Source organism: Physcomitrium patens, chromosome 7 (genome assembly GCF_059467195.1).
Source record: "Physcomitrium patens ecotype Gransden chromosome 7, ASM5946719v1, whole genome shotgun sequence".
NCBI classification, from domain to species: Eukaryota; Viridiplantae; Streptophyta; class Bryopsida; order Funariales; family Funariaceae; genus Physcomitrium; species Physcomitrium patens.
The window spans coordinates 3,067,423-3,139,511 of NC_143416.1; the positions used below are offsets into that span (position 1 = coordinate 3,067,423).

Sequence of the window (72,089 nt, forward strand, 5' to 3'; positions counted from 1 at the left end):
AATGTGAGAAAAATTGATTTCATACAAATTAATAGAAATTATGTCAAAAGTCTTCTTTTTATACCTTTTGAAGTTCTTTCTTTTTTTAGTATGTACATATATGCTTAGAAGCTCTTCACTTTCATCTAGAATATTCCAAAGATCTAAAGATTCTAACAAAAGATCCATTTTGACCTTTTAATAATAGAAATTATTTCTTCTAAACTTTTCAATCACTTTCAAAACTTCACCTTCACTAAAAGCTATGTCTAAGTAGAGCTCTATTAAAAAATATCAAAAAAATGAGTCTTTATGTACTCAAAATTATCAAATCAATTTAATATTAATAAAATCTTAGAATGTCTTATGAATAATAGAGTGCTTTTTCACTCAAAAAACTTTCAAATCAAGTTTTGAAGCTTCTAACAAGTATGTGCATTCTAAGGAACCTTACTATCAAGATCTTCCTTTCTTTTAAAATAACTATTTTACAACACATACAAGATAAATAGAATTACTTCAACAATACAAAAAAGACAGTATCAAGGTCTTTCTATGAGGTCTTAAACTCATGATCCTAGGAGTTAAGAATCCTTAAAACAATGTTAGAGATCTATAAGGTCAAAATCAGCACCTTTTTATGCCAAAATACAAGTTTAGATCTTACAAATCTTAATATTAGCAAATATCATAAGATCTATTCCACACAAATACAACCACTAAAGAATGACATCAATTTACTAGAATGATACATCAAAGTATGTCTAGGCCCATAAACTATTGAAAAAGTTATAATAAGTAAGATACAAGTAAGTAGAAATTAGAATTGTTGTATACAAGAAAAGTATGGAATTAGTTACATCTCTCTTCTAATACTCTTTACTTATAGGAGGAATTTATATCCATTGTAATTAAATTTCATCTATGATCATCTTCATCCATCCAACTTAATCGAAGTTTTTTTTTAAGCAAGTTCTTATATTAAATCTTAGCTGCCACATTAATAAGTTACATTCATTTTTTTATTATCTATTAATTATTAATAATTTACTTAAGATAATTTTCAAGGACATAAACTTCAAAAAATTAAAATGTCAATATACTTTTAAATCACTCAAAAAGACAAAAAAATCACTTAAAGATGATATAGTATTAAATCAAAATGGCTATTGTTAAAGACAAGAAGACTTGAAAAGACTTAGGACAAGACTAAAGACTAGAAAGGCATTGACAAGAGTAAAAAAGGCTTCATTCTTACATCCATATATCCTCTTAACCAGGAGCTATGTAGCAATGTCCTATAGGACCTCCTAAACATGTTGACTTTGTAAAATATATATTTTAATTTACAAGGTAAGTTTTCTATATATAAACCACATAATTAGCTTTTTTTGTAAGCTATCAAAATGTGATTGACTTATTGATCAAGTTTCTAACCTACTAATCAACTACAAATACATGTAAAGACAAAAGAGCATCTATGAAGCTTCTACGAAGCATTTCTAAAAAATATTATAAAATAAATCTATTTTTATCTACTACTACTTAATTATATAGATAAATATTAAAATAAATATGTATATCCATAACATTACCTCTTTTCTAAAAACAAGTTCCATGAAGAGTGGCGATCATATGTTGAGAAAATCCAAGTTGAAACAAATTATATTTGCTACATATTTTGATCTTTCTTTTCTTTGAAGATAGTTGATAGGTCTTTTTAGCCATTGATAGTGTCTCATACTAGGGCAAAAAGACCACCATGTTATATGATCATTGTTGAAGCCTTCGTATCTTTTTTCAAATAAAATATTTGGAATACCATTAAGACTAATTCCTACCTTTAATAAAATTACCAAATATTAAGATTTTCTTCAAAGATTATAATACAAAATATATTGTAACTTGTAATCTATTTAAAGAAAGACATATTGTTCTTGAAGATCTTCATTTTGATTATGTTGTCTTAACATTTATAATAATCGTAATATCTCATCCAATAATTCAATAAGTCATAGCTCTTGAGTTGAATCTATTAGTTATTGGTTTTCCATCTCTTTAGTGCCACAAATATACAAAAGTTAGAAACAAGATTAGAAGGTAGAATTCTATATTTTTTTAGATCTGATTTCTTTTGTAGCAAAGATTTATTATTCTTCATCTTGATTTTGATAAATGCCATCAGTAAAAAGTCTCAACCTTCTTTATTGTATATATAAGATTTTTTGCTAATTCTCATATGTATTTATTAATATAATATCCATGCCAATGAACAAGATATTCTAATTGGTTTTAGAGCTGCCTTGAATTTAAGACTTCTTCCACCTTAAATTCTTCATTATTATCCACTTCCATAGAAAGAAGTGGTATTTATCTTCTTCCTGAGATATTCATTGTTTTATATGGCTTAAAAAGAGACACATGGGATATGAGATGGATCTTCATAGACTCTAATAGATATAATCAATAAGCAATAGAATTGACTTATTCACTAATAGGAAAAGGTCGAAGCCTATAATAATTCAACTTATCATAAGAACAAGTAGTCTTAATATTGCAACAAAGTAGTCATACCTTATCATTGATGTTGAATTGTGGTTGTTCTTTGTATTAGGCAACTACATTGATCTCTTGTTATTCTTGAGCTTTCTTTAACTATACCTTCATTGTTGCATATAGCTCTGACAAATGATTTGTTAAATCTTCTAATACAAGATTATTAACTTTTGAAAAGTTAAAAGTATCAAGTCATGAATGATAACCATAATTACCAAAGAAAGGTCTTCGTGAACTAAAATAAACCTTTACTATTCAAAAAAATTATTCTAGTTTATAATAAGTGAATTAACTATTTAATTTCTTAGAATTTTATCTATTTTTTAAATCCTACTCAAATCACTCTTATCTTCTTTAAAATAACCTCTACTCATTGGAGTCATTCCTAATTCATGACAATAGAATTAACTATGTGATTATTGCAAATTATAGCTCTTATTTAATCCAATTTAAGTCACCCAAAAAACTTCTTAATTCATCCAAGTTATTAAGCAATTCCTACTACCAACTCACACATATCAAAATAAGTCAATCCAAAATATTATACAAATCTAAAAATCATCATTACTACTATTTCAATCTATTTATTTATTTTATTTAATTAATTAATTATTTATTTCTTTTTATTACTATTATTAATTTTTATAGTTTTAATTTTAAATTAATATTCATCCATCAATAAAAATTCATTCTTAAATGACTATTCATCCATAGTAAATAACTCATTTGTGATCAAATATTCATTCAAAACTTTATTTTACTTATTTATTATTATTATTAAATAAAAAATTTAAAAATAAAATATAAAATAAAATAAAAACCTAAATTCTTCTTTCTGAGCCTAATTTCCTATGTCTAACCTTCATTACCTCGCAAGTATGATGACTTTGAGGGGGTATAACAACCGATTCAATTCTGCATAGAAGTTAAGAGCTGAACTGTAGGGTGACGGGCTCCTCCACATTGGATTATTTCTCGCCAAGCATTGACTTCCTCCGCCTAATTTCACGTGCAAGGATCTCTCTACAAGGCTTGGTGAAGGGTCGTTGTTGAACAATTCAGCAGCGTCCCACATTTATGCACCTATTTGAGCTTCCACGTCTAGTGAGGCTGACGACATGATTTCAAACCCAACGATCCGCCATGTTGGAGCTGACCTCGGATATTGGCATTAGAAGTTGCTCTCAGATGAACATCTATTGGACAACTTGAATTTCAGTAGCAATCTTCCGCCTTTCCTTCGATAACAGATGGTATTGACGAAGTTCTTCAAAGGGATGTCAAGCATCCAAGGGCAAATCCCACCCCAGTGCCGCCTGCGAGCTCTTTTACGGAGATGATGTCCCAGGAGTGCCCTTCTCAACTTGGTTCTTGTCACAAGAGTCCAAAAATTCTATTTCCTTCCTGAATCTTACCTGCCAGTAATGTCTTTAGTCTATTGATAGAGATGCCAAAGGATCACATGCCGATGCCGCGAGCAGTTTGGTGTACAAAACGAATACCTGTATCCACGATCCAGCTTACGGCAGCACAAAAATTCACCGATGAATGGCACTTCCACCACCAATGTATGCCACAACAGGATAATCACTAGCACACTACACTTCCATCATTGGTCAAAACTTGAACCAAGGTGGCAACCGCCGAATACGGAACCTCCGCAAAAATATTCAATTCTTGAGCTGATTACACCGCAGATCAGAGATAGACCATAACGGGATCAAGGACAAAATAACAACTATGCAAAATAGCGTAAGCTGGCTACGGAACAACCCTATCGCATAATACAAGAACAACAACTAGTACGGCAACTTGTTGCAATACCTACAAGGCAATCCTTTCAACAACATGGAATTACAAGATCTAAGAGTGACGCTACAGAAGATAACCCTCCGTCGCCTCTAATCGCCTACTCCAGTTTGAACAGCTAACTGCATCAAGGCCTCCTGGAATCCAACGCTCTGTAACCAGCAACAACCTCACCAAATTAAACTCCGCAATACCTCAGCCACACCAAATTCCACACAACACATGCACGTCAAAAAATTCAAAGCAAACTCTGTATCGATTGGAGCTGGGACCCGTATTGATCAGAGCTGAAATTTATACAGGAAAAAACAGGAACAAGAGGGTGAAGCAGTGTTGCACCGCAACACTCCAATTGAGCAAAAAAAACTGAAACAAGAAGAGGGAGAATACTGCACCACAATACCTCCACTAAGTGTAAGAACAGAAAAAAAGTTCCAAAGCTCCCGGTGCTCTTGAAGACGTGAAGAAAAAACCAAAAAAAAAAAAAAAAAAAAAAAGAAGAAAAGAGTGAGGGATCTAACAGCCGGATCCCTATCGCCAAGGAGGCTGCCGCCATTCACGGGCAGCCTCTTGCCACCTTGATCTCCTATTAATTTTTTTTTGTTTTAAATTTTAAATTTTTTTTCCATCCTTTTTTTTTCTTTCTTCTTTTTTCCTTCTTTTTTCTATTTTTTTATTCTTTTCATCTTTTTATTTTAATTTTTGTCTATATATATATATATATATATATATATATTTAAGTTTCAAGAACTATTAATAAAATAGAATTTTCTATTTTTCCTTTTGAGGGCTACTTCTATAAGCCATCATTTAATGTTAACCACAAAAAACTTATTCATCATGGAAATTTGTCTTAATAAATTCTACTCTAGGTTGCATATCCACTATGACCAATCTATTTTCTATTTTTTCCTAAAAATTCTACTACTAATTCATAAAATCTTTGATTTTAAGTACCATGATTGCATTTTTTATATTAAATATCTAAGTGACTTAATTTAGTGACTCATAGTATTTGTTAAGTAGAAGAATGTGTCAAATTATTATAACCAAACTTTGCCAATAGCAAAAGAGTTGTCCAATTATCTTAATGATATTTAATGGTACACCTCAAATATTGCTCCACGACTTGATTCATCCATATTGTTTGCTCATTAATTTGAAGATGAAAAGCCAAAGAGAGCTTTATATCCACCTTTAAAATCTTGAAAAAAATTCTTTAAAATCTTAATATAAATTGAGTCCCTCTATCCAATATAATATCTTTAGGTAATCTTTCATAGCAATAGATGTTATCAAGAAAAAATTTAGCCATTTTTTTTTATCTATGATAGATTTTGTATATCATACAAATATACCATTTTTTTAAAACAATCTACTATCACAAATATAGAATCATAAAAATTTGAGATTAGAAGATCCATGATAAAATCTATAGAAACAAAAGACCATGGTTGTTCTAAAAAAATATAATGGCTAAAGAAGTCTATAAGATTGATGACAAAGAATTTTGGATCTTGAACAAATATCATATGATTATACAAAGTCTTTGACTGTATTCTACATTTGAGGCCACAAAAAATCTTTAGATACCAGCTCCAAATTCTTATTGCATCTAAAATATCTAGCTTTTCAAAAGTCATAATAAGCTTAAATAACATGTAATCATGCTTTATTTTTTGGAATATATAATTGTCTTTCAAAGTAGAGTAGATTATTCTTGAACTTAAATTTGAACTTTGAAGTATCATAAGACTTAGAAGAATTATTCTTAATATCATGAATAATATAATCAAAAGACATACTTCATTGAATTTGCTTGACAAAGGTTGAATCAACAATGAATATTGATTTTATTGCTCAAAGTTGAAAATACTTTGGCTTCAAAAAAATTATTCTTTATGAATTAAAATTTACATCTTTTTCTTTTGGTGCAATATACAAACGTCTAGAATAAGCATTTGATAAAAATTATTATTTTTCAAGTCTTTAAGTGATCTTGAAATCAAATCTTGATAAAGATACATTCCAATGTCCTTAACAATGATTCAAAATATATGCTGACATGAAGTATTTGAGGTTCTTGTGATCCATATATATAATAATTGAATTAGAAGTGCCTTCTAAATAATTATGCCATTCTTGAAATAAATCCACAATTGCAAAAAACTCTTTATCATGGATCTTTTAGTTAATCTTAATTGATAAAAATTTCTTAGAATGACAAGCTACCAAATTGAGTTTATTATTTGCTCCTATTTGTGATAAAATAGCACCTATAGAAAAATCTAATGCATTTTTTTTCCATAAAGAATGCCTTAAAAAAATCAGTGTAAAAATAATTCTGGTCTTCAAGGCTTCAAAAGATGTTTTTGTTTCTTTTCTTAACTTAAGTTTGTCTTTACAAATCAAATGTGTAAGAAGAGCCATAACTTAAGAAATTTTTTTGATGAAGATTCAATAATAATTAGCAAATCTCAAAAAAAACATTACACATCTTTGAGTGATTTTGGGACCTTCCAATCCATGATAGTCTAGACTTTCTTAGGATCTATGATTAATCTTTTGTTGAAAATGATGTATCCTAAGAAATCAACTTAAGTAATATAGAATACACACTTTTCTATCTTTGCATATAAACTTGTATCTCTAAGTTTTTGTAATATACAATGTATATAAAGTTCATGTCTTTTTATATTCACAGAGTAAATTAGAGTATTATTTAAATAATAGAAAATAAAATTATTAAAAATACTCATAAAAGACATTATATATGAAATATTGAAAAAGAGTTGGCACATTTGTGAGTCCAAAAGACATGACATTATATTCAAAATACCCATAACTAATTCAAAAAGTAGTCTTTTATTCATCTCCTTTTTTGATATAGACCATGTTATATGTTTCTTGTAGATCTATTTTTGTATAGATCTTTGCTTGGTTGAATTGGTTTAGAAGTTTTAAAATCAAAGGTAGGAGATATCTATTCTTGATGGTGATCTTACTAAGTCCTTAATAATCTATATACATCCATAGAGATCCATATTTTTTTCTTACAAATAAGATAGAAGCTCATTTTAGAGATTTTGAATGGTATATGAAGTTTTTATCCAAATTCTAGTCAACTTACTTCTTTAAAGCACCCAACTCATTTTGTGATAAGTTGTAGATTGGTTCAAATGGTGATTGAGCTTCTTCTTACAGATCAATTATATAATAATAGAATTGATACTTTTAAAAAATATCTATATTCTTTAAAATCTTTAAAATCTTGATACTAATTAGGAATACCACTTGACATCTTTTGACCATCAAAAATGAGTATGGTATATATAGCAAAAGATAAAAAGAATTCACTGCATGTATAAAAGCTCTTATACCTATTAATAAAAATTTGAATATACTATGCTTATCTATTTTTACTTTACTATCAAGATTTTAGATTAAATTGTAAGAAAATTTAAGGTTATAAGAATTCTAATCTATTTAAGGATTATATTTTTATAACCACAATAATCCTAAAATAATTAAATTAAAAAGAGATCTTATTACATTAAATATTTCTATACTATTATCATCTTTAATTATTACATTTAAAAGAAAAATCTCATGAGTAATGTCTTTAGAAGATAAAAAATGACAATCTATGACTTCTATATGTATAAGTTTAGTTTTCTTGAGTAAAGATATTTCTTGTTTCTTAATAAAGTCTTCATCTATAAAATAGGCTAAGATTCTTAAATCTAATAATATAAAGACTTTATAATTTTTAGATCCTAAACACATATCTATTATAAAATAAGGTGAAGGATCTGAGGAGAGAATATGACCTTTATTAAGTGTTGTACATGATTCTAGCCACATGATTCTTATTATAGCTAGAAAAACTTATTTTTTGACACATTATCTTTTTTAGACAATATTAAAGAGTGTGCTTAGCTTTTCTTCGATATAAGCACAAATCCTCTTAATGATGTTGAATCATTTCTTGCCTAATGAAGAATTTAAAATATATTATTTTAATTTACATTGATTCTAGCCTTAATAAATAAGTTTTTGAAAACTTAAGAGCTACCATCATTACTTAGCTTGTTCCTCTCTAGTTAAGTCTTCATTCTTGATGCCTTTCAAATAATTATTTATTACATGCAATGGTCTAAGAAATAAATTATTTCAAAGATTTTGTTTTTGATATTATCAATAATAAATCTTTGATATTATCTTTCAATCCATATCAAAATTCTTTGATAAGGGCTTTAGCATTCCAGTCCACATTGCAAGCAAGGTTTTGGAATTCAACAATATATACGATAGTTGACCATAATCTTTGTTATAAAGTTAATAGTTTGGTCTTTTCTACTCTATCTTCATTATTATCTCTAAATATAGCCATAAATACTTCTAAAAATAAATTCAAATCATTAAGAGATCGTGAATCTTTTTCTATTAACAGTTCAAACTAAGAGAGTGAACTTTTAGATAAAAATGCACTTATTAATCCAACTTGAGTAAATCCATTAGGATATTGGAAGGAATGCAACTTTAGATAGAGCTTTTTTTATTGTAAAAATTCTCAAAATTTTTATCTCATTCCATCAAATTTATTGTGGATATTAATCCGTATCTCTATTATACTTATAAAGCAAAGCTTTTTGGATTTGGTTGTAAGATTAATCTACTTGCTTCTTTCAACTACACAACTTTTTAATGTAGATTTTGAACTTCTTTCATAGGTGTAGAATTAGTGTTTTTGTAGTTGACACTAGTAATGTATGAAATTTTTACTCTAAAAGTATTGATAAGTTTGTGAAGATTTGCAATAGTTACAAATCTATTCTTACTTTTATCAAGTGTAACATCTATGATTTTTTCTTCTATTTCAAAAAACTTAAAAAATCCTTAAGTCAAGTTAAAGGTGGATAATCCATAATTTCTAATATCAAATGAAAATTTCTACAAAGATGGATAATCCTTTTTTTTTAAATAAAAAAATTGGTTTCAGAAAAATAATTAATTTTTTAAAAGGTGGATAATCTATAACCTTCAAAATTCAACAATAAAAGTGAAAAAAATTATTCATTTCTAAAATAAGTCAAGCATAATAAATTAATACTCTTATGAAATTGTCAAGGACATGAATCTTAAAGAATTAAAATTTCAATACACTCTTGTATTATTCAAAAAGTTTTAAAAAATCACTCAAAGATAATATAGTATTAATTTAAAATGGCTATTGCCAAAGAAAAGAAGATTTAGAAAGACTTGAGACAAGACTAAGGACTACAAAGGCATTGACAAGAGTGGAGAAGGCTTCACTCTTGTCTCCATATATACTCTTAATTAAGAGCTATGTAGCAATGTCCTATAGGACCTCCTAAACATATTAACATTGCAAGACGCATATCTTAACTTGCAAAGCAAGTTTTCTATATGTGTGCCGTATAGTTAGCTTGTTATGCAAGCTATCAACATGTGATTAACTCATTAATCAAGTTTCTAACTTACCAATCAACTAAAAATATATATAAAGTCAAAATACTATCTATAAGGCTTTTAGAAAGTATCTTTAAAAAATATTATAAAATAAATCTACTTTTATCTACTACTACTTAATCATATACGTAAATATTAGAATATATATATATATATATATATATATATATATATATATATATATATATATCCATGAGAATAATTATATCTTATTTTTATTATAATGTATCTAAGGTAATTATATCTTATTCTTATTTTAATACTTATTATATCCAAAATATTCAAGAAGTATAAAATTATGATGAACTTAAAGAATATGTAATTATGTTTTACCTTTTGGAATATACGAGTGACCTTTACAATAGAATATATTATTTTTGAATTCAAACTTAAAAATATCATGAGATTTAAAGAGATTATTCTTAATGTCATGAATAAAAAGATTTGACGACATACGCAATTGAACTTGCTTAAAAAAAATTACATCAATAGTCATTGTTGATTTTATTACTTAAAGTTGAAATATTTTTATTTAAAAAGAATTAATTATTATTAATCAAAAACTACATTTCTTTCATTTGGTGTGAAATAAAAATATATAAAAGGGCATCTAATAAATATATTTATTTTTTTAGTCTAAAAATAATCTTGAATTTAAATCTTTATAAAGTCATGCTCCAATGGACTTAGAAAAAAAATTAAAAAAATTTTGATATGAAATACTTGAAGTTTTTGTAAATCATATACATGCTGACTAGATTTGAAGTATCTTTTAAATAATAGTGCTATTCTTGAAATAAATCCATGATTATAAGAAGCTTTTTTTTTTTATAGATCTTGTAATTAATCTTAGCTGCTAAAACTTTTCTTGAATAAAAAATTATTAAATAAAGTTTACAACTTTCTACCATTTATAACAATATTCCACCTAAAACAAAGTCTAATGTATTTTTTTCTATAAAGAATGTCTAAGAAAAGTCAATGCTATAGAAAATTGGTAAAAAAGTAAAAATAAACTTCAAAGCTTCAAAAGATGCTTCTATTTCTTTACTCTATTCAAATTTTTTTTTATAGATTAAACATGTAAATAGAGCTAAAATATAAAAAACATTCTTAATGAAGACCTCATAATACTTGGAAAATTTTAGCTAATATTAATTGTCCTTTAATATTCTTAGAACCTTTTAACCTATGATAGTTTTAATTTTTTAGGATCTATTATAATATCATAATTTAAAAAATATATATTAAAAAAATCAAATTAAGTAATGTGAAATATATACTTCTTTATTTTAGCTTAGAATCTTATAACTCTATAAATTTATTTTTATATAAAACTTTGCTTGATTCAATTGATTAAGAAGTTTAGATATCAAAAGTAAAGAGTATCTATTATTGAAGATAATCTTCTTTATACTTTGATAATCTATAGTAATTTAATTTTTATTTTTATTTTTACAAAAAATATAAAAGATCTTATTAGAAATTTCAAATAACATATAGAGTTCTTGGCCAAGTTCTTTTTATTATATTTTTTAAGTTTATCTAATTTATTTTATAATAAACTATAGATTGGTCCAAATGGTGGTTGAGCTCCTTCTTAAAGATTAATTTAGAAATAAAAAAAATAAAGCTGTAAAAAATATCCATATTATTTCTTTCAAAAATATCTTAACAATCTTAATATAAGCTTTGAATGCCTTTTAAAGTCTTTGCACTATTAAAAATAGGTGTGGATTAAATGACAAAAGATGAGACTTTTTTTGTAGTATACATAAATGCTCTTGCATCCATTTAAGATTTGGACTTTTAACTTTCTATTTGAATAACAAAAGTTTGAGTTATGTTATAGGAAAAATCAAGATTATAAGAGATCCAATCTATTCAAGAATTATACTTCTTTTACTACAACAAACTTAAAATAATTGGTTTGAAAAGATAATTAATAATATTAAATACTATTAATTTATTATACCTATTAGTTGTTCTATTTAAAAGAATATTTTTATGAATACCATCTTTAGAAGATAAAAAATAGCCATCTATAATTTTTACATGTACAAATTTAGTTTTTTTAACTAAAAATATTTTTTTATTTTTTAATAAAGTATTTATCTATAAAAGTAAGCTAAAGCTCTTAAATCTAATAAAGCAAAGATTTTTTATTTTTTTGTTTCAAACATACATCTATTATTAAGCAAGGTGATGGATTTGAAAAAAGAATATGACCTTTATTGAGTGTTGCTCAAGATTCTAGTTGTTAATTTATATTATAATAAGACAAACTTGTTTTTTAACACATCATTTATTTTTGCAACCATGCTCTTTATTTTGTAATTACATTGTTTCTTTAGATAATATTGAGTACTATACTTAGATTCTCTACGATATAAGTACAATCATACTTGAAAATATAAATTCTATTCTTACTTATTAAGAGGTTTAAAATATATTATATCAGTTTGCATATGTTTTCACCTTATTGAATAAAATATTAAAAGCTTAGAAATTATTGTTATGACTTGATTTGTATTTTTTGACCAAATCTTTATTCTTGGCATTTTTCAAAAAGTTAATTTCCTCATGCAATGACTTAAGCAATATATTATTCTAATGAATCTACTTTTGATATAATCATTTATAAATCTTTAATAATATCTTTTAATCCATATTAATTTTTTTTTTAATAAGGGCTTTGTTATTTCAATCCACATTAAAAGTAAGGTTTTAGAATTCTATAACATATATAGTGGTTGATTGTGATTCTTATCATAAAGATAGGAATTTAGTCTCTCATACTCTTTTTTGATCATTTTTTTCAGATAGGGTAGTAAACACTTTAAAGAATGAATTAAAATTATAAAAGAGTTTTAAATTTATTTTCATCAAAGATACAAACTAATAGATAGTACTTTCAAATAAAAAAACATCTATGAATCTAACTTGAATAAATCCATCATAATATTGAGAAGATTATAATTTTAGGTAGAACTTGATTTATTATAGAAATCCTTAAAATTTTGATCTTGTTCCATCAAAATTCTTTAGCATATTAATCCTTGCCTATCTTATACTTGTAATAGCAAGACTTCTGATATTCAATTAAGAAATTGATCTACTTACTTCTCTCAACTACACAATTTTATGGCATAGACTTGAAACTTCATTGTTGATTTCTTTTATAGGCAAAGAAATAGTATCTTTACAATTGACCTTAAAAATATGTGATAGTTCCACCCTAAGAGTGTTGACAACCTCATAAAGATCTACAATAATTACAAATGTATTTAAAATTCTGCCAATGTAGCATCAATTATTATTTTTTTGATCTTTGTAATAAATACTTTTAAAAGACAATAAAAGAAGAAGATTAATCCATTTAGTTCTAAAACAAAAACAAGAATAATGAATTAGCACTCTTGTTAAATAATCAAGGACATAAAGCATAAATAATAAAAGCCTCAATACATTCCTATGTCATTCAAAAAAGAATAGATAATTAGACAAAGATAGTATAATATTAAATTAAAATGGCTATTACAAATACATATATATATATATATATATATATATATATATATATATATATATTTTTTTTCTTGAAATAAGTCTAAAAACAAGAAAATTATTGATAAGAATAAAATAGGCTTTGCTTTTACTTTTGTATATACTATCAAACCAAGAGCTACATAGAAATGTTTTATAGGACCTCTAATATGTGTCTATCTTGCAAGACACATGTCTAACTTGTAAGAGAAGTTTCTTATATGTGTGCCACATGGTCAACTTGTATCGCAAGTTGCGAACATGTACAATATGTGGCCAACTTTTTGGCAAATGTTTTTTTAATCTACCAATCAATTAAAAACATGTCTAAAATTAAATATGTATCTATAAAGCTTTTAAAAAGCTTTTTTACAATATATTATTAAATCTATCTATATTTATCTTCTATCTAATACTTCATTTATAGCCATAATAATAATACAAGAGACATTTTAAAAAAGTTTCAAAATTATTATTTTATATTATTATCTATACCTAGGAAATAAAAACTTATGTTAGAATGATTTTTCTAATTTTTTTAAAAAAATTGATCATCATATTTCTTTACAGTAATTTTTAAGATTTATTATAATTTTTACTTAATATATTATTTAATGATAAATAATTGGTTAATTTATTTTTTTAAAAAATGCTTTTATTATATGTAATAGCTTCTATAAAGTGATAAGATTTTATCTTAGAAAACTTTTTAAAATATTAAAAATAACTTTAAACAAATCTAAATAAGTAATATTTAGTAGTATATATATATTTATAATAGTAATATATAAAATATTATTTTATTATAAAATAATGATTTTTAATAAAAAATAATAATTTTTAATAAAAAATAATAATTTTTAATAAAAAATAATAATTTTTAATAAAAAATAATAATTTTCTTAAAAAAATTATTGAAATTCTATATTTATTTTTTATCAACTATTAATATTAAAAAAAAAAATTTAATTATTTTAGTTTTTAAAAATAATCAAAATACTTTAAAGATTTATAATAGATTTTAAAACTTAAAAAATTGTAATTTAATTTTTAATCTTAATTCAAAAAATTTACACATCTCAATTTAGTAGTTGATATTAAGTATATAAAATTTGAAAAAAAACAAAAAACTTATAATTTCTTTAGATATTTGCTATCTTCCTATTTCTACCTTAATATTTATCTTTTATGTTTAATTGCTTCTATTTCTACTATTCACATGCAAATTTCAAGACTTAAATTCATTCAAATTTCAATTACTTTTGATTTAATTTTTAATAAATTTTAATTTAAAAATAAAAATAAAAAATCTAATAAAATTTTATTTATAAAATTATAAAATTTTACATATAGATTTACTAAAAAATTCATACAATTCACTAAAATATAATCTTTTTTTATCCTATAAAAAATATAATCATTAAAAGTAACTCTATTTTTGTAAAACTCTTACATTATCATTATTTATTTTTTATCAATCTAAAATAATATTCAAAAAATTCCTATTAAGTTTTTTCAATTAATATAATAATTCCATATTTGTCATATATACATTTTTTTATGCTTAAAGATGTGGTTTTAACATATCATAGATATATATATTTAATATAATAATTATATATATAATATAAGTATATAGAAGAAGATAAAAGAAGATAAATTTGATACTATTTTATAAAAAATCTTCTTAGAAACTTTATAGATTCAACTTGTGTCTAAAAGTGATTAATAGGTTGAAAAATTAATCAAAAAGTTAGCCACATGTTATAAATGTTGGACACTTGTGATTAAAGTTGGACATATGGTGCACATTTATGAAGCTTATCTTGCAAATTAGACACATATCTTATAAACTAAATGTATATTGGATGCCTTTTAGAACGTCACTACATAGCTCTTGGTTAAATAGTACATATAAAAGCAAGAGTGAAGCCTTTTTTACTAATGTCAATTCCTTTTTTGTTTCTAGTTTAGTTTCAAGAGTCTCTAGATTTCTTATCTTTTAGCAATAGCCATTCTAATTTCTTCTTGAATATACATATTAACTTATTTCTTTTTTGTCATTTTTTTTTGAAAAATATTCAACTTGTTTATTCTTCAAGTTCTTATCTTTAACAATATCTTGATTTACAACTGGTCTTTTTTTGGTATCAATTTAAGACTTTTGTAGATAATTTTTATTGAAAGTAAATTTTTACTTTTATCTAAAGATGTATGTAATATTAATTTTACTGAACTACTTTATTTTATTTTTTTTATAATCATGCAAAGTAAATAGAGGCCATTTTTATAAAAAATGACAATTTTAACATTAAATTGTTATTTTTTTTATCTCTCTAAATTTAACTTATTTATTTTGAAGTAAATATCTATTATATTTTCAATTTTTCTCTTTTATAACATAATCTTTATTTTTTATCTTATAACCATCTTATTAAAAAATACTATTTTTAAAATTAATTATTTAAATAGATGGCATAATAATAATATAGTATATGATAAATCAAATTGTAATATTTGAACAAGAAGAATTTAATCCTATTTTTATGCTTTAAAAATTATATGTAAGTTTTTTATTATAATTATTCTAAAAATATATTTTAAAATTAAAATAAAATTTTATTCTAACTTAAGAATTAATCTACTTATATATTTTTTAAATAACTTAATATCAAAAAAATAAAATTTTAATCTCAATTCAATAAAATACATGCACTATTACTACTTGCTAAATAGTATGATTTTTTTAAAAAAATATATATAATTATAGTTTTTTTCTTTTTATATTATAAATAGATAAATACATTAAATATCATATTTTTATCTAAATTCTTCTTATACTATATTTAAAAAATTTACATTTAACTATTCAAAAAATAGATTCAATAGGCATGCATTGTATTGTTTATATTGACTTACAAATTTTGATATTATTTATTGTTATAGACATATGTATCTACTCCAATAGTTTTTTAGATAATACAATTAGGTATAAGTAAATAAAAATAGGTTAATTTGAGAATATCTTTTTAATAGATTATTTTAATAATATTACAATTTCACCTTTATATGTATCTACATGTAATTAATAGGTTGAATACTTAGCCAATAAATTAGTCACATATTGCATGTATTGATAGCTTTTATTATAAGCTAATCATGTTGTACACATATAAGAAACTTACCTTATAAATTAAGACACATGTCTATAAATTAAACATGTATTAGAGGTCCTATAGAACATTGCCATATAAATTTTAGTTGATTGTATATATGAAAGCAAGAGTGAAACTTTTGTCACTCTTGTCAATGTTTGTTTAGTTTCTAATCTTCTTTCAAAACTTTTTAATCTTCTTGTCTTTGGCAATAGCCATTCTTGTTTAATATTATACCATCTTTGAGTAATCTTTTAGTTTCTTTAAGTGACATAATAATTTATTAATCCTTTAGTTGTATAAAATTCATGTTTTTTATTAATTTAACAAGAGTATTAACTCATTGTTCTTTTTTGTTTTAGAAATTAGTATATTATTTCAATTCTATTATTATATTTTAAATATTATAGACTATCCATATTTAAATTAATATTTAGTTTTTTAATAATAATTTTATATATATATATATATATATAGAAATTTTCATTTGATATTAGAAGTTACTAATTATCTACCTTTAATTTGGCTTTTGAAATTATTTGAATTGTCTATAGAAGAAAAAATTATGGATATTATTCTTAGCAAAAGTGAGAATAAATATGTAACTATTGCACATCTTCACAAGCTTGTCAATACTCTTAGGATGGAAATTTTACATATTTTTAATGTAAATCATATAGACATTATTCCTACATCTATAGAAGAAGTCAATTATAAAGTTCAAAGTCTATACCAAAAAGTTATGCAATTGATAGAAGCAAGTAGATCAAATTCACAGCTGAATCCAAAAAGCTTTGCTCCTACAAGTATAAGGGAGATAAGAATAAATATGCCATAGAAGTTTGATGGAACAAGATCAAAGTTTAAACGATTTCTACAATAAGTGAAGTTTTATCTAAGATTTCATCCTTCCTAATATCTTGATGGATTTATTCAAGTTAAATTCATAGGTATACTTCTATCTAAGAATATTTGTTCTTAGTTTGTACCTTTGATGGAAAAAGATTCACAATTATTCTATAATTTGAATCAATAATTGGAAGTGTTTACAACCACATTTGGAAAAAATGATTAAAAAATGGTAGTATAGACCAAACTTATATCTTTACAACAAGAATCACATTTAGCCACCATATATGATGTTGAATTCTAAAACCTTACTTACAAATGTAGATTAGAATGAAAAGTTTTTAACAATTAATTTCAATATGGATTAAAAGATAATATCAAGAATTTATTGATAATAGTGTTGAGAAGAGATTTATTAGAGTAGTTTATTGCTCAAGCCGCTATACGCAATAATTGATTCTTAGAAAGCTGCAAAGAACAAAGATTTGATTAAAGAGATATAAGCCAAGTCATAGCAACACTTCATAAGTTTTTAGAAGCTTATTTGTTTAAGCCAAGCTCTATACAAATTGATACAATATATTTCAAACTTCTTATTAAGCAAGAAAAGATTCAACATTGTTAAAAAGATTTGTGCCTTTTTTATAGAGAATCTAAGCACATTGCTCAACATTGTCCAAAGAAGCTATATAATTATAAAATAAAGAGCATGGTTGCCAAAGAGGACAATGTATTAGAAAATAATTTTTTTCAACTACAATAGAGACCATGTAGCTAGAATCTTGTATAGTACCTAGTAAAGGTCTTATTTCCTTTTTAGATTCTTTACCTTGTTTTATAATAGAAGTTTTTTAGAACAAAAAAATTACAAATTCTTTGTTTTATTAGATTTAAGAGCCTCAGCTTCTTTTATAGATGAAGCATTTGTTAAAAAATAAGAAATATCCTTAATTAAGAAAACTAAATCTATGCATGAAGAAGTAATAGATAGTTGTTTGTTACCTTCTCAAGATATTATCTACAAAATTATTCACAAAACTATTCTTTTAGATGTAGCAACTAATACTCATAATAACTTTGTAATATTTAATATAATTAGATTTTTTTAACATAATTATTTTAAGATTTTTAAAAGTAGAAAAGTATAATCTTTAAATACACTAAATTTTTTGTAACTTTAATTTTTTTTATAATTTAAAAAAAGATTTTGTTAGTTAAGTAAAAATATATAAGTCCAATATAACAAAATCCTTATTGATAGGTGCAAGAGCTTTCATGCATGCTACAATAAAAAAATCATCTATTATCATATATGCCACATCCATTTCTATTGGTAGAAAGACTAGAAGCAGCATTTCAAGTCAATACTAAGATTATTAAGATGTTTTTGAAAAAAATAATGTAAATATTCTTCCACAACATTGTCTATATGATTGTTCAATTGATCTTCAAGAAGAAGCTCAATTAATATTTGGACCAATCTATAATTTATTATCAAACAAATTTTTTACACTCAAGAAATGCATTGAGAAGAACTTAACTAAGAACTTTGTATGCCATTCAATATCTCCAATAGGAGCTTCTATCTTATTTTTAAATAAAAATAATAATAATAATTATTATTATTATTATTATTATTATTAAAAATTTATATGGACTATTAAATGCTCAATAAAATCACCATCAAGAATATATATCTTTTACCTTTGATTTCAAGACTTCTTGATTAATTCAATCAAGCAAAGATCTATTTAAAAATAGATCTATAAGGAGCATACAACTTGATATGCATGAAGAAAGGAAGTAAATAGAAGATTGCATTTTGAACTAGGTATGGATATTTTGAATGTACTATCATACCTTTTGGATTCACAAATATACCAATTGTTTTTTAATTTCTAATAAACGATATTTTTTGAGATTTTCTCAATGTTTTTGTTATCTACTTGATATCTTAATCTATTCTAAAAACATAGGAAATAAATAGAAGACTATGTTTTAAAGTAGAAAAAGTTAACAATTTAGCAAAGAAAAATCTTTGTTGAGAATCACCATTCAAGTCAAAGAAAAAGAGCAACCAATATCCGTGACGTTTTAGAAGCTTTTTTTTCAATTGGAGAGTTTGATTCTTCTTAAATTTTGTATAATTATAAATTATTTATGAATTAAAGTTTTATTGAAATTTTAGTAAATTCATGGTTCAATTAATATTTATTGAGGTTTCAAAATAGCTATAATAATTAATTAAGATATACTTAGGATTTTACATGGAATTATTTAGGATTTTTTAAAGATTTGATTAGGATTTAGGATTTGATTAGGATTTGAATAGAATTTTATTAAAATTTGATTAAAATTGATTTAAGATTTAATTAAAGTTTCGTGAGGATTTAAGATTTGATTAAGATTTACATAGGATTAATTTAAGATTTTATTAAAATTTAATTTAAGATTAAGAATTAAGATTTGATTAAAATTTAATTAAGATTTGATCTAAAATTTGGTCTAAAATTTGATTAAGATTTTATTGAGGTTTGATCTAAGATTAAGAATAGAGAAAGATTAAGATTTATTTAAGACTTGATTAGAATTATATTATAATTCGATTAAGATTTAATTACAAATTTTATTTTTAATATTTTTAAAGATTATTTGACGTTTTTACAAGATTTTTTTATTACATATATTCTTTCAAGCTTAATTTATAATTCTTTATACTTTTTTGTTATTTCTTTGAGATTTATTTTGAAATTTAATTAAAGATTGATTTATGTTATTATAATTTAATTAGAATTTATTTAAGATTCTATTAGAGTTGTTAGAACCTTTTTTTTTAAAGTTCCTTTTTACCTTCTATAGTTAGATGCCTAATGTATTCTCAAGCAAACTTCACAAAATACAACAACGTATTCTTTAAGTTCACCATAACTTCTTAGTATCATGACATTTTGGATACAATAAGACTTTGGAGTTAATATCTAGAGATTTTTTAGTGGCTTCAAATGTAAAAAATAATCAAAAACTTTATACAATTATGTGACACTTGTTTAAGATAAAAAATTCCTTATCATTGACTTAATGGATTTTTTTAGCCATTACATATTTTAAAACAACTATGGTTTTTTGTTTCTAAAGATTTTATCGTAGATCTTTCAATCTCGATTTCTTATGATTTTATATTTATAATAGTAGATTATTTCATCATGATGGCATATTTTGGACTATATATAAAATCTATCATATACCAAAAAAAAAAAAAAAAAAAATACTACCTCTTAAAAAAATCTAGATTGTAGATAATAATCAAGAATTGTATAATACTAGATTGTAGATAATAATCAAGAATTCAATATGGGAGATGTCTCATATTCAAGGCGGTGCCAAAATAAGTTGAAATATCTTGTTCATTGGAGTGGGTATGAAATTAATGAATGTACATGGAAGCTAGCCAAGGATCTTAAAAACATAGCAAAAAAAATTAATACTTTTCATCAACAACATCTATCGAAATCAAGATAAAGAATATCAAATCTTTATTATAAAAAAAATGTGATTCAAGAAAGATTGTATTTTACTTTCTATTCTTCTTTGTAATTTTTATATATTTGTGGCACTAAAGAAATAGAGAATCAATAGCTAGTAGATTCAACTCAAGAACTATCATTCGTTTACTTATTAAACAAGATATTGTGATTATCAGAATCTTCAATATAACATAATATAAACAATGGCCTTCAAGAATGATACATTATTCCTCAAATAGATGGTAAGATACAATACATTTGATATCACAACCTTAAAAGTGACTCCCAATGTTTGGTGATTTTATTAGAAATAAGAACAACTCTTAATAGTGTTATAAATATTTTATTTAAAAGAAGTTATGAAAGCCTCAACAATAATTAAATAATATGGTAGTCTTTTTGTTTTAGAATAGGAAATTATCAATAGCTAAGAGGACTTATCAACTACTTTTGAAGAAAATAAAGAACAGAGTATGTGGCAAATACAATTTGCTATATTTTAGACTTCATCAACATGTAATTATTACTCTTATTGGAATTTATTTCTAAAAGGGGGAGTAATGTCATGGACATATATATCTACTTAAATAATTATTTAGATAATATAACTAAATAGAGGTAGATAAAAATAAGTTAATTTGATAATATCTTGTAAAAAAGCTTCTTAAAATTTTTATATACTTTATTTCATTTTTATATGAGCCTACAGGAAGTTAATAGGTTAAACACTTGGCTAATAAGTTAGCCATATATCACATGTCTTCATAGCTTGTATTATAAATTGACCATATTGCACACCTATAAGAAACTTACTTTGTAAGTTAAGACACATGTTTTGCAAATTAGGCACTTGTCGGAGGTCGTATAAAACATCACTATGTAGCTTCTAGTCAGATAGTATATATAGAAGCAAGAGTGAAGCCTTCTTCACTCTTACCAATGTCTTTCTAATCCCTATTATTATTTCAAAACTTTCTACTCTTTTTATCTTTGGTAATAGTTATTCTAGTTTAATATTATACCATCTTTGAGTAAACTTGTAGTTTTTTTGAATGATGCAACAATTCAATGATCTTTTAATTCTTTGAGATTTATATTCTTGACACCTATTGACTAAGTAAGTTAAAGAATTTTTAATAGAACAATGACAAATAAACTTCAACAAAGTCCTAAAAAAAAAATCTCCTAACTACACCATTCTCTCATTAATATAAACATGTTAATATTAAAAATAATAAATAAAGGTATGTATATAATTTTTTTTTTGAAAGATGAGTAATTCATAGATTATACCTATATAAATTTGAAGGTTTGCTAAATTAGCCCTGAAATTGTACCAAAAGAGAGCCACTATAAAAGACAATAAACAATAGAAATATTCATTGGAAAGAGAAAATCTTAGGATTGTGGAATTCTGTAAGTTCACAAAAATCTTTAAAAAATAACCACACATGATTCCATTCACATGATTTCACTGTGACTTCAATACAAATAGGAGAATACAAAGTAGACACAACAACTCAGAAATGTTTCTTACACAATTGTGGAGAGCAAGTAGATCATCAACATGAGCATTCGGGGTACTTGACAGTCACAAAAACAGTAATCAGAGCATACTATACAATATTTTGATGCCGTCTTTGGAGTATAACACACAAACTACACAAAAACAGTTCCCAGAATTCACAATTCTCCACCTAGCCTCGAGGTAGCCTAATCAATTGCAAGTAAAGAAGGGCTGCGTCCAAACTCCGATGAAAGCATGGGAAGAAATTGGCGACAAAAGACTCATTGGACCCAATGTAATGCTGCATGGTAGACCGCATATTTGGTGACTCTTACTTCGGAAGCTGGATACGACAACTTGTTCTACGTTTGTTGGAATTCTTTAAACAGTGTGAGTATATATAGGACCAGCACATCGACATTTTGCAGTGAGAAATAGTTGACTCCATTGAGCTTCCGAGTTGTTTTCGAGCTGATAATATGGGTGACATGCATGAAAGGATCTTACCGCAAGTTGGAGACGAAGTTGGTGAATCCGAAGCCTGACTCGAAGCTGAAAACCCTGTCGACGGGATTGAATCGCTGAAGATAGGCTTATGCAGGCTTTGTCTTGTAGGTTGTGTGAGGGTTTTTACACACAAGTGGAGTCGCCGATTGATAATGGAGAACTTGCTGAGGGTTGCGGCAGTCTGTGGTGCTGTTCCGAAGCACAATATGCGGTGGGGTGGAAGGCAATCGCTACCCCGCTTCACATGCGTAACGACCCTGTTGTAGGTGATTTGGTAGCTCACATCGTCTACAGAAGTTGCCGCCTTGGCATTTTATCACCATGCACTTTATCAAACTGTCAACCGTTTCCACGATGAGTTGACGATTCCCGGCCTGCATTGGTGAACAGGTTGAACAGACATTGACAATATGTCGCCCATATGTAACCACACAAAATCATTGACGATCCTTTTACGACCCGATTTCTGTCGATGACGCTTCCTTCTGAACTTAATGATCGTCTTGTCGAAACCCTAATCTGACAACGAACCCGCTCAAGGGCATACGATGAAGCGGAGGCGTCGAGATGGAGGACAAGGTGGTGGTGATTGAGAGCGGATATGAGCATTCACAGGGCACGCATGATCCACTAAGCAAACGCACAAACTGCCCCATCGGTCCTTGCACTGCGTTTTTTACAATGTCCATCCAGTGCCGTTGGGAAACATGTATAATTCTTCCCCTAAGACCCCGGAGTTTGGTTTCATGGTCTCCGTCATTGTGATCAACAGACTGTGGAGCTTGTTTTACCGCAACCAGCTCGGCGACCACGATCCTTCTCGAGCTACTACCTCGGCGAGCTCTCTCGCCACTCTAGATATCACTCGCTCTGCAGGAGCGACTCGAAATTGGTCAATCTCAATCTTCGCAGGGTCCTGCTTATGTTTATACGTGATGAGATACAGAAATTCCTAACTAATTTAAATTTAAAACAATTTTCGAGAACAAAAACTCGAATAAGCTGCAACGTTGTCGTTTCCGGAGTGTCGGAGAATTTCGACAGTGCAAGGATGTTTGAAAATATCGAACCTGGCTCGGGGATGGCCAAGCTGTGAAGCTTTTTAAACACAAAGACGCATCACACACAGTCACAAGTATGTCAAAGAGGTGAGCTAAAATGATACAACCAAAAAAACAGAATAAAAAATAGCCCTCCTCCGATTATGCAGTCTACAGTGTGTCCGAATTAATCCAAACACAATCTACGACTGGAATTAGCGTTAGTAATGCAACCAAAGAAAACGACGAGATTCTCTTCAGCTCCTGCTCTTTGAACCCATGTCTGCTAAAACTTCGCATCGAATTACAAAATTGGTAGGAATCCATGCAGGGTCTCAGAGCTAAATCCGGAACGTCTCATTCGGAAATTCAATTGCGAGAGCGTGCCTGTGACAAAGCAAAGACGCTCCGCGAGAAGCTGAAGTGAATGTAACAGATGTAAAGATAACTCGCTATTTATGTAATCCTGAGGTACATATGCCTTGGAGTATTTTTTGAGAGTTCATCGGAATGTCATGTACGGGCCGTTACGGCGATAGAATAGACTCTTCCCTTCCAGGTAGCCCGGTTACTCTCCGACTCCAATCCAGTTCCACTCCCCACAGCACGGCTTCCGGTTTTGCCCAACTCGTTTTGAAGCTTGAAACGGTCTGCAGATGGAGAACGGCGATGCAGACAGCATTGAGGATGGCAATGTGGCCACCTTGTCGGAGTACATTGACGACATCGAGGCGCAGGAACTGGTATGTACCTCTGGAATTTCCTCAACGTCTCTGTGATCATGTTGTAGCTGGATGCGCGAGTTTTGGGCATGGTGCGTTAGAGTGAAAGAGTTTTTGACGAATTTTCAAGTGGATGCGGCGTTGGGGTTTTTCCTTCTTCCTGTTTATGGCCGTAAGGGCCATGAACTTACCAAACTCTGCGTAGTTTCTTCGCTCGGTAAGGCAGTCTCTGCTTGTAAAGAACGTTTAATGTATCCAATAGCGGGCGATCGGTGAGCGTCCTTGAGGAGAGTGTGTAATTGAAGCGCCACAGTCGTGGTTTAACCTAAATAGGGGTTACAAGACAACTTTTGGGTGTTCGACAGGAAGCCGATCTTGTGCTCGGTGGGGACGAAGGCAAAGAATGTACTTACAGGCAGGGGTACATGAAGAGGCAAGCCGTGTTCGCATGTCTCACCTGTAAACCCGATGGAGGAGCTGGTTTCTGTACCGCGTGCTCCTTAGCGTGTCACGACGGTCATGAGGTAGTGGAGCTTTGGACACGACGACATTTTCGATGTGACTGTGGAAACTCCAAATACGGAGAAGGTATCTGCAAGCTACAAGCCAACAAGGACATTGAAAACTGTGAGAACAGCTACAACCAGAACTATACAGGCGTTTATTGCACATGCCACCGTGTATATCCAGATCCAGACCCCGGCAGTGAAGCCTTGGGGGAGATGCTGCAATGTTGTATCTGCGAAGACTGGTTTCATGAGCGCCATCTTGGCCTCCCGCCCACCCTTCAGGTTTGTGGTTCTCGTCTGACGTTTTTTGCAACTTCTGCAATTTAATTAATTTTTGGTACTAGTTTCATTGCATAACCCTAACCGCCTGCTGCAGTTTCCAAGAGACGACGAAGGAGAGCCTACATTTGAGGAGATCATATGCCAGGCTTGTGTGCCGCGATGCTCATTCCTGTCAAAATACCCCGAGGTTTTGATTCAGCCAATTGCAGATGAGCATGTCGAGTGCGTTGAGGTTAAAGAAATTAAAGCAGGTAACCTTGACGACTTCTTGTCCATCAATATATAAGTGGAAAACAATACTGACACGACCATCATCGATACGTTCTAATATGAGCAGATTTAGTTGATTCTTTATGCAGGTGCTGAGGAGAGGATAACTGATGTTCACGAGTCTGAGCGCCACGTTAACGGAAGTTGTTCACAGAATATCAAATCTGAGATTGCCTGTGAGTCCTCGAATGGAGGTGCAGTACATGCCTGCAAAGCAGACCTTGAGAGACGGGAGCCAGTCCCTGAGTCCTCAAACGAAGGTAATGCTGGTGATGGTCCCTGCAAACCAGACCACGACATGTCTGAACCTGCGAGTGATGCAAATGGAGATCATTGCTGTGCATTGAAAGAGGGAGCTTCAAGTGCGGCGCTTGAACCTGGTCGGCCAGTTTTTCTGAGCAAAAGCTGGAGATCGCAGCTGTGCAGGTGTTCCTCATGTCTGCTCATGTATACAGAACGGCGGATAAATTTCCTCTTGGATCCGGAGGACACATTACAGGAGTACGAAGCGTGTGCAAAGCGGAAGAGGGAGGAGTCTCGGGATTCTGTGGGCTCAGATTTCCTCAAGAATTTGGGTCATGTGCAGAGGATTGAACTTCTCCACGGTCTCAACGACATGACCGCCGAGCTCAAGTCCTTTCTGGTATCTTCCTCTTCCTTTTCCCACTCCCTCCTTCAATCATCCATGCTTTTGTCGATATCATTTTTCTCTCATTCACAAACCAGCCTTTTACTTCGACCGCCGCTGTGCGTAAGGAACTACAATTACAAGGAGTAATCGATCAACGAATTTATGGTTTGATTGTTTGCTTTTCTTAACTGCAGACACCATTCGGTGAAACTGGAAAGACCGTCACAAGTGCTGACATCCAAGATTTCTTTGAGAGCCTCAATAGCAAGCGGCGTCGCCGAAACTGAGAGGGCCAAGCCATGTCTCACAGACTGAATGTTGTGCACTTTCTACAAAACATGGTTCTCATGCATTTTTCACTTCAGTGGATTCCTCTCCAGCTTTGGGATTTAATGTGTGGGTGCTTTGCAGATTGACAACAGTTTTCCCAACTAACGTTTTCTCTGTGGCTGCTTGTTTTACTGATTTTCGATTGGATTGTATCATTGCCAGTGTCGTCTATTGATGAACCCTTTATGACCCATTTAGTGAAGGCCTTGAAATCGTGTACCCACTGAAACATGCTAACGAGATGTGAAGTTCAAGGTAATAGTTCTACGTCTCCGAAATTTTCTTGCTTCGTCATTAATTTCCATCGCTTCTTATTTTACGTTCAAATTACCGTTGTACTTGGCTGGTGTGACTTCATCCTGCCGGATGTGCTCTCGAAACATTGGTTAATCAACTCGAAAAGTGCGAACAATCCACTTAATCGGACCAAGTTGTTGTCACTGGAGAAGTATAGTTGCATAAGTTTGTCAAGTTTGGAATCAAGTCTAAGCTTTTGTTTGGAACTAATAATGCTCCTCCCATTACTAATCCCCCGAAAACTAATAACCTCTGAATTCTAATAATATAGGCCATGGTGAGGCCATTTGGTTAATTGTGATGATAATAATTGCAAGAATCTTAGTTGTTGCATTCAAAAATATTTCACAATACTTCAATATGATTTCAAACATTGAAAGTTATTTCTAAATTTTAAATGAATGGCAAGCAACCTCTTATTTTGAAATGCATTTATAGTTTTAAAACAACATGTATCTCTAAGATACTGCAAGTTTGAAGGTATTTGAATATTTTGATGTATCCGAACGATAAACTTCTATGGTTAATGCCTATTTTTAATTCATTGTGTGGATAAGTTGGTTACTTCTTTTTTAGTATGTAAATTCTTTTTGTCAACGAATCTTATATATTGTATATACAATTGCTGCATGGTATAAATTTCTGTGTTTGTTTTTTAACATCTATCACGATGTATTAATCTTCTAGGTTTAAATATGTGTGATCTATTACTATGCTTAAAATCAAAAAAAATTAACATGGTCACCAAATTAAAAAAGTAGATATTTCTTTGTTGTTGTATTGCTGTTTTAAATATTGAAACAAAAAATATAAATATAAATAATTTTAAAGAAATCAAATTTTATTTGTATAAACATATTAATTTTTAAAATTCTTTAAAATCCAAATTATTAATTACTGGAAAAAAATGAAGTGTATTTATACAAAAAATAAAAACAAGAAATTTTTTTTTTTTACAAAATTATGTATGTATATATATACATATATAACTTAAAAAAATATCATAAATTAAATATGAAAAGAAAGGAATATTTTAATATTTCATTAAAAAGTTTTTCTTACTAAAGTTGTCTGGTTATTGACAATCTGTATCATTGTTTATCTTTATCGCAATCTATTTATTAAAAAAAAAAAGCTCATTTTATTAGTAGTTTTGCAAAATTTATCAATTGAAAAAATTTTAAAATTGTACTTGAGAAATTAATAATTTTTATGGGTGCTTAAGAAAGATATTATAACTGAAAGATTTGCAACTTCCTATTGGAACTTTTGCAATCTATATTGTCTCGTTAATTTCAAAGATTGAATACTAAGTAGATCTAATATAAATAAATAAAAAAATCTACAATATCTTGAAGGTTAAACAATTCAAACAAGAATTGAAATTGAAGATTGAAAGATTAATCTAACTTGGAAGGAGTAGAATTTAAAAACTCAAATAAAAAGAATGAAGGATCTATAATCTAAAATAAGAACAATATAATTAAAGCTTGAAGTCTATAAAGTCTATATTGATTTGGCAAGAGATTTGTTGATAAACCATGCATGCCTACAAGTAATACTACAATCTTTTTGAGTGGTTTTGTCAACACCAAAGAAACCTCCTATATTAAGTAATAACATTCAATCAAAACAAATTATAAATATAAAGAGTTATTTTTTGTTAATAGAGACACTAAAATATACTTACAATTAGAATTTGTGGAATAAAGTCTTCTTATGCATAAATAAATCAAACAAAAAGATGAGATTTTGCATACAAAGTTAAAAAGAATATAGAAGTTAGTCAAAATTTAGAGTAGAAAGCACTTTTTAGTAAAGGTAGCAAAGCACAGTAATATTATGTTGCAAGAATATTTTTTGGCATATATCCTCATTGGAGATTTAGATGCCCATTTCATATTGTGTTATTATACAACAAAATTTAACTTTTCAACAAAATAATAGAAAGAATGCTAATATGATATTATTTAATATACTCATATGAATAGTATTTAAACTACATATAATTATAAGAAATTATTAGCAAATAATGTTGGTTAGTTAATGTGAGCAGTGAGAAGAGGAACCTCCGAAAGTGCCCATGATGGCGAAATGCGAAGAATTTATTGAAGCTCCAAATCTGACGTCGGCAGACTTACAAACATGTTGGCTGACGAAGACGTGAGTCAGGATCCGACGTGGCAGGCACATCTTCATTAGCGACGAATCAGGCTGAGTTGGCAGCCCATCCACGTACGCAACTGCCTAGTAAGTGGCAACACTACTGCACCTACAAAGGGAAGGCCAGGCCACTATCGCCTTTCCCCGTAGGTGCGTTTGAACTGGGAGGCTTTGTTGTTGTTGTGAGATGCGGAGCTTTTTTGCAGCGATCGCCGTCCGCTGCCGTGAATTCGCCGATTCTTCCCGTTTCTCGCATCGGTAGTTTGCCCTCTATGATGGTGCCCAAGCCGGCCTCCAGCTGGGCCCGATTGATCACGACCGGCTTGCTTCGTCGTCCGTCGCATCCCTTCCACGCTTCGCGCTCCACCATTGCTCCAGTTCGATTTCCTTCTTCGCCGTCGTGTGGTCCTTTCGCTTCCGTCTTGCGCGAACGCCAATTCTGCTCGAGTTCCTCTAGCGGCGACGAGAGCGAGGATCATCTTGATGAGGTTTGCGTTGTGCTTAACTGCACGTCTCGTTTTGTTCATGTTTTATCTACGGAGGTTTACATGAGATTCTGTGATTTTTTTTAGACGGATGTCTCGCATGTACGAGGAGAGTTACAGATTGTGGAGATGTGTTGCTTTTTTATTTTTTTGTTAGTAGGATGGTTTTAAGCGTATTGGGATCAAAACTTGTGCTCCATGTGGTGGTATCTTGCTAATTTGGCTAGAGGTCGTTTGTGAAGATGCATCTGGTGTAGCACAATCAAACTATATCTTCGCATTTTTCTTTAAAAAGATTCTATATTTCATTCCAGCATAATTCTATGGATCGATGGAACAGAGCAGTGTATGAAAATTGTGTCATTTCGGGATGTATCAGTTGTATCAAAGAGCTGGAAGCGATTGCTTGACTTTCCGCACGAGATAGTGTGCAATTCAATGGCCCGATTTTGTGATTTACCCAAGTTATTTTTTATTCGCAGTTTCTCGACTTTCCTGGGGCTAAGGTTGGGTTTATCAACAAAATCAAGTTCACAGCGGAGCGACCGCAGGAACCGGTGCCCTGTTTTCGTGTCCTGGACGATCATGGGCGCCTTATAAAGGATGCTTACATGCCAGAGGTTGGTAGATGCATCACGACATGTGCTAACTTAGACAACAACGAAGCATTTATCTATTTTCCTTCACATCCATTTAGCTATCTGGCTAGCTGTCTTTCTTTCTTGCTTGCATTCTGCTACGAACAATCAATTGCAATCTCTGCTATGGATGCATGCTACCATCATTTTTGGATATATTCAGCATGGTTTTTGATCTCATGTAGACATTTGGATGATGTAATCCAGGTGGATAAGCCTCTTGCAATTAGGATGTACCAAAATATGGTGACCCTTCAGGTTATGGACACTTTATTCTTCGAAGCGCAGCGACAAGGTCGGTTCTCGTTTTACTTGACCACGTTCGGAGAGGAAGCCATCAACATTGCGTCTGCAGCTGCACTAAATAATGACGATATGGTGTATGCCCAGGTGAACTGATCTCAGGCATCTTTTGAATCCCCTAAGGGCTTAGATTAAAACAAGACTCGAACGAAACCTATGCAGGGCTTAAGCAGTGATACAAGAAACTATTCCGAGCTTTAATGTTCAAATTGGAATGTGCACGTGTTGTGATCCCTTTCTCTACGTCTCACAATAGATAAATTGACTAGAACATTTTGTTTCGATTCTTATGCAGTATCGAGAACCAGGCGTGCTGATGTGGCGAGGTTTCACCCTTAAAGAGTTTGCCAATCAGTGTTTCTCGAATGTTGCTGACTACGGTAAGGGTCGTCAGATGCCGGTGCACTACGGCTCAGCAAAGCTTAACTACCCTACTGTTTCATCACCTATCGGGTGAGGCTTCACCTGCTCTTCAAAAGCCAAGTTTAGCTTGAATTGATATTCATAGATCAAGTTACGTCATGATCTGTAGTGCTACTGAGATCCTCTGCACTTTATGTCGTGGCTTGATCTCGGAATTTTTTGTGTCCAGCTCGTACATTGCGAACATGTTGTTCAAATTAATGGATTTAAGTCTCTAGGCGCATCTATCCTGTGGTTACCCACATCTGATATGTCTGCTACGAGCTTTTGCAGAACGCAGCTTCCACATGCGGTTGGTGCAGCATATGCTTTCAAGATGGACCAGAAGCCCCTTTGCACGACAACTTTTTTTGGCGAAGGTGCTTCAAGTGAGGTATGTAATTCGCTGATTTTGTACCACAACATCAATTTGGAGGTTCGCCATGTACGATCACTTTTAACGCCTGCAATCCTTCACGAAAGGATGACGATTTCATTTTTGTTTTTTAGTTTTTTTATTTATTTTATTTTATTTTTCTCGAGTGCATTTCAGTGCAGTCATTTTTGGTGAAAAAACCGATGGTAATATTTGACCTCAGACGTTGACGAGCTCCCCGTCTTCTTCCAGGGTGATTTTCACGGGGCGATGAATTTTGCAGCTGTTCTAGAAGTACCTGTTTTATTTATATGCCGTAATAATGGATTCGCTATCAGCACTCCAGCTTCCGAGCAGTTTAAGAGTAAGATGCACCTCTTTGACTGATGTACCCATATATTATCTTTACAGTTTCGGCCCTCTCCTTTAGAAACTTACTGTTGAATGTTCTGTGTGTACATATTAGAAGGGTTTCGATCTCGTCTTTGAGAAGTGGTAGATCTTCAATTCATTGTACTATTCAACTAATGTCAACTTTAGTTAGTGTAGTGAATATTTTTTATATTTCCGCCATTGTACTTGTCTCACTAGCTGTTTGAATGAGAAGGTGATGGGGTAGTTGCGAAAGGTCACGCATATGGAATGAGAAGCATACGTGTTGATGGCAATGATACTCTTGCAATGTATGCTACGGTCAAAGCTGCACGAAAGATGGCCGTGGAGGAAAGCCGACCCATCCTTATCGAGGTAGAGCTAAAATTCACTCTCTATTTCTCTAGCAGACCCAAGAACATTTTTTCCTTTCAACTGGGCACTAAGTTGTTCACCACACTATATCGAAGTAAGTGTTGTACGGACCTTGAACACGTTCAGCATTAAACTTGTTTGCTCTTCGTTGCTAGCTGCTGAAATCTTGCCCAATTGGATTGAAAACAGGCATTGACGTACAGAGTAGGTCATCACTCAACATCAGATGACTCTGGTAAGTACCGCAAGGGTGACGAGATGCAGCACTGGAAAACAATGCGTGATCCAGTTTTGCGTTTCCGACGTTGGTTGGAAGGAGAAGGATGGTGGGACACGGATGCAGAGCAGAAGCTTCGATCCGATGCACGCAATGAGGTTTGCCATTCGTTAATTCATCTAGTTGTTTGCAGATACCGATTACAGAGTTGAATTTGCTGCTGGTTCGACCAGGTAGCATGCTAGTTCTCTTTTATACTCAGAATCCTGGAATTAAGTCGGCTTAGTCGGTATGATTGGTGAGCCTTTGTTGCTGTCGTGCTTGACTAACTTGAAAGGTTTGCTTTTTTTGTGAATATATCAACCTGGAGCTGATTTTGGGATTTTGCTACTGGTGGTTCAGGTCATCTCGGCCTTGCAGAGTGCGGGCAGTCAAATGAAACAACCCCTAACAAATTTGTTCACGGATGTATATGACACCATTCCCAGAAATCTCATACAACAAGAAAAGGAACTGAGATCAACTGTGGGAAGACATCATGAGGATTATCCATCTGATGTGCCCTTGTACTGATATCTTAAAAGATGAAGCTTGAAAGATATCAGGTGTTGATATGCCTTGCGATTGTGAATCCATACGTTAGATACTATTCAACAGGTCAGAAGCTTCTGAGTGCTACCTCCACAATGACCTATCTGTTTAATATGCACATCTGTACATTCTGTTCTTGTAATATAAATTCTCTCGAAGCAGTAGTCAGCGGATGAAGCAGTTGTCAGAAGGATTAAGCAATAGAGTTTCACAAGCATAGTTGAAGTCACTGCTGGGTAGCACAAGCGCTGCATAGACCAACTTAGGATTGAATACTGGTTTGATAGAGGGAATCTTTGGAACCCTTATTAAAAAAGTGGAGCTAGAATCATAGTGCTTCGTCTTCCTACTAATTTCTTACCTCTACAATTTCACGATAATTAGTGATATGGAGATTTCTTTGGATTTGAAAACTGATCTTTTTTTTCAAGGCTTGAGATTTTAATCAATGACATCAATGAACAGCAAAAGCATGGCTGATGAGCTTATTGCATATTTTCACATCTAATTCTATTAGCAATTGTAGTTGTTGTAACCAAGCAACTAAAATGTGGAGCATCCACTCAAAGACAAGTGTTAAACTACCAGCAGTCTTCGAAACAAGATTATCATGAACCCCTCAAGAAGCGGCTGGAGTAGTCTTCGATTTCTACTAGGTTTTTGTTATAATCAATGCTCTCAACTCTTCTTTCTTACTAATGAAATCCACAGCCATATGCTGCGTTTATGAGTATAAAAATCAAAAGGGCATTACATTAAATTTAGCATGCTGTTGTGCTATCTGTACTGCTTATAATACATCCTGTCTCCATTTCAAAATACTAAACAAATACGTGGTGTGTGCAAGCATTTATCACGTGGTACCCAATTGTGCCATGCCTACAAACATCGATAATAATTGCTAACGTACAAGTCAACTTTAGTGCCAGTTGATGTTATGCTATGATAGGTAAACAGTTTGTAAATGAATTTTTCTTCAAAATTATTTGATTATACGGCCCTCATTAAAGCTTACACGCTAAGAACATTCACACTAAAGCTAATTCAAAAATTTGTTAGCCAGACTAATTGTTGTGCTGGTCAAGCTAAATAAACATAAAATTCCATGATTCATTATAAACATTTCTTAATAATTGTGAAGATGATTAAGCGTTATGACATTAGGTATACACAAGCCTGTTCCACTAATATTAACCAGATTGCGCAAAATTGATAGATTTTAGTAGAGATAATCGAAAAACAAACAAGAGATTTCTTTCTTGAATAGGTGGTTGGAGATAACTCTTGATGCAATGTTTGAAATACCTAAACTATGCATCATGCACTCCAAGTAAATGCCCAGTAATGTGGAATACGATTTAGAGACAGGTGCTGTTAGATGTCACTTTTCTATTAAACAAATAAGATTCTAATCGAGGATCAAAACAAATTTCGCATAACCATCATCACTTGTTTAGACACACATTAAGAGAAAAGACATATTGGAGAAGCAAGCATGGCAACGAACACCAACTCCACTTGCATGGATCTTTTTGAAACCATCTGCAAAATGATATTGTTTCTCAGTCTCGCTCATGTCAACTATTTCCAAAACCAGTAAAACGATCTGGGAATCAGTGGCAATCAAGCAATCAACCAGTACAACACTGACTTACTGTTGATCATCACATGATGTAAACAAAAGAAGAATGGATTGTATATTTGTACAGGAACATGATATAGGATGCAGACAGGCATCAAGCAGCTTTGGCACCACAACGATCTAACCCGGGATTACCACTGGCATGTATCTCAGCAAAGATCAGCTCTTGCAATGAAGACCAAGTACTCTCCTGAGGTCTACTAGACTGGCGCAGAAGCATGAAAGCTTGCTCTCTCAGAAAAGGACCTAGACCCTGCGCTAACCTTTGCTTTTCCAATGATAATCTCCGTCGATCTAACTCGGCCATCCTGCAAACAACATGATCTCGTCAGTGACAGAAAATTTGAACAGAAAACATGTACTTTTACATATTAAAGTCAAATGCAGTGTTTCTGACCAGTTGAAATTACTCTAACAGTCAGATAAGCTACGCCCACAACTTAACATCACTGATTAAGCATTAATGGTAAAGTCCAAAAGCGGGCGTACCTCAATGCAACAGAATTCCGAGGTCGGTGAAAATTTGAGTCAGAACCATTGCAGCCCGAAGGTGCAGCACCAGAGTCTTCACGGCGCACCTCCGAGTCACTGTCACATTTCCCAAGCATAATCTCATATACACCGGGCGATTCCACTCAGATAATCGGATATGATACGATATAGTTGTAAAGAGCCGTAGCCGTAAGACGACACCCGAGGAAACTCTAGATCGATTATTCATACAAAGCACTCCGCTAATTTTATTTTGGGTTTAAAAACTTTTCGGCGATACGTACAAGGTCCACGATGCTGTACATACCAGATTCTACTGCAAGTCTCCGTGGCATTATGGTTAAGTGTCGCACGGACACCAAAGTTTACTGTTGCGGACGAGCCTCTGGAGGAACTTCTGTGCCTAGTAAAAGTGGTGCTGGAAGTTGTCTTCTGGTGCGGCACCTGTCATCGCAACGGAAGGAACATGTAGGTTCAAGGAAGAATAAACATAAAGCAAATGTCACTTGAGAGAGAAGAAATGTTGAACAGAGAACCACAAAATGTCATTGAGCTGTAGATGCAGCACAACGAGACGAAATGCAAAGAAACTCACCTGATTCATAATGCCGACTCCCGACAGACAGAGGGGCAGTCCACCTCCCTTCGACATCTCCACCCGACAAAAAAAAAACGGCTTCTGTCGAAAGTTCGACGGATTCTGAAGTTGTATTCTACGCCTTGTCACCCTACGTAGATTTCAATCAAATGTCTTGCTGATCTGCAACCGCAGCCTTCAAAGAAATCTACACTCTTACGATCTGAGCATGCGACTGCAATGCAAGAGATCCGCACACAGCCAGCACCAGACCTCCGAAAACCTGCCTCAAAATAACCGAGAATGTCCAATACCACGAAGCCGATCCAAACAGCTCCTACGATACACGACACAGAACCAGAGCCTCCCCTTCGCACATTCCACAAAAAGACTCAGGGAACGTAACCCAAAGAGAAAAGAACCCCGATCGGTAGAACCCCTAGTTTACAACCACTAAAAGAAGCTGGCTGAGGCTGCGGTGTAACGCGCTTCCCCGCCTTCGACTTCCACCCACCTTCCTCCAAAAAAACCTACAAAGAAAACCTCGCAAACGAGACCACCGTCTGGGAGAAAATCTACAGGCAAGATCGAGGATCGGGAAGCTCAGAGAGGGTTAAGTCTGCGAAAGCAAACATTGCTATGTAGCCCGTCCTCCGAATGCCACGAGCAGATTTCGCAGCACAGAGCACGTCGGCAGGGACTGCGTCAACGCAGACCACCCCAGCAGAGATAACATGTACCCTTGACGGAAAAGGGGGAAATGAGAATCCGAAGAGTGGAAAACGGCAAGTGCTCCGGAGCAGCAGCATCGATAGAGAAAGAGAGTGAGCGCGAGGGTGTGGCGATGGCAGCAGCAGGACGAGGTTGGTTGGTTGTTGGGGTGTGGGCGCGGCGATGGTGGCAGTGCCCGTGGCCAGCTCCACCATAGGGACGCGACGCAACGCGACGCGAGACAACTGCTGCCCTGCAACAGGTGGCGACTCGCTCAAAGTCTCGTCCTGAATCTCGACCTGAGTCTCAAAAAGTGGGCTGGAGATGCAAGGCTGGACCACAGCGACGTTCTCTTCTAGTTATCTGTCCATCTAGTCGGGAACTGGTCCACGTAATTGTCCTCGGCGTTCCTCCCTCGTTCCCCTTCACGTTCCCTTCGAGTTCCCCTTGAAGAGCTGCCCAGCCTTTCCAATATATGTCTGTAAATGTGTGTGGGTGTAAATAAATAAAAAAGAACATGAACTTGTGCTTCTGAATTTTGAGTACAGCTTTCTCATATTTGAAACATATTTCAATTTTTCATTATTTGTGATTTACGTTCCCAGACAATTTTAATTTTATTTTTTTGTCATTTTGAATTATTTTTTCTTTAATTAGATTAATTTGTGTGTTTTTAAAAAGTTTCATTGATTCAAAACAAATACTATTTATTCTATTTTCTTAAAATAAAAATATTCTTTACATTATTCATAGAATCAAAATATACAATACAAATAACAAACTAAATTTTATATCATTACAATTTTAAATAACCTTATTACAAATAAAAAAACATTAATGTTAAATAACCTTTTACATATTGAATCATGCTCCAAATGATTAAACTTGGATAATACATATATATATATATATATATATATATAGAGAGAGAGAGAGAGAGAGAGAGAGATAAGAATATTAAATTGACCTTGGCTATTACTAAATTGACCCACCCATCTTAACCATAATGAAAAATAAATAAATAACTAAAATAACCTCTAGATTCATTTCTCTAATAAAAAAACAACCACATTCCTCTAATACTAGATCCACAACCAATAAAAAAAACAACCACATTCATCATGATTACCATATTCATCATCATGTGTGGATCAATTTAGTAAAATCATAGGTCTATTTAACATTCCCATATATATATATATATATATATATAAAAGATCTTGATGCTAAAACATTGATCCCAATCCCACTTTGGCTACCTTAATATGTAATTTGTTATAGATTTTGTTTAAACATCTTTTTGGTTGGCCTTTGATTTATTCATATCTCATCCTTCAATGTTTTTAAATTTTAAATTTTTGTGGATAGGTGCAAAGAGTAGCTTTGCATTTTTCTATATTTCAAATTATTTTTATAACCACTTTAGATTATGATTAGATTTATATTTGTAGCAATTAATAACATTTCATAAATTTATTTGTATTACAAAGAATTTACAGATTTTATTGTAAATAAATTATTCTATTCAATTATTATCTATTTTGCCCGTGTGAGATTATTTTGCATAGACTTTTTAGATTCCAAAATAAAATATTATTATTTTATTTTTGAATATTTTTCTTAGTCATTTTTTTATCAGTTATTATTTATTTCGAAATAACTCATAAATCACTCAGCATTCAATTATTTAAAAATAATATTTTACTTATTGTGCTGACATATAAATAAAAGGTTAATGATTTATATATTAATAAATTAGTTATTTATAAAATAAACAAATATACACATTAAATAAGAAAATAAAATTTTATATCAAAATACCAATGTTGTTGAAATAAATCCAAAAGTAATATCACATCTACACAATTGTTTATTTATTATATTTTTTTTAGATCTATTGTTAAATTTTAAAATTTATTTATTTTTATATTTTGAGTTTTTTTTTTATTTTACTTTTTTTATATAGATCATAAAATTTTCCATCCATATGTGTATAAATCTAAATAAAAAAATAATTTTTTTATATATTATATAACAGTTTAAGCATATACTGGTATAATTCAGAATACATTTGGATTTTTAAAAATATAACTTCTAATTTTTTTTTTTTTTTTTTTTAAATCCTTTACCAAAGCATAATATAAGTTTTGTTAATACTATTTAGAAGCATATGCATTAAAGGATATTTTAGCATAAAAACATAGTGGTTTGTGACACATTTACTAAATAAAGAAGTTATTTTAAATAAGTACTAAGAGATATATCCAATTCTTGAGTTTGATCCACCGTTATGTAGCTTTATTTAATAACTTTCAACAAATCAAAGATATCTCCTTTATATTCTTTTGACAAGTTACAACTTCTTGTGAATATGTTCTTATTACTTTACTATCAATTTTCAATTTCATCAGCATTTTTCTCCATCAATACATCCTCTCTATCTAATACTTCTTATTAGCAAACTCAAATACAATAGAAGATAGAATAGGACATGATTGTTATTTTGTCCTTAACAGATGTAATGATGTAGTACTTATAAAGAGGCCCCTCTAATGTAGGACAAATTGTTTGATGTAGGACATTTTTCCACAACAAAAAAAGAAAAAAAAGAAAAAAAAGAAAAATGTTTCCTGTATTAAGACAAAGTTGAAAGATGACAACATTAAATGCAATCTAACAAATTTCTCATTGGAAGGGGTGTTGCACACCAAACAATGCCTTTTGCTTCACTACAAGAGAGGAAATAAAAAAAGAAAAAAATAATTCAATTTTAAATTATTAGTAATATCTAATAACATATTGCCTTTAATTATTAGTGGAAGTTTTGTGCCTTACATAACTTAAGACAGGATATGTAAAACAATGTCCTACATTGGAAGAGTGTGCTTGTGAACCACAAACAAGACCAAAGTTTGAATATATCAAATATCACATTTGTATCTGGAGCGAAGGAATTCACCACAAAACTCAGCTTGGCAAACAACTTTGGTACTCCAATTAAAGGGCCCCACAGCAACGCCAGGAACCCTCAAAGGCGGCGCTTTTAAAACCCACTACTTTTTTCTTATTGAGTAGCAGTAAGTTTTACTTTTTGGGATGCTTAACCCAAAAGTTTTCACAACTGGGTACCAGGATGAGTGCATTAAACATAACGCCGTCGTCCAGATACTCCTCCTCGGCGTGTTCCCCAATGCATTGTTTACAGAAAAGACAAAGAAAAGAAAAGAAAAGATTAGGATGAAGATGATTTTCTTTTCTTTTCAGTCGATCATCTTCATCCTAACCTTTGTATTCGAAGACTACGGGCTTGAGGTCTTGTCTAGCTTACATGCAGTTCTGTTGTCTCCTTTCTGCCTTGCACTTCTGGCAAGTGAACCTGTTTGTTGGAGTATATCGCATTTCGGGTTTCCGAGAATCTATACTTTCTAGCACAAGAGCACGACGCTCACGATCAGAGTCGGCTTCTTCACCTAGTGTAAAGAGTACATTCACTATAAATATACATTGTCAAGACAAACGGCGCCTTCTTCAGCATTACCTTCACCGGCTCTTTCTTTCCTCTAGACCTGCAGTATCGGGGCCCCACCTTCCAGCTCATGGTTACTTGCAATGTCCGTGATCAGATACACTTGTTGATACGTCAGTGATACGAAACCTGAAGTCCAGGAAAAATCAATATGGTGAAGATTATCTGGTGCTAACAAATCAACTCTATGATGCGATATGGAGCTCAGTACTTTCATCAACATGGTCTGGGTTCTAGACTTTCCCCTGGTCCTCTTCTTCCTCCTCGCAATCAGCCTCCATAGTTCTACCTTCGTTGTCCGCCTAGTAAGCTCATCCCGCTACGTGAACTCTTGAAGGTCTTGTCCTAAGAGGGTGCAGCTCCACTATTTCGGCATCTTTGAAATATTATGATGCTGGATTGTTGACATGCACCACGACATCTGATTAAGATGGTGGGTTTGAACGACGACAACTACGTTCTTTCTTCGAAGATGCTACGTTGTGATCAGCCTCATCTAGCTCAAGCAACGCACCATCTTTAGACGGAGATTTGCTCATAGATCCTGTAAACAGTAACAAACCGTTATGTCCTATTTTTTGCTCGTGTCCCACAATATCACAATACCCCATAACTAGTGTTAGGCTGTCCATGAAGTAAAAATAGCAGAAATAAACGTGTGACAATGAAAATATTAAATATATAATGAGGAACGGTGAAAAATAGTACATCCTGAATACCGAATTCTACGACCGAATAATTACTCCTAAAACAAGAACGTATGTTTGAGAATAGATTTGAAAATGATCAAAGCGACCCTTGGATAACCTCGACCAAAACATTGTCCATAAGTTTCAAGCAGCATGATGACAATCTGAAGTCGAAAGCAATCCTCTGGAGGATCCAGCACGTCTTGCTGCAATTTACCTACAAAAGTGAAGCGGCAAGTAAGAATCGAAACCTGAAAGCAGATAAGATTTAGACAGAAATTTACAAATCCATTATTGGCAACAAAATAGCAACAAATAGTAACCCAACGGAATAAGATATCATTCATGCATGATCGCTTAATAGTCCCAGAAGTTGAGTTTTGGTTTCTGAACGAGCACAAACAAACCATTATATCTACTGCCAGTGCAGGCAACATCGACTGCGTAACAGTAAAAAATGTTGAGAGTTAAATCTACAACAGGAACAATGAGACGGAGTAAAGAACATACAAAAGCTGTAAGCAAGACATAATTCTACCTGCATAGTCTACATCAATAATCTGGTATGCTGAAAAGCTGTGAAATGATTGATTCGTCAGTTATTTGCAAATGTAATTTACTGAACAATGAAAGGGAACTCAAAAAGGTATGAAAACATTTACCACCGAAGTTCCATGACCAAAGCAAATGATCAGGTAGAGAGTGTAAAAGATGGCAGGAGAGTCAATGAAGCGGTAGCAACTCGAAGAAATCGTATATGCAATGAGCCGCTAATGCGTCTTATACTTCAAACTCACGCTAAAAGCTTGAAGAACCTGAATGGTTTCACCTGATCATCTGTAAAGAGGATGTTTATTTAACCAGTTTACAACTGAAATGATGCAAAAACTCTTCATCTCCCCGCTGGAAAAAGCTTGTCCAAAACTCCATTCAGTGTATACCGAGACAAATTTGGAGAGGTGAGATACAGGCTCACGTTCCTACAGCAAAACACAGCGGACAATTTGTTACTGTATTTGATGCTGAGAAGATCTAAGCACAACACAATGTGATGGCTTTGACTAGTGAAGAATCATGCCCTCGTTAACCACAGCATTTGCAAATGCATCATCATGTCGGCTAAGACCAGTAGTTAAAGAGGCTATCAGGTGAAAATTGGCTGTATTTTCCTTTGAGGGCCTCCATGAAGCATTTCATCAATCCGCTCCATGGAAGCTTTCTCAACTGCCGCAGAACCCGATCAGTTGTGTTATCAAGATCCGCAGACAGTAGATTCCAGGTTTGCTGCAAAATAGGAAGTGAATGTCAACATCTCTGTTTGAGCAGGAAAGAATATCCTTCTGCGTAGTAAATAACACAAAGGCCGTTATCACGAGGACAGAACTGGGGGCAGCACACGGGTCACAAAAATAGGGAGGAATGTTTTTACTTGATACAAGTGTCGAAGGACTTAGGAGATACGAGCAGATCTCTCCTGTGGCTTACATGGGTAGTGAGCGTTTTCTCCAAGAGTACAATGTCGATCATCCAGGTTATTAACATTCTTGAGGCGCATTATAATCTCAAACACATATCCCTGACGTAAGGATGTCTCTGGAAGCTTAGGAAGCTTAGGAAGACTCTAACAATTTGCATGCCACGTCGATGTTGTGATGTGTAAATCGCCAGAACATGACTACAAAGGCAAGCACAAAGAGCTCAGATGAACGGTCACAATTGGTAATTAACCTGTATGGTATTTCAGTGTTAGGTCAAATGAAAAAAAAGAAAAGAAAATAGAAAAGAAAAAAAAAGAAAAAAAGAAAAAAAAAGAGGTTCTGATTACACGAAACATGAGGTAACACAGTCGCACTGCCTGCCAACTTGGCACAAGTGAAATGAGCTCTTAAATTATTCCAACAGACCCTCAAATAGCTTAATATGATGCCAGGAAATGGTACCTTGAGTTTTGCAAAGTCATCCAGGAAACCAACGTTCCTACTCTTGGACTTAATGTAAATTTGGTCCTACAGAACATTGCGACATTCAAAGACAATTTACAAGTCCTGTCATGAACTGTCTCAAGGAAGAAATGCGTAGACGCTACAGAAGCACTCTTTGCACTTCTCAATGGCTACTTCATCATAAAAGATACCGTCAGAATCATTTCTTCAAACCACAAACCGCACAATCATGAAGGTGTAAATATCAGTTCGAAATTGTTATCATTCATGAGCTTCAAAGTACTTCGAAAAGAATGAGAGCCTGCTTCCTTCTGCTGCTCTTTTTCATAAAATAGAACTCCTCCTGCAGAATAGTAAATGCATCGAGGGACAAAGAACATGATGCAAGCTCTTCTGTAAAATTCAGCTCTACCGTGTCAGGGAACACAAGAGACAGTATCATGGCAGAGGATATTATCATGGGAAAAATAATTCTTTCTTGCACAGTGGAACTCTTCAAAAAAAAAAAATAATCACAAAACATTATAAGCCATGGTGAGAATCAGCTATCTGCATCCTCAAACATGTGCAAAACTTAGTAAGATTTAAACAAACAGCATACCATCAACATTGTAGAATACTAGGTATGGAAAATTCATGTCAATGAAAGTTGCAACTTCAACAGATTTTTAACTTGCAAAATGGTCAACAAATCTCAAAACAACCAGTTCTGTCCCTGCAGTCTTCTGTCAACTCCTTTCCCCCTTTTCCTTCTAAACTCTCTTGGTCTGCCTTCTGGTTCTCTTTTCCTTTTTTTTTAATTTGGTTTGTCCTTTCCTGCTTCTCAATTCCTATCTTTGTCGTTTATCATTGTCTTTGAATTTCTCGGCAGTATCAGAGGTCAATTTATCATCTACAGCTGTTGACATTTCCAAAGCTAAAGTTTGTGTTTCTAGGCTCACAACTAAAGTATCCGATACCAAGCCAACAACTTCATCAGGCTACTGACAAAAGCTGACCATTAAAATGCATGGTAAAATAGGAGCACACACACACACACACACACACACATATATATATATATATATATATATATATAAACAACTGTATCCATACATTGCGCTTCACTCTAGCAAAAAATTGTTGCTAAGTTGTTGTACATTAGATGGGGAAACCATTTAAAAGGAAGAGTCCATGTACTCTTCAAATGAAGCAAAAACAAACATGAACAGCAAATGGACCTGAGTCAAAGTGCTCAGAATTCAACTCCACAGGTCCTATGCTAACTACTGAACTATGTTGATATTCCTGTGAGACCACAAACCAGCACATTATTTGAAGAGTTGAGTAGACAGCCTCGACAATGAAGGATGAGCACTAGTCCCCGGACTCCTTGCTCTTGCTTGCTCATGTACCACATTAAAATTAACCACTGAGAGAGAAGAAAAAAATACACCCACTACTTGCTCTGAAGCCCTTTGTGAAGCTCATGTTGTTGCCCTCCTGAGTCCAGCCTCTCCTAGTTTACAGCTGGGGCAAATTCTCTGGCAATGTTGCCAACATTTGTGTCAATACAACACAGCAATATCTCACAAATCCAACAGACAAACCTCCTCAAAAACATGCTATTCAGATATTCCAGAAAAATAAAAATAAAAACAAAAACTTCATTAAATTCAGTTAACATAGATGAATGCTATTGTTACCATTTAACATAGATGAATGCTACAATTGTAAATAATTCAAGGACTGAAAGAGTATAGGTTAAAAAAAACACAGACTGTGGATCAGGTAGAAAGAACCCAGGTCTGCATCAGTAGTTTGTGAGGCACTGTAGTCTACACTGTAGTAATATTTTTTAAAAATCATTTCAGACGATACTTATGAAGGCTTGTAAGAACGAATGTTAAACCAACGAACGATTCCCGCAGTTTAAGAAGCCGCCTACGGGAGATCTCGATCACGATGACGACAACGAACGCATGCCGCCGATTGATCGGAGCCTGTTTTCTAGATCCTGGACACGGAAACCACGAAGCCCTGGTCCACACACAACGGGCCGCTGCAAAGATGATACAGCGATGGGACGTTAAAGTTGAGAGTTAGAGCCTCGATTAGCAATCGGTTGATTACTGTTACTGGCGGTCTGGTGCAGCTCACACTGATCCGGAAGATGCAATAAGATAATAATAATAATAATAATAATACTCATAACCTTGGACTGGAATCATGGCGTAACAGATTCCAGCTAATCAGTGGGCGTGGTTTCCTAAGCACTAGCTCAGAGGTCGTAACCTTTGAAGACGAGCTAACGCATAGCCAATCGAGTTCTGGGTCATCCAGTTATGGTCTAACGCGACTGGGCCTCTCTTGAGAGATTGAGAGAGACAAGCATCGGGCGCCGGATTCGTGCATGATTTAACGGTACTTCGGTTACAATTGTCGGCGTGCTTGCTAGGAATACCATGCCACTGGGATATTGTGTTCACCAACATCTCTGACTCTTCAATGAGCTGGTGCAGTTGACGTTTTGGGACGCAATGGTTCATCGTGTTCAACCGGCGATCATACACAGAGTTTTACCTACTCTTCAGAGGTTCGATCTTCGTTTTGTTTTCATTACATTCATTTTTTACCGTCCATGACTCCTGTCTGATAGGATTGTGATTCAATGTGCCACGAGGAAGAGAGCTTTCGCCGTTTAGTCTGCTCGTTGCTCTGTTGCTTCTGTGGACAGTGTGTAACATGTTAATAATCTAGACAGTGCCATAAGTGAGTTGCATCCCCAGAAGCCGTTCAGATAATCAGATATTATCATCAGGGTGAAAGGTTGTCTGAAGTTTACGAGGAGAAGTGTAATCGGGCAGTCGGATTCTGTTCATATAACAGTGAATGGCGACAATGAGCGGTTTGAAACAGTTCCCCACTCGACCTTGTTTCTGGAAATTCACAGATTCACGAGTCCAGCGTCTGCTAACCGGAAATAGTATTCTCGGATCTAACAAATAGAAGAAATAATCTGATACTCCACTGCATACTCAACGCGATGATGCAGCCAATCTGATGTCCTTCAGATTGTCGGTGAAAGACCAGTTCGCCACAAGGTTTGAATCATGTATTAAAACAAACGTGGGTGAATCGTCGAGAATGCGGGTTCGAAGCTTGTGAATCTGCAGTTCGGAAGTGATATTCTCAAAACAAATTCGAAAGTTCGGAGGCAACATTCCCAAAGGGTATCCGAAAGATCTAGCTTCCATTCAAACATGTGTTAATATGTTGCAGTGTTGGGGAGATGGTGGGACTGCAGAGGTTGAGTTTAGGAAGATGTGAATTGGGCCATTGCTTGGTGGTATTCAAAATACAAAACCATAGTTATATAAGGTTTCAACACTTGTATGAAACTCATGAATCTATCAAAACTTGTGTGATTGCGCATAGAAATGCTGTATGCTGCTATGGAATTCTCTTCTGTGGATTTCAAGTGAAGTCTTGCTATTTCTTTTTGAGGTTTGAAAATAATTTTTTAATAAACTTAAGGATATAATTTGGACCAATATGAGGTTATCCATATCCTCTCTTAAATACTTTTTTCTACGTCTTTTATTTTACTTTATTTTCTCTTTTGACTGTACAAACTTCATTCAGGTTGTCTAGTTTGTCTTAATTTTTTATATTGAAGATTATAATTAATAAAAAACTAATTTTAAGTGTCAAAATATCAATATGATAGAATGCTATGATGCATTAAAAATAAAATATTTTGAATAATTAGTTTACACTTATTTTCAATTAAAGAATAGACTTTTTTTTAAAATTTGTAAATAATAATTTAATTTAATATATAAAAATTTAATGCATTTTAAGTTTTTCTTAAATTGGTTTCTATAATCTTTCATATTAATTTGATTAAAATTTTTAAGGTGGTACATCTATAATCCATTTATTTATTAAGATTGTTGAAGGAGACAAATGGTGGCTTTTATTTACGACATTGATGGGTCTTTGTTTTCATCAAAAAGATTCACATTTTGTGGAGGTCACAACTTGTTTTACAATTCATTCCTACATTTTATGGTTGATTGAGGAATTCTATGAGATATTTCACAAGGCGTTTTTCTATCTTTGTTTGCATTGATAGCAAAGCCATACTACTCACATTTCTTAGTTTTGTTATAAATTGATCAAATCTTTGTTTTAGTGATTGACTTGTAGTGAATGAAACAAAGCAAAGTGATATTGATGGCAAAGTTTGTTGATGCATTAATAGAAAAGTTTGTAAAGAAATGTTGGATATTTCATTATTAGATTAATACAAATAATTACTATTATTGATATATATTATTTTTATTATTTCTTCAATTAGAAGTTTTTAGAGTAAATAGGCTTCTTACTTATAGATAACTACAAGTATGGAAGAGAAACCACTATGCATTATCTTATGAATGCCATCTTATTCATTTTTGCTCCCATGGTAGAAATCTAAACCACATTGTTTATAATAAGCTGCATCTACATTTGATTCTTTCTTCCCATTGATTTCTATGATGTTTTTTTGATTTTTGTGATCAGATGTATTCATTAGAAATCAAGCAATTTACAAGGTATTGATTCCTTCAAGTCTCAAAGCACATGGTTCCTCTTCAATATAGTTTGAGTGAAAATAACTTTTTGTATTAATTGACTTACATGGAAAAAGAAAGGTTAAAGACACATATCAATGCATTGTGTGCTTGTATGTTATCTTCATGTATTGATCTTGATTATTAGTGGACTAGATATCATGGACATACATATTTGTTCTAATATTTATCTATATGATTAAATAGAAGTAGATAAAAGTAGATTTACTTTATATTATTTTTTAAAAAAACTTTCTAAAAGCTTTATAGACATTGCTTTGATTTTAAGACATCACCACATAGTTCATAGTTAAGAGTATATATGGAGGCAAGAGTGAAGCCTTCTTCACTCTTGTCAATGCCTTTCTGGTCCTTAATCTTATTTCAAGACTTTCTAGTCTTTTTATCTTTGAAAATTATCATTCTAATTTAATATTATACCATTTTCAAGTGATATTTTAGACTTTTTGAATGACACAAGAATATATTGAGGATTTTTTTTCAAGCTTCATATCCTTGATAATTTGACAAGAGTTCTAACTCATTGTTCTTATCTTATTTTAAAAATAAGTGGATTACTACACTTCTATTTTTATATTTTAAAGGTTGCAAATTATCCATCTTTAAATAAACTATTTAGTTTTTTAACACTCATATCTTTTTTAAAAAGAATAGATTATCCCTTTCTATAAAAAAATTTATTTGATATTAGAGTTTGTGGATTATCTTCTTCTAATTTGACTTGTGAATTTGTTAAGTTATTTGAAAAAGAAAGAAACATCATAGTTGCTAAACTTGGAGGAAGTAAAAATATATTTACTACTATTATTGATTTTCAAGAACTTATCAATATTCTTAGGATAGAAATTACATGCATCATGAGTGCCAACTATAAAAATATTATTCCTATGCCTATAGAAGAAGTCCAAAGTCTACATCAAAAAGTTGTATATTTGAAGGAAAAAAGTAAATCAATCTCATAACTAAATCCAAGAGGTTTTGCTTCTATAAGTATGACAAGGATAAAGATTAGTATACCCCAAGAAGTTTGATAGAACAAGATCAAAATTTTTAAGGATTCTTACAATAAATCAAGTTCTATCTAAGGTTACATCTCTTCTAATATCCTAATGGATTTACTCAAGTTGGGTTCATAAGTACAATTCTATCTGAAAGTGCTCTCTCTTTGTTTGCATCTTTGATGGAAAAGGAGTCATAACTTCTTTATGATTTGAATTCATTTTTAGAAGTGTTTACAACCACATTCAAAAAAAGTGATTAATAAAGAGTACTAAAAACTAAGTTCTTATCTTTATAATAAGAATCACAATTAGTCATCATATATCCTGTTAAATTCTAAAATCTTATTTGCAGTATGAATTGGAATGACAAAGCCCTCATCAACCAATTTTAATATGGATTGAAGGATAATATCAAAGATGTGTTATTAACAATGTCAAAAGCAAAATTTTAAGAAAAATTTATTGATCAAGCCATTACATACAACAGTCAATTATTTAAAAGGCATCAAGAATAAAGACTTGGTTGAAGAAGAACAAACCAAGTAATGATGGTAGCTTCCAAATTTTCAGTAACTTATTTATCAATGTTGAAATCAATGCAAGTTAATATAATATGTTTTAAATCGGTCATTGAGTAAGTGTCAAGGATAAGAACATGATAAAAAAAAATAAACAAGTGAGGCTTTTCTTAAAGAAAGATGAAAAAATAGAAATAACTTGATATATATATATTAAAAAAGAAACTAGAATGACTATTGCTAAAAGCCAAGAAAACTAGAGATCATTGAAACTAGACTAGAAGCAAGAAAGGAGTTGACAATAGTAAAGAAGGCTTCACTCTTGTCTCTATATATACTATCTAACTAGGGGCTACGTGGTGATATTCTATAGGACCTCCAATATGTATTGACTTTGTAAGACACATGCTTTAACTTATAAGGTAAGTTTTCGACATGTGGACCACATAGTTAGCTTGGTCTTCAAGCTAACAATATGTGTGGCACATGGCCAACTTGTTGACCACGTTTTTAATCCAAAAGTCAATTAAAGACACCTATAAAGTCAAAGTAGTGTCTATAAAGCTTCTAGGAAGCTTTCATAGCAAATATTATAGAATTAACTTACTTTTACCTATTTTTACTTACTTCTACCTATTTATACATGTAATTGTTGGCTTACATGCATATGTCCATGACATTACCCTCCTTTCTAGGGATGAGTTCCACGAAGAGCGATCATCATATGTTGAAAAAATCTATGATGCAACAAATTGTATTCGCCACATACTCTGATCTTTGTTCTCTTTGAAGATGATTGATAGGGCCTCTCAACCATCGGTAGTGTCCCATACTAGGGTGGAAAGACCACCCAGTTATTTGATCGTTGTTGAGGCCTTCATAACTTCCTTCGAATAAAATAATTGGAACACTGTCAGGAGTTGTTCTAACATCTACTAAAATCACCAAACATCGGGAGTCCCTTCTAAGGTCATGATATCAAACGCATTGTATCTCACCATTTATTTGAAGAAAATCATATCGTTCTTGAAGATCTTCATCTAGATTGTGTCGTCTTGAAAGTTGTGACAATTGTAATGTCTCGTCTGGCAAGTTAGCAAAGAAAGGCTCTTGAGTCGAATCTGCTAGTTGTTGGTTCTCCATCTCCTCAGCGTCACAATTACAAAGAAGCTACAAATAAAGATTGAAAGTAGAATGTTATCTTGCTTAGATCTTGCTTTTTTTATAAGAAAGATTTTCATCTTGATTTTGATGGATGTCATTAATGAAAAGCCTCCACCGCCTTTGTTGCATTTGCAAGATTTTTTACTGGCTCCCATGTGCATTCATTAATATTATATCCATGCCAATGGACAAGTTATTCCAATTTATTTTGGTGCCGCCTTGAATCTAAGACTTCTTCTACTTCAAACTCTTCATTATTGTCTACTTCTATAGGAGGAGGTGGAGCTTGTCTTCTTTTTTGTATGTCCACTATCTTGTATGATTCAAGAAGAGACACGTAGAATACTGGATGGATTTTCATTGACTCTGGTAGGTATAAACGATATGCAACTGGATTGATTTGTATAAAAATAGAAAATGGTCTAAGCCTTCGATAATCCAACTTATCACAAGGACGAGTGGTCTTGATATTTCGACAAAGTAACTATACTTTATCACCAATGTGGAATGGTGGTTGTTCGTTTCAATAGACATCCGCATTGACCTTTTGTTGTTCTTGAACTTCTTTTAACTGCGCCTTCATTGTTTCATATAGCTCTGACAAATAAATTGCCAAATCTTTTGTAGCAGGATTATCAACTTTTGAAAAGTCAAAAGTATCAAGTCATGGATGATAACCATAATTGACAAAGAAAGGTGTTTATTTTCTAGAAGAATGTACTATGTTATTGTAAGCAAACTTTGTTAGTGGCGAAAGAGTTATCCAATCATCTTGTTGGTAGTAAATAGTACATCTTAAATACTGCTCCAAAACTTGATTAACACGCTTTGTTTGTCTATCAGTTTGAAGGTAGAATGTCGAAGATAGTTTTATATCTACTTTTAGAATCTTGAAAAGAGTTTGCCAAAATCTTGATACAAATTGAGTTTCCCTATCTAATATAACATCTTTGAATAATCCATGATAATAATAGATATTATCAAGAAAGAACTTAACTGTTTCTTCACCTATGATAGATTTTGTACATAGTAGAAAATGTACCATCTTGGTAAAACGATCTACTATCACGAATATAGAGTCATAAGAATTTGAAATTGGAAGATCCATGATAAAATCCATAGAAACAGAAGACTATGGTTGTTCTGGAATGGATAATGGCTGAAGCAGTCCATAAGGTCGATGACGAGGAGTTTTTGATCTTGAGCAAACATCACAAGATTGTATAAAATCTTTGATTGCTTTTCACATTTGGGGTCATTACAAGTCCATGGATATTAGTTCTGAAGTTTTATTGTATCCAAAATGTCATGTTGTTTGAAAGTCATGACAAGCTTGAAGAACACGTAATGAAGCTTCACCTTTTGGAACATATAGGCATCTCTCAAAATACTGTAGATCCTTCTTGAATTCAAACTAGGAAGTATCATTAGACTTTGAAGGATTTTCTTTAATATCACAAATAAGAGGATCAAAAGACATACTTGATTGAACTTGCTTAATGAAAGTTGAATCAACAGTTAGTGTTGATTTCATTGCTTGAAGATGAAGATGCTCTAGCTTCAAAAGAATTGTTCGTTGTTGATCGAAAGAAACATCTCCTCCTTTGGTGTAAGGTAAGATCATCTAGAGAATGCATCTGACAAACCTTATTATTTTCCTGGTCGATAAATAATCTTGAATTCAAATCTTAACAAAGACATATTTCAAGGGACTTGGCGACAATTCAAAACACGTGATGACATAAAATATTTAAGGTTCTTGTGATCCATATACACTGTGACTGGGCTAGAAGCACCTTCTAGATAATAGCGCCATTCTTGAAACGAATCCACGATTGCAAGAAGTTCTTTGTCGTAGATCTCGTAATTGATCTTGGTTGTTGAAAATTTTCTGGAATAAAAAGCTATTGGATGAAGTTTATCATCTATTCCCATTTGTCACAATACGGTATCCAAAGCAAAGTCTGATGCATCTGTTTCCATAAAAAATGGCTTAGAAAAATGGACGCAATATAAGAATGGTATAGAAACAAAGGCTGTCTTCAAAGCTTCAAATACTACTTTTACTTCTTGATTCTATTGAAGTTTGTCTTTACAAGTCAAACGTGTGAGTGGAGCTGCAACTTGAGAGAAGTCTTTAATGAAGATCCGATAGTAGTTGACAAATCTCAAAAAGTATTAAACATCTCTTTCCGTTTTTGGGATCTTTCAATCCATAATAGTTTGAACTTTCTTAGGATCCATCATAAGTCCATCATTTGAAATGATATATCCTAAGAAGTCAACTTGAGTAGTGTGAAATATACACTTTTCTATCTTGGCATAGAGTCTTGCATCTCTTAGTTTTTGTAATACATGATGAACATAAAGTTCATGTTCTTCTGAGTTCTTAGAATAGATTAAGATATCATCTAGGTAACAGACAACAAAATCATCTAAGAACTTCTAAAAGACATCATTCATTAGATGTTGGAATGCTGTTAGTGCATTTGTAAGTCCAAAAGGAATGAAGTTGTATTTGAAATGTCCATATCTTGTTTGAAATGCAGTCTTCCATTCATCTCCTTCTTTGATGTGTACCAAATTGTATGCTCTTTGTAGATCTATTTTTATATAGATCTTAGCTTGATTCAACTGTTCAAAGAGTTCAGATATCAAAGGTAGCATATACGTGTTCTTGATAGTGATTTTGTTGAGTCCTCGATAATTAACACACATCAGTAATGATCCGTCTTTTTTCTTTATCAATAAAATTGGAGCTCTTGCTCGGGATTTGAAATGGTGTATGAAGTTCTTGGCCAAATTCTCTTCAATATACTCCTTGAATTCAACCAACTCATTTTGAGATAAATTGTAGATTGGTCCAAATAGTGGTTGTTCTCCTTCTTGAAGGTCAATTGAACAATCATAGGAACGATGTTTTGGAAGAGTATCTGCATGCTTCTTCTCAAATATATCTTAAAAATCTTGATATTGGCTTGAAATGCGACTTGAAGTCTTTCTACCAGTAGAAACAAGTGTGGCATAAAAGACACAAGGTGATCCTTCTTTTGTAGCATGCAAGAAAGCTCTTGCACCTACAAATATAGGTTTATTTATACTAGACTTATGACTTTCTACTCGATTAACTACACTCTTAGTTATACTTTCAAAAAAATCAAGACTACAAGAAGTCCAATCTATTTTAGAGTTATATTTTTTTAGCTATGATAAACCTAAAATGATTGGATTAGAGGGAGATCCAATGATATTAAATATTACAAAGCTACTATGATCATTAGTTGCTATTTCCATAGGAAGGATTTTATGAGTAACATCTCTTGAAGACAACAGACGACCATCTATGACTTCTATATGAACAAAATTAATTTTCTTCACTAAAAGTATACTATGTCTTTTAGCAAATTCTTCATCTAAGAAACATGCTGAGACTCCTAAATCCAATAAGGCAAACGCTTTGTAATATTTAGGTCCTAAAATAGTATTTATCGTAAAATATAGAGATGGTTTTGAGGAGAGAATAGGACCTTCACTAGGCATTGTACAAGGTTCTTGCTGCATGGTCCCTATTGTAGCTAGAAAAATTTGTTTTCTAACATGCTATCTTCTTTGATCGCCATACTCCTCATTTTATGGTTGCATTGCTTCTTTGGACAATGTTGAGCAGTGTGCTTAGGTTCTCCATAATATAAGCACAATCCTTCCTGATGATAATAAGTCTTTTCTTGCTTAGTAAGAGGTTTGAAGTGTACCGCATTAATTCACATATCCTCTACTTTCGAATGTATGTGTTGAAGAGATGTTGGTGTTGCCATTGAATTATAGTAACCTTGAGGTCCACTTGAACCGTTCTCACATCAAAATTCAAAAAGATGATTGTCACACTTTACAACAAAGTGAATTTCTTGACTCAATGTTTGAGGATGAAGTAAGTTGAGCATTATTTTTTTTTACCTAGTATTATAATTCGTAGAAAAATTGGCTTATAAGTGCATCATCATCCCACTTGATATCAGTTGCAAGTTGTCAAAATTGAGAAGCATACAGTGTTACTAATCAATTACCTTGTTGTAAAATATGGATCTTATTGGTTACAACACGAATTGCATCACGTTCTCCATACATGGATCGAAAATCCATCAAAAAAGCCTCTAGATTATCCAATATTGGATCTCATCATTCAAGAAAAAATGAAAACCATGATAATGCTGAACCTGAAAGAAGCATACCAATGAATCTAACTTGCGATTCTAGACTTGGATAGCTTTGGCGTTGAAGTTCAATCATAAGTTGTACTTGATTGATAAATCCTCTAATCTTTGATCTGTTGCCATCAAACTTCTCAGGTAGGACAATTCTTGGTTCTCTAACACTAGAAGGACATTCCACCATAAGAGAAGGGATATGATTTGGTGTAGATGTTGAAGCAGCTCCAATTATTTCTATATCTTCACTTCCTACCAATCTTGTTGCTCCTTGTGGTGGTAAATTGAATTGATGCATCGCAAGAATTAACTTCCTCAATTGCTCTTGCATTTGTGCCATTGCAGTCTTTATTTCAGCAAGTTCTACCATGATAACACTTAGAAAAGAGAAGGTGTCTAATATCGCTCAAGATAAATAGAAGAGAGGACTTGAAAACAAAGAAAATACTATGGATAATATCAATTTAGAAGAGGGTAATCCGCAACTTCTAATATGCTTGTGTCTTATCAAGAAAAATAGATAATCCACTCTTAATTAAGATTAGACAAAGCTCTGATATTGTAAGTGTACTCTTGTCAATCTGTTAAGGATAAGAACATGATAAAGATAAATAAACAAGTGAGATTTCTCTCAAAGAAAGATGAAAAAATAGAAATAACTTGATATGTATATTAAGAAAGAAACTAGAATGGCTATTGCCAAAAGCCAAGAAAACTAGAGATCCTTGAAACTAGACTAGAAGCAAGAAAAGAGTTGAGAATAGTGAAGAAGGCTTCACTCTTGTCTCTATATATACTATCTAACTAGGGGCTACGTGGCGATATTCTATATAACATCCAATATGTGTTGAATTTGTAAGACACATGCCTTGACTTATAAGGCAAGTTTTTCTACATGTGGGCCACATAGTTAGTTTGGTCTTCAAGCTAAAAATATGTGTGGCACATGGCCAACTTGTTGACCACATTTTTAATCCAAAAAATCAATTAAAGACACTTATAAAGTCAAAGCAGCATCTATAAAGCTTCTAGAAAGCTTTTATAGCAAATATTATAGAATTAACTTACTTTTATCTACTTTTACTTACTTCTACCTATTTATACATGTAATTGTTGGCTTACATGCATATCTCTGTGACAATAAGAAAAGATTGAACATTATCAAGAGGATTTGTGATTATATTGTAGAGAAGCTAAGCACACTGCTCAATATTGTTCAAAGAAAGAATGTAATGACAAAATAAGGAGCATAATTACTAAAGAAGACAATGTAGTAAAAAATAAGTTTATCTAAGTATAATAGGAACTATGTGGCTATAATTAAGTACAATACCTAGTTGAGATCTTATTCTTCTTTTAGATTCTTGAACTTGTTTTATAATAGATGTGTATTTAGGACCTAAAAATTACAAAGTCTTTCCATTACTAGATTCACAAGCCTTAGCCTATTTTATACAGGAAGATTTTGTCAAAAAATAAGAAATATTTGTAATCAAGAAAAATAAATCCGTACATATGAAAGTCATAGATGGTCATTTGTTGTCTTATGAAGATATTACTCATGAGACTATTATTTTAAATGTAGCAATTAAAGATTACAATAATATAGTAATATTTAATATAATAATATCTCTTTTTAATATAATTATTTTAAGATTATTATGGTTAAAATAATATAATCCTTATATAAATTAGAATTCTTGTAATATCAACTTTTCTTATAATTGAATCCAAAATTTTGATAGTAAAGTAGAAATAGATTACCCTAATACATCCAAATTCTTATTGGTAGGTACAAGAACTTTTATGCATGTGGCAAAAGAAGGGCCATCTTTTGCTATATAATGTACATCCATTTTTTATGATAAAAAGATGTTAAGTAATATTTCTATACAGTATCAAGATTTTGAAGATATTTTTTAAAAGAAGAATGTAGATATTCTTCTATAGTATTAATCCTATGATTATAAAATTGATCTACAAGAAGCAGTTCAATTATCATTTGGACCAATCTATAATTTATTTCAAAATAAGTTGACTATAATAAAGGAATACATTGATAAGAACTTGGCTAAAAACTTCATATGCCAATTGAAATTTCTAGCTAAAGCTCTTATCTTATTTGTAAAGAAAAAAGATGGATCTCTATGGATGTACATAGATTATCAAATACTTAGTAAAATCACTATCAAAAATAGATATTTCCTACTTTTGATTTCAAAACTTCTTGACCAATTCAATCAAGCAAAGATCTACACAAAAATTGATCTATAAGGAGCATACAATCTAAGCCATATTAAAGAAAGAAATGACTAGAAGACTACTTTTCAAATTAAGTATGGACATTTTGAATATAATGTCATATCTTTTATACTCATGAATATACCATCTACTTTTTAACATCTTATAAATGATATCTTTTATGATTTTTTTTGGTGATTTTGTTGTTTATTATTTAAATGACATTCTAATCTATTTTAAGAATATAGAAGAATATAAATTTCATATTTTTTGTATGTTACAAAAACTTAGAGATGCAAGATTATATATAAAGATAGAAAAGTATGTGTTCTACACTACTCAAGTTGATTTATTAGGATACATCATTTTCAAAAATGGATTAATGATGGATCCTAAGATGGTTTAGACTATCATGGATTGGAAGATCTCAAAAATAATTAAAAATGTGAAATATTTTTTAGGATTTACTAATTATTATTAAATCTTCATTAATTTTTTTTTCAAGTTATTACTCTTCTTACAAGTTTAACATGTAAAGACAAATTTAAGTGTAGCAAAGAAGCAAAAATATTTTTTGAAGCCTTAAAGACAATAATTATTTTTGCACCAATTTTGTATAGTGTCCATTTTTTTAAGGCATTTTTTATGAAAACAAACATATCAAATTTTTCTATGGGTGTTATTTTATCACAAATAGAAGAAAATAATAAGCTCTATTCAATTGATTTTTATTCCAAGAAATTTTAGTTAGCTAATATTGACTTTAATATCCACAATAAAGAACTTTTTGAAATTGTAGATTCATTTCAAGAATAGCATCATTATCTAGAAGGTACTTTTAGTCCAATTATTATATAATCAGATCATAAGAATCTCAAGTACTTCATATTGGCACCTATTTTGAATCGTCACCAAGCTCGTTGGAATATGTCTTTATTAAGATTTGATTTCAAGATCACCTATAGACTTGAAAAATAATAAGGATTATTAAATTCTATTTTTAGATATTTTTATCTTATACCAAAAGAAAGAGATGTAGCTTTTAATCAATAAAATATAATTTTCTTGAAGCTGGAGCATTTTCATCTTTGAGCAATAAAATCAAAATTGATTGTTAATTCAAATTTTGTCAAGCAAATTCAATAAAGTATGTTTTTTGATCTTCTTGTTTATAATATAAAGAATAATTCTTCTAAATCTCATAATACTTTTAAGTTTGAGTTTAAGAATAATCTATCTTATTTTGAAGAAAAATTATACATTCTTAAAGGCAAAATATGATTACATGTTATCTAAGCTTGTCATGACTTTCCAACAACTAGACATTTTGGATACAAGAAGACTTTGAAGCTAATATCTAGAGATTTTTGGTGGCTTCAAATATAGAAGGCAATTAAAGACTTTGTATAATTATTTGATACTTGTTTAAGATCCAAAACTCCTTGTCATAGACCTTATAGACTTCTTCACCCATTACCTATAGATTTTATGACATATCTTGTAATCTTAGCTTTGAATAATTCTATATTTGTGATAGTAGATCATTTTATCAAGATGGCACATTTTTTACTATGTAAAAAATCAATCATAGGTGAAAAAATGGCTAAGCTTTTTCTTGACAACATCTATTACTATTATAGATTATTCAAAGATATAATATTGGATGTGAGGACTCAATTTATATGAAGATTTTGGAGAACCCTTTCCAAGATATTAAAGATGGATATAAAACTCTCTTTGACTTTTCATCCTCAAAGTAATAGGCAAACAAAATAGGTGAGTTAAGTTTTGGAGTAGTATTTGAGGTATACCATCAATTATCATTAAGATGATTGAACAACTCTTTTGAAATTGGCAAAATTTGCATATAATAATTTGATATATTCTTCTATTCAACAAATATCTTTCTTTGCCAATTATGATTATCATCCATAACTTGATACTTTTGACTTTTCAAAAGTTAATAACTCTATGATAGAAGGTTTGGCAAATTATTTGTCAGAATTACATGTAACAATCAAGGCACAATTAAAAGAATCTCAAGAATGACAAAAGATTAATGTCGATGCCTATTGCAAGGAATAACCACAATTCAATGTTAGTAATAAGGTGTGGCTATTTTGTCGCAATATTAAGACTACTTGTTCTTGTGACAAATTGGACTATTGTAGGCTTGGACCTTTTCTTATTAATGAATAAGTCAATTATGTTGCTTATCAATTATATCTACCAAAGTCTATGAAAAACCATCTCGCACTTTATATATCTCTTTTTGAGCCTTAAAAGACAATGAATATCTTAGAAAGAAGACAAATTCCACCTCTTCCTATAGAAATAGATAATAATCAAGAATTCAAGGTGGAAGAAGTCTTAAATTCAAGGCGATGCCAAAATAGGTTAGAATATCTTGTTCATTAGTGTGGATATGATATTAGTCAATGGACATGGAAGCTACCAAAGAATCTTACAAATGAAACAAAAAAGATTGAGATTTTTCATCAATAACATTCATCAAAATAAAGATAAAGAATAACAAATCTTTATCATATAAGAAATAAAATCTAATAAAAATACCATTTTACTTTTTACTCTTGTTTGGTACTTTTGTGCATTTGTGATGCTAATAAGATAGAAAATTAATAAGAAGAAAATTTAATTTAAGAGTTATCACTTACTAACTTATTGAATGAAACATTACAATTGTTACAACTTTTAATTTAATATAATTGAAATAAAGATCGTCATGAATAACATGTCCTTCTTTAAATAAATGTCAAAAATATAATGTATTTTGTATCATGACCTTAGAAGAGACTGCTAATATTTGGTGATTTTATTAAAGGTCAGAACAAACTTTTGACAATATTCTAAATATTTTATTTGAAGGAAGTTATAAAGACTTCAACAATGATCAAATAATAGGATGGTCTTCTTGCCTTAATATGAGACACTATCAATAGCTTAGAGGACCTATCAACCATCTTCAAAGAAAACAAAGATCAAAATCCTTAGCAAATACAATTTGTCGCATCTTGGATTTCATCAATATATGATGACTGCTCCTTGTAGAACTCATCTCTAAAAAGAGGGTAATATCATAGACATACATATTTATTCTAATATTTACTTATATAATTAAATAAAATTAAATAAATATATATTTATTTTATAATATTTTTTAAAAAAACTTTCTAAATGCTTCATAGATGCTGCATTGACTTTACATGTATTTATAGTTGATTAGTAGATTAGAAATTTGGTCAATAAGTTAACAATATATTGATATCTTGCAGAATAAGCTAATTATATAATACACATGTAGAAAACTTGCCTTACAAGTTAAGATACATGTCTTACAAAATCAACACGTTTTCGAGGTTTTATGGGATACCACCATGTAACTCATAGTTAATAGTATCTATGGAGGCAAGAGTGAAGCCTTCTTCACTCTTGACAATGCCTTTTTAGTCTTTAGTTTTGTTTCAAGACTTTTTAGTCTTTTTATTTTTTACAACAACTATTTTAGTTTAATATTATAACATTTTCAAGTGATTTTTTAGTTCTTTTGAATGACATAAGAGTATATTGAGATTTTCTTTCTTTATAATTCATGTCCTTGATATCATATATAAACATCAATACAAAATTCATAAGTTTCAGGCTTAATCATTGTATCTAGCAAATTTCTATACTGACATCTGATTCATAAGTTTTGAGTCTATAAGACATTTTATGATTGATCATTGGAGGTTCACAAAGTTTACAAGGTATTTTAAATTGGAGCTGCAAGAATGACATGCATCTTGGTGAGTTGGTGTTCTTCTAATTTTTTGGCCTTAATTCAAAAGGCTCAATCTTTCTTTAACATTAGATTGTAAATCTTTTCTCTCTTCCTCTCTCCCTTATGATTTAGGTATTTGAGGTCTCAAAGTCTTTCAAATTATTATTTGATATTGATGATCACATTTCTATATGTAATTTAATTTTAGTACAATTATGTCAATTAGAGCATTACTTGCTAGGATTGATGTTGTAGGTTTTGGCTCAAGATATATGTTGTATAGAATTTAGAGATTATGGTATTGATGTTGATGGTTCTTCCTATAGAGTGTTATTATTGGATATTATCTTTTGAAAAAGAAGTATTTTGAGATTGTAGGTAATGAATTTATGAATAAGATCTTAAGGATACGGCAAGCATGATATGATGGTCAAGGATTGCAGTATGGTGTAACCATTACAAATGTGATTAATTGAATGTGATTAATGAAATGTGTCATGCTGAAGTTTAATTGAACATGAATGGATTTAGTAATATATTATTTGTTGCATATACACAATGCAATTGAAGATGAAGTTTGGTCTTTGATGAAAAAGAAGGCATAATTGCAAAAAAATTGTCCTTTCTTGAAGTTGCATTCTGTACTTGCAACATGCATCTATACAAAGTTTTTATTTTATATACTAGGGATATCTATGCATTATATTTGAACTTTTGTCAAAGAATTTGTAAGTGAGAGTATAAAATGAGGATAAGTTTATGATTTGAATTTAGAGAAAAACTTGACATAACTTCAAAGATTTCAAAAATCATGCTCACCATTCTTTTTAAATCATGTTATCAAGTTTTGCATTGCAAAGTGAGAGTATTTTTAGATATTTAAAAAAAAATTAAAAATTTATATGTATTTGTCTTGCATTGCATTTCAAATTTTTTTACTGTGCTTCACATTACATAGTATTACATAGAAAATTACACAAGAAATTTTTTGTATAATTTTTGAAATGTGTAATTATTGTTATGTATTACAATACTCAAAATAGTAATATGTGTTCTACTGTTAAGTAATGATCATTCCAAATAGAAGGAAGGAATTTTTTTAATTGCAACTTCTTAAGTAAATTACAATCGAAGGAATATCAATTTTTAAAGGAAAGTTGAATAGGGTCTAGTAAGACAAAGAGATTTGTGTTAAAAGACCTCATTTTATTCAATTTTGGTAGTGTTTGGTTGTATAATTCTAAAAAAGTTTTAAAATTTAAAGTTATTTTTTGTACTATTACAGCCAAACCAAAAAATAAAGATCAAATAGACAATAAAAAAAACAAAACTTAATCAAAAGTGTGAATGAGATTTTTTTTAAAAGCAATGATTCAAAAAACATGAAATTTCACAATTAAGTAAATTATGGATAGTACATAATGGGTTTTTGTTTTGTTCCAATTTTTTTTGTTTACTTATAATAAATTATAAAATATCTAGAATTATCAAATACATGTGTAAGGAAGGAAAATAAAATAATAATATTCTACAAAAATAATATTTTCTGTTAAGCGTTTCACAACAGGAAAGAAAACATCTTTTTAAATTATCTTGTAGATTTAATTCATCATCATTATATTCTATGATAAAGAATTATTTTATAATTAAGGGATATACATATAATAGAATATATTTTAAAAATATATCTTATTAAAAATTTATAAAATCATATCCGTATGCTATAAAGGAGACTCATTTAACAAGCTAAATAATTGTTGTGCTCAAAAAGGAATTTATCAGGCAGTAAAATTTGTCATCATGAATGGACTATAATATCAGAAGATCTTTGAAAATATTGGAAAATCTGATTAATTATTGGCTGAATTTGTGTCTATAATTTTTGCAAACTCTTTCAAAGTATTTTGCCATAGTCTTTGTCAAAATTTTCAATTAAATTTCATATATTTGTTGGCAGATATTTCAAAAAGACATAAATAAAATAAAAGAAATGAGCCAATCATGTATCAATTGGAATTCAACTAATTAGAGAATTTAAGGATAGACACCAATTTTTAAAATATAAAATAGACATATTTTTTTTTTCTCTCTCTCTCTCTCTCTCTATATATATATATATATATACATATATAAAAATAGTATTCTTTAGTCTTACTTATGAATTCTTAGTATGTTTAGAATCATTCTTAAATATCAAAACTACATAAATAACATTATAAACCAAATTCCAATTATATTAGTCCTTTATTGCAAGACCATGTTCTTTTGTTAACATTTTATTTTATTTGATTTATTCATTTATTTATTTGTTTATCTCTTATCCATGTTGATGTAGCTCTAAGCTTCTAATTGAAGTATATCATTCAATTATATTATATTTATGTATTATTCTTTAATAAGAAGAACAGCTTTTATTTTTTGATGTGAATTTAAGCTTGTAATTAAATCATATATCCATCTAAGTATATGTATTAAACTAAAAGTCCAAATTAAGAAATTTATGCCAAAGATTAAAAAATTGGAAAAAAAATCAGATGATACAGGCCAGCCCTCCTATTGGTTAAGATTTTACTCGTACCTTATCAATCAAAATATTAACCATAATCCACAATAACTATCTGTGCACAAGACAAATGAACAGAAACAAAAAAGAATTATGTATTGAAATTTACTTAAACAGTTTCTACATCCAACAACAGAAAAAATAATTCTATCAACACATTTGAAATCCAATGACACGAAGATAATTTCACAACAGTGTCAACAAGCGAAGCTCAACCAGCACTGATGGAAATAACCCTAATAATCATAATATTAATAGTAGTAGTAATAATATGAACACGGCTTCGAAACATTTGTCGGCCTCGTGTGTTCCGCACTTTCCACCTACCTTCATCCATCTACCAAGGATGAACAGAAGGCACCCATCGAATGGATGAATGAAGTGCCGTAGCGGAGAGAGACAGACCGCGTAGGGGCGGGGAAACGCTGATCGAGGGAAAATTTTGTTCCGACGTTCGATCGTCGACTCGTCTCGCAGGAGATCCGCGACCAAATTTAGTGGGACGGAGGACGGGGATCGAATTTGCAGAGAGAGGAATCGATTGATTATATTGTAGAAATACGAAGCAAGGGAGAGGAAGCAGCGGAATCATCGTGGAGGCAGCATCATCCCGTCACGTCCGCGTCACTCCAGCTTCGTCGCTTCCCGTTGCCCACTCCCCAAGTAACAGGCAGCCACCAGTCCATTGATCCATCTTAACATTGACCATCATCTTCACTTCGTGATCTGCGATCTTCCTTCGAGCACCTGCGAACACCGCATCGTCATCAACCGATCGATCTCTTCTTCTTCTTCTTCGTCCCCCCCCGCCCACCCACCTGTTTTGTCATTTACCACGGTTGTTTGTCTGTTACCGCGGCGAAGTTATCAGGTATTTATTTTTTTATCGAAGGAACGTTTCTTGTGCAAGCTCCCTCCTGTCCGAGCTGGTGCGCGCTTTCACGAGTATTTTAGGGTTCGTTACGATTCCTGGGGTTCGGTGGTTTGCGTACTGTAGAGAACTCGGGTCTTAGTCCCTTGGAGAGCAAGAGAGAGGGGAAGGGGACGCGAATAAGGTCCATTGAGGGTTGTTTTGGTGGTGGTGGTGGTGGAGCGGAGCATGCCTGCGGTTCATGTGAGGATGCGTTGCGGCTCTTCTTGGTGCGATTGAGCGCGGAAAGGCCGCGCCTTCGACATCGTCGTCTTCGTCATTATAGCGATTTCAGCTACTTTCAGCGATGCCTGCGTCGGTGCTGGATAGCAGGATGTTGTGATGGTGAGGTTATCCGCGGGGTAGTGGGGTATGTGATGTCTTGGGCTGGGGTGTATTGATGGATTATGGCGTCGTGTCGGTGTACGTAATTGGATTGTGCATGGCATTTCGCTGTTGAGTTCGGGGTTTTGGGGTTAGGTTTTCGATATTGCGTGGTAGATTGGCATTAAGAAGCTATTGGCACTTTGATAGTTAGAATTTTGGATGCGCTTGCATATCGTCGGGGATCAGTTTCGGGGGACTTTGGGAGTGGGTATGGATTGGTATGGGACTTGTAGGTGTGGGCTAAGCTAGTTATTTGCGGAATGTCCTGTTTCCGCGTCGTTGGGGCGTGTTGTGGGTAAATTTAATCTCTTTTGTTTAGGGTTTCTGGTTGTCTGCTGGAACGGAATAGGGTTTGTGGGTCTGAACAAGTGCTGAGATTGGGGTTGTGTGGTTGCTGCGTTGCCCAGATCATTGTTGTAGCAAGTAAAGGAAACCAACACAACAGGTTGATGGCTTGTGGATTCGAAGGTTGTGAAGCCGTAGCGGGCTGTAGTTCCAGCAAAGATGTGGTTGAGTATTGTGTTATTTCTTAGAAGTTGTTGCCGATGAGCGATCCAGCCCTCTGGTGTCTGTCAATGGCACCCGATCTGGTAGGACTTGAGCTGGAGTTTAATGGTGCGGGATTTCCGTCGAAGCAAGCTGATGGATGTAGGAAGAAGATGTGACTGACTACTAGGGTTCTGTTTCGGTTTCTGCTTGCTGAGTGATGGTTTGATTTGATCATAATTATCATGAATATCATTAAGAGTTTTTCTTAATTTAGTTTTGTATGAATTTTTGATTTTTTTAATGTGGATTTCCTCGACGTGCGTCCGGTTCGTAGATTAGGGTAGCAGAAGACTTTAAGGTTTGCTTCGGAGTTCATCACACTGGAAGCAATTCCTGATTTGCTTTCTTGCCCCTCAATTTTATGATACCAAGTTGTATCAGGCAGGAGGTATTGGTCACTGCCCACTAGAAAGCGATTCACACCTTTAGAGCTTGCGGCGTATGGACTTCAGAAGGTCTGTCTGAGGCTATTTTGGGGTCTATTCTTTGTGTTACGGTGGCTAAGAAATGGGAAACCACATTATAGAGGGTTTCCGAGTTTACATGGATATTTTTCTTACGTTTTCTTCACTTGGTCTGTCACAGGCTGACCATCATGCAGTGGCATATGACGACACTGAAAGTATGCCTATGCGGATGGTTATTTGCAAAATTGTTGCTCTGCAGGCAAGGGTAATGGAAACGGGACAAGATGGCATACAACCTCTTATGCAACCTTGACTTGTTGCCATTGCGTGCCTATACGACAACAATCCGGCCAAACAAATAGCGAGCTTTGCTTGCGCCTTTAGAATTTCTCTGTAAGTTCTTGGTTTAGAATCTGACATCAATTAGAGCCTGTTAAGTCAATTCGATGCACGATGATAAGTCTAGTGTGTGACCTATCGTGTTAAATCGAAGGAAAGCTAGATGCTTCTAACACCAATCGTTTGGAAATACATCTTGGGTCTTACTTTGGGATCGTTTCAAAGTAGGTGGAACTTAATAATATTGGAATGATATCATCAGCTTCTCAGGTGTCTCTGTTCATTCTGTGCTGAATATGCAGGCCATCTTTCTGTTTTTGGTCATTTCTTCTGTGAACGACGTCTGGATTGTGTCTTTTTATATCTGCGACATATTCTTGTTTTGGATGCAGGGATCTACACCGTGTTTCCAGTGAAATATAATTTGTGTCTATAGCTGAACCATCGCAATGCCATGTTTTAAACAATGTTACAGGTTTTTGTGCTGCTGGTGCGGTACTGAAGTTATAAGCAGTCTTATTCGTGGCAAGAAGAGCGTTTTTCGCTATTGGACGCGTTCACAAGCTTCTGGTGAATACTATTGACGATTTGCGTTGTGGTGCAAGGCATATTCTTCGGACAGAGGACTGTTTGCGGAGCACAATTTTTCCTCTATGCTTGTACTCTTGAGGTAGACATTCATTAGAATCAGGGGTGTTTGTACATTTGTATTTGGGTCGTACCGTGACAAAGTGGAAGGAGATGCGAATGTGCAGCAAAAAGTGAATGTTTAGCGTCGAATGCACAGGAAGAAGCGAAGGGGGTATGGAGTGGAAGTATGAAGAAGCTGGGTAAGGAGGAGCATTCGAAGGATGGTGGAGTGGGTAATGAAGATGTTGATGGCATGTTGGCGTCCGGTGCAAAAGTACACGCACATTGGGGAGGAGAGCGGAGATAACCATGACCCACTGCTGTGGTACAAGGACCTGGTTGATCATGCCACAGGACAATTTTCTATTTCCTCTGTTCAGGCAAATGCAATCTTGGAGGACATGAGCCAAGTTGAAACCGGACCATTTGGAACATTTGTTGGAGTGTACGACGGTCATGGCGGTCCCGAGGCGTCTCGTTACGTCAATGATAGTCTCTACCGTCACTTGCAGAAGTTCGCTTCACAAGAGGGGGGAATGTCTGCCGAGGTTCTACGGCAAGCTTTCAAGCAGACGGAGGAGGGATTTTTGGAAATTGTGAAGGATTTATGGCTCACGAAGCCTCAGATTGCTGCCGTCGGTTCCTGTTGTCTGGTAGGGGTGGTTTGGGAGTCCAAGCTGTACGTCGCCAGCCTGGGTGATTCCAAGGCTGTGCTCGGAAGATACTCACGCCACCTTCAATCGGTAATTGCTACGGAGATATCTACTGAGCACAACGCCAGTGTCGAGATTGTCAGGCAGGACCTGCAGGCCGCGCATCCCGATGACCCGCGCATAGTGGTGCTGAAGCACGGAGTGTGGCGTGTGAAGGGGTTGATCCAAGTCTCCCGTTCCATCGGCGATGTTTATTTGAAGAAAGCCGAATTTAACCGTGAGCCTCTGATCGGCCGGTTTCGGCTGCCGGAGCCGCTTCAGAGGCCTGTGATGAGTGCCGAGCCGGACATCAAGGTATTTGACCTGTGCGCAGATGTGGAGTTTGTAATTTTCGCATCAGATGGGTTGTGGGAGCACTTGTCCAACCAGGAGGCCGTGGATATCGTCCATAATCACCCTCGCGCTGGTATCGCCAAGCGCCTCATCCGATTCGCTCTGCATGAAGCGGCCAAGAAGCGGGAGATGCGGTACTCGGATCTGAAGAAGATCGAGCGCGGCATCCGAAGACATTTTCATGACGACATCACAGTGGTGGTTGTTTTCTTAGATCATAATTTGCTTAGCAATGGTAGTAGTTTCTCGCATCACATTTCTGTGAAAGGTGGAGTTGACAAACCTTCCTAGAAGGGGTCGTAGAATCTTCATGATATGCTGCAGGCTTTGTCACACAAGACTCTCTTCTTCCTCACGGTGGGCTCCAGCACTTATTGCTCGTTTGTAACCAACTTCGTACCTCATTGTCCGTTGAACTGAAAAAAGACACTTGCAGGTTTTGTTTCTAATTTCATTCAAACCAATCCCATTTGAGTTGCGTGGCAACTTTAGCTCTATGCCTCATGTTTATCTCATCTCTTGGTATAACATCTTGTAAGTCGTACTCTAAAATCACAACCCACCAGACGCCATACTTTTGGTGTACCCCAAATATTTTTTAAATTCAATTCGTTCAACGTCGTCTAACCAGGTTGATTCGCATAGATTCTTCTAGAATGTTTTGACAGAACACTTGGCAAGCTCGTACTAGGTGTTCTGGATTGCTTTGACTGAACAGTTTGCTGGCTCATACCAGATGTATTCTAGTTGGAAGTCTTCTTGTGGATGGTCATCCACATGGTGACGTCTGGGTGGAGGATTTTGCGCTTGCATGTTGCCCCCCAATTTGAATTCGTACATGTTTATGAGCAGGGGAATAATTCTCCATACATATATATATATATATATATATATGTAAATTTCTTATTTATTTATATCGTTATTCATGAGAGGTATTGCAGCACAAGAGGTCTTGAGTCCCATTCATTAGTTCTCTTTCTCCATTGTGTACAAAATGTGCTTTTTGAGAGAATATCCTCACCCTAGATCACCACTTGTGGATGGTTAAGACTAACTTGGAAGCGAAAGGTTTTCACACGTGCTTGAACCTTTGAATTCGATGAATGTCCACCCACAAGACACCCACTCTAGGTAGACACTTCCAGGATATCCTTTCTTACCACCTAAGAATAAATAGTTCATCTTAGGTATTTACACGTTGGTTACAGCAAGACAAACTTCATGGAAATGAGCTACCCATTCAGACTGTGCTCAAGAATGTGATCAAAATTGTGATTCAATTCCAGACACGCTCCGTGTGATTGCTTAAAGAAACTGCATGAACTATTGATTGAGGTGAATCTGACATTTTGGATATGTACAAGCTAAGGTTTACACCCTATTTACGCCCTAATTAAGGGCTTAAATCCTAAGTCATGAGCAATCTATTGAATCGCAGCGCCGAATGCCACCCTAAACCCTGTCGTATGATTTGTATTTTAAGTAATGGCAACGGACTTCTGATACTCTTTTTTCCTGTGAATGCTTCTATATTTAGGAGGTTGATTGGCGCGTTGTTTCCTTCCACACGATAATTTACGGACTGCTCAAGGAATCTGGGGAGAAATTGAGAAAGGTCTGCAACCTTTGCGGCATGATCATGGATCCTTCGCAACGAAATCGGATGCCGAGCAGAAGAAGAAACACAACAGAAAGAATAACCAAAGCAACAACCGCCGTTATGATTAAGGTGGCGGAAACACCGGGCTTCTTCAAAATCTCGCACATAACAACATCCTTTGTTTTCAAATCGAATGTGCTCTTCAACGGTCCCAGAGTCTTCATGTCGTGGATCCGTCTAGCCAAGACCTAACAAACCATCCGGAATACTAATGCTTCAAAAATCTTCAAATCCGCAAAATGCAAAGAATTCGAATTGATGTCGACACCTACATCTACCAAGAAAAAGGGAGAGGTATGAGCGAATTTGAGAGGCACCTCCAAGCCTGAGAGTAGGTTTGAAATTCTGCTGCGAAGACTCCAATACACCGTAATCCTCTGCGTAAGTGGGATGAGGAGCACGACGGAGGCAAGGAACGACAAATAGAAGAAAACCCACCAGCTCTCGCACGTCAGGAGGTTAGTTTGCGCCACAGTAACGAGCAACACCCCCTCCACCACAACGAACACTCCGAGGAGATGACAAATTTCTTTCCTAACAAAGCTCGCCAACGCAGTTCCATGCTCAACTCGTCGCCCCAGCAAACTGTGTGATCTCCCCCAATCCTCATACGCAAGCTTCAGCTGCTGGTGGTCGCCGCTGTAAAGCTCCAGCATGTTCTACCTCTCCAATCTCACAGCTTCGGAGTTGTCCGGATGCTCCACATCAAACTCCGAATCTGAACAATCCTCAATTATCTCTCCATCGAATGGATCTGCACTCACCACCTCGCAATAATCTCTGCCCTTCCTCATCACTTGTACGCACATACATGCAGAATCCCAAACCCCTTCAAGCCATTCCCAACTCCCACTCCTTGCATTCCACGACTCCAAACCGACTCTGACAATTTCTCCGATGCTGTATTAAGTTCCAGAGCAGTCTTCGAAATCACTGCCGGTGGTAATCTTCACAGAAACGATGCAGACTCTCCCTTCGCCGTAACTCCATTGGAATCATTCAAATGCAATCCGCGAATCTTTACCGACTTCTCACACCGATGCGGCAAACGCAACAAGGCAATTTCACGGGGAAGATGAACAGGGAGGATCGACAGCTTTTTTACGCTGGTGTCAAATTCCCCAAAAGCCACATCCGTGAAAACACAACCAAGATGTTTCCTGTTAAAGTAAAAACCATAAAACCACCGCGCAACGCTTACCTACACTCGGCCAATCTCGGAGCCACAAAACAATCAAGGAAAGGCCACTATATATATATATATATATATATATATATACATGTCAGATCAAATCCGTCGACGACGATCGTTTGTGCGACATGTGGGGAAGCATTGTGCGGCTCTGTGCCTCCTCTGTCTCACCTAACCCAACCCTGGTTTGTTTTTTAATGCTTGTTGATGTCCACTTACCCAACAAAAACTGGCTAATCCAGTAGGTCACGAAGCGGTAGCAAACATGATCGGTAGTGTACCTAACTCAGGGGAGAAACTAGCGATGAACAAGTGCGGCGCAACGGAGCACAAGTCCCATTCAGGAAAGGCACCGGAAATGCGTTATGTCAGAATGGCTCACCGACACGGCTTCAGAGATGCGTGTGAGAATGTCAGAGCTCTTTCCTGGAAGCTCTCCTCCTCGGAATTGATGACCTACTGCCGGTAGCCGTGTCCACCACTGCGGTCATGGGATCCGGCGGAGCCTCGCCTTGTCGACACCAACTATCATCCATATGTTTATCATTCGTTGATATATGGATGTGTGTGTCTAGAAGGATGAATCTTAATTGAGGTTTAAACCATGTTACATAAGGGACATGTAAAAGTTTATCTTATGTTTTATTAATTTGTATCTTATTAGAATGTTTTTTTTTTTTTTTTTTTTTTTTTTTTTAAATATATATTTAAGTTGGAAAAGTTCACTCAATAGAAGAACATGAAATAAAATAGTTTTTTTTTTTTTTTTTTTTTTTTTTTTTTTTTCATTCATTCTTGAAAGAATACTTAAAAGATGGATGATGCACTAGTATTAAACTTCACATCTCTTTTTGAATTTGCATGACTCTTTTTAATTTTTTTTTATTACAAATAAGGTAGTATTGGCTAGATTATAGAATGATGAAATTATATTCTAATATCATGGTTACAAATAGAATCTTGTAATAATTCTTAAAGAAGAATATTTGTGATAATAGAAAATTAAAATCTTAATATATTGAATTGAAACTACTTATTTTGGAAAATTAATTAATAATAAATAAATAAATAAATAAATATTCAAAAAAAAAGAAGTTTTACATCATTATATCATATAAAATAATACTTTAATAAAATTTTATCCAAATTAGACTTTGTATACTAATAAATGCTTTATTTGAAAGTATTAGTGATTAGAATTAGTGAAGTAATATAATTCTTTTAAAATTTTATATCTTTAAATAAAAATTTTATTATAATTAATTATTTAAATTAAGAAATAATTATGATAATAGAATTTATAAATTTATTGAATAATAATAAATATATTTATATACATTAAGGTATAAATTAAAAATTATAAGATTTTTTTTTAAAATTCAAAATTGAAAATAAAAAAATTTAAAAAATTTAATTAAAGTCCCTTTATTCTTTTTTGAGTCAAGGCCAAACTTGCCCCAATATCTTTTAAAGTTGGCACCTGATCTAAGATCATCCAATAGCCATATTGTCTATCCATTAGAGTTTCTTTGTTTTATTGCAGCCTTGTTGTATATCTGAAACAACTTATACTTAAGACGCAATTCCAAGAGACTAACAACTCGCTCAAATATTCTTAACCAAGAATAGACTCTTAATTTGACTTAAATCCAAATTAGACTACTTAGATTGTTGTAACTTTATACTATGGCGATCTACAATGTTGACAACTTATATTTGAAAAATAAATTTTGGCGCAATCTATAGAGCACTTGAAACCTATTGTCATGGATATATACATCTATCTCAATAATTATTTATATGATTAGGTAGAAGTAGGTAAATATAGATTAATTTCATAAAGTCTTCTAAAAAAGCTTACTAGAAGCTTCATAGATGTGGTTTTGACTTTAGATGTGTATATAGGTTAAAAACTTAGCCAAGAAGTTAACCACCTATTGTTAGCTTGTAGAACAAGCTAATTATGTGACACATAGATAGATAACTTGCTTTGCAAGTTAAGACATGTGGCTAACAAAGTCAATACATGTTGGAGATCTTATAGAATATTGCTACGTAGCTCCTAGTTAGAGAGTATATATGGAAGCATGAGTAAAGCCTTTTTCACTCTTATCAATGTCTTTCTAGTCTTTAGTCTTGTTTTAAGACTTTCTAATCTTTTTGTTTTTGGCAATAGCCATTCTAGTTTAATATTATATCATCTTTAAGTGACTTTCTAGTTCTCGTTAGTGATATAAGAGTGTATTGAGGATTTTCTTTCTTTGAGATTCAGTCCTTGATAGTTTGACAAGAATGTTAACATACAATTTTTAGAAGTGAGTGGATTATCCCACTTCTATTGTTGTGTTTTAAAGGTTGTGGACTACCCA

The 72,089-nt window shown here is 32.5% G+C and overlaps 5 protein-coding genes across 16 annotated transcripts; 3 read left to right on the top strand and 2 right to left on the bottom strand.

Moving 5' to 3' along the window:
• Positions 1 to 24,348: 24,348 nt before the first annotated feature.
• LOC112284576 (uncharacterized) lies at positions 24,349 to 26,968 on the top strand. Its single transcript, XM_024524477.3, has 5 exons — positions 24,349 to 24,708; positions 25,053 to 25,478; positions 25,573 to 25,729; positions 25,838 to 26,391; positions 26,574 to 26,968. Exons 1-5 carry the CDS (start codon positions 24,622 to 24,624, stop codon positions 26,664 to 26,666), a joined length of 1,317 nt encoding a protein of 438 aa, XP_024380245.1. The 5' UTR covers positions 24,349 to 24,621; the 3' UTR covers positions 26,667 to 26,968.
• Positions 26,679 to 33,398, top strand: LOC112284577 (2-oxoisovalerate dehydrogenase subunit alpha 1, mitochondrial). Its single transcript, XM_024524478.3, has 10 exons — positions 26,679 to 26,775; positions 29,194 to 29,657; positions 30,137 to 30,274; positions 30,500 to 30,682; positions 30,891 to 31,048; positions 31,292 to 31,391; positions 31,626 to 31,737; positions 31,981 to 32,120; positions 32,310 to 32,495; positions 32,740 to 33,398. Exons 1-10 carry the CDS (start codon positions 26,679 to 26,681, stop codon positions 32,908 to 32,910), a joined length of 1,749 nt encoding a protein of 582 aa, XP_024380246.2. The 3' UTR covers positions 32,911 to 33,398.
• Positions 33,399 to 34,602: 1,204 nt separating this feature from the next.
• On the bottom strand, positions 34,603 to 35,792 carry LOC112284578 (uncharacterized). Its single transcript, XM_024524479.3, has 4 exons — positions 35,658 to 35,792; positions 35,370 to 35,506; positions 35,060 to 35,158; positions 34,603 to 34,878 (listed from the first exon to the last, which is right to left on the bottom strand). The coding sequence occupies exons 1-4, from the start codon at positions 35,712 to 35,714 to the stop codon at positions 34,665 to 34,667; spliced, it is 507 nt and encodes a 168-aa protein (XP_024380247.1). The 5' UTR covers positions 35,715 to 35,792; the 3' UTR covers positions 34,603 to 34,664.
• A 27,251-nt stretch (positions 35,793 to 63,043) lies between these two features.
• LOC112284590 (putative protein phosphatase 2C 79) lies at positions 63,044 to 67,365 on the top strand. 12 transcript variants are annotated; one of them, XM_073535334.1, is made up of 4 exons: positions 63,714 to 63,855; positions 65,032 to 65,246; positions 65,585 to 65,762; positions 65,980 to 67,365. In XM_073535334.1, exon 4 carries the CDS (start codon positions 66,044 to 66,046, stop codon positions 67,157 to 67,159), a length of 1,116 nt encoding a protein of 371 aa, XP_073391435.1. In that variant the 5' UTR covers positions 63,714 to 63,855; positions 65,032 to 65,246; positions 65,585 to 65,762; positions 65,980 to 66,043; the 3' UTR covers positions 67,160 to 67,365. The 12 variants fall into 12 exon arrangements, with proteins under 12 accessions (XP_090107828.1, XP_090107829.1, XP_024380275.1 ...); XM_073535333.1 differs by having other exon boundaries at positions 65,668 to 65,862; XM_090251704.1 differs by having other exon boundaries at positions 65,668 to 65,762; positions 65,948 to 67,365.
• An 803-nt stretch (positions 67,366 to 68,168) lies between these two features.
• Positions 68,169 to 70,042, bottom strand: LOC112284593 (uncharacterized). The gene is made up of 2 exons (XM_024524510.3): positions 68,846 to 70,042; positions 68,169 to 68,716 (listed from the first exon to the last, which is right to left on the bottom strand). The coding sequence occupies exons 1-2, from the start codon at positions 69,182 to 69,184 to the stop codon at positions 68,444 to 68,446; spliced, it is 612 nt and encodes a 203-aa protein (XP_024380278.1). The 5' UTR covers positions 69,185 to 70,042; the 3' UTR covers positions 68,169 to 68,443.
• Positions 70,043 to 72,089: the final 2,047 nt, after the last annotated feature.

Bases quoted from the DNA above. Each gene is read 5' to 3' on its own strand.
- LOC112284593 (XM_024524510.3), bottom strand. From the start codon at position 69,184: ATGCTGGAGCTTTACAGCGGCGACCACCAGCAGCTGAAGCTTGCGTAT. The intron at 68,717-68,845 runs GTGCCTCTCAAA...ATGGTTTGTTAG, and splicing joins ACCTACTCTCAGGCTTGGAG to GTCTTGGCTAGACGGATCCA.
- LOC112284577 (XM_024524478.3), top strand. From the start codon at position 26,679: ATGTCTCACAGACTGAATGTTGTGCACTTTCTACAAAACATGGTTCTC. The intron at 30,275-30,499 runs GTTGGTAGATGC...GATGTAATCCAG, and splicing joins AGGATGCTTACATGCCAGAG to GTGGATAAGCCTCTTGCAAT. The intron at 32,121-32,309 runs GTAGAGCTAAAA...GATTGAAAACAG, and splicing joins GCCGACCCATCCTTATCGAG to GCATTGACGTACAGAGTAGG.
- LOC112284576 (XM_024524477.3), top strand. From the start codon at position 24,622: ATGGAGAACGGCGATGCAGACAGCATTGAGGATGGCAATGTGGCCACC. The intron at 25,730-25,837 runs GTAACCTTGACG...TTCTTTATGCAG, and splicing joins GGTTAAAGAAATTAAAGCAG to GTGCTGAGGAGAGGATAACT. The intron at 26,392-26,573 runs GTATCTTCCTCT...TCTTAACTGCAG, and splicing joins CCGAGCTCAAGTCCTTTCTG to ACACCATTCGGTGAAACTGG.
- LOC112284590 (XM_090251702.1), top strand. From the start codon at position 66,044: ATGGTGGAGTGGGTAATGAAGATGTTGATGGCATGTTGGCGTCCGGTG.
- LOC112284578 (XM_024524479.3), bottom strand. From the start codon at position 35,714: ATGTCGAAGGGAGGTGGACTGCCCCTCTGTCTGTCGGGAGTCGGCATT. The intron at 35,159-35,369 runs GTATGTACAGCA...GAAATGTGACAG, and splicing joins GAGACTTGCAGTAGAATCTG to TGACTCGGAGGTGCGCCGTG. The intron at 34,879-35,059 runs GTACGCCCGCTT...TGTTGTTTGCAG, and splicing joins CGGAATTCTGTTGCATTGAG to GATGGCCGAGTTAGATCGAC.